The sequence below is a fragment of the Xyrauchen texanus genome, chromosome 26 (assembly GCF_025860055.1).
Source record: "Xyrauchen texanus isolate HMW12.3.18 chromosome 26, RBS_HiC_50CHRs, whole genome shotgun sequence".
NCBI classification, from domain to species: domain Eukaryota; kingdom Metazoa; phylum Chordata; class Actinopteri; order Cypriniformes; family Catostomidae; genus Xyrauchen; species Xyrauchen texanus.
The window spans coordinates 12,066,813-12,138,731 of NC_068301.1; the positions used below are offsets into that span (position 1 = coordinate 12,066,813).

A 71,919-nucleotide genomic window follows, 5' to 3' on the forward strand; every position below is an offset into this window, starting at 1 on the left:
ATGATTGGATGCATTCAATGCCATTGACACCACAGTTATACTGCTGAATAATCCATGCAAAGTTCTGTGACTCAATGCACACACACACACACACACACACACACACACACACACACACACACACACACACACACACACACACACACACACACACACACACACACACACACACAAACACATGTTGTGTTTCCATGTTTTATGGGGACTTTCCATAGACATAATGGTTTTTATACTGTACAAACTTTATATTCTATCCCCTAAACCCAACCCTACCCCTAAACCTAACCCTCACAGAAAACTTTCTGCATTTTTACATTTTTCAAAAAACATAATTTAGTATGATTTATAAGCTGTTTTCCTCATGGGGACCGACAAAATGTCCCCACAAGGTCAAACATTTCGGGTTTTACTATCCTTATGGGGACATTTGGTCCCCACAAAGTGATAAATACATGCTCACATACACACACACACACACACACACACACACACACACACACACACACACACACACACACACACACACATAGGCCGTGGACTTGAAATCATTTTCTCTGTCTCCCAAATCTCTTATTCCTGCTTCCCTGGCAGCTCAAATGCTTTTATCTTATGGTTTGAACATATTGGCCATATTTTCCCAGCTCTGGCAAAACTAATTCATTTTGACCCAGTTTCATGACATGCCTGAATCAATCTAGTGCCTTTCATTTCCTCTCCATTTCAAGGTGGTTTTTTTATCATTCATTTTGTTGGACTCCAAAAGGACATTCCATTGTGTATGCATTGGGTTTTGAGTGCATCCAATTTACTCCAATGTTGTTGTTTTTTTTGCTGATATAGACAAATAGTAGGATATGAGTATTGGAATGGACACATGAGACTTTGCAATTGACAATCATAAAACAAATCATTGTTTCTTCTACTTTTGTTCTAGTTAGAATAAATAATGGTAAGACTGTATCAATCAATCTGTTGAATAAAATAGCTGGTTGAAACTGGTGGCCTTCAGTGGAGCAAAACCATTTAATTTCTATGACTGACAGATACATATCAATATTCTTAGTTCCTCTCGACACAACTGCAGTGTGTAGTGCAAAATAGTATTCCCATAACCTCCCACTCACATTAAAATGAGGACCAAACAATAACTGTGCGCGTTTTAAGGTGCTGATGACAGAGGATTTAATCCGTGACGCGGGCTCGCGCACATCAAAAACAGTGGCGCGTGGGCTCTGCTCTTTATAGCACGAGCCGTACAGGTATAAAACCAGACGACGCACGATTCAGAATGCAGAAAATCGGAAAAGTCTACACCCACCAAGCAAGAAGTACAATCAAGTTCTCATCCAAGGTTGAGTATATCAAGTATTCAAATGATATTATGCTTTCATACTATTTGAACTATTTGAAACCTTTTGACCATTTCATTCCAGATGAAGTTTAGGGTCTTAATACTTATCAAATTCTTTAGACAGTTATTTCTTTATCTTTCAAGACAGAAGTACAGCATGCAGATGTGACTATTAAAATGATACCTAAAAAGTAATAGGATGTAAATACAATCCCATACAAACGATTGCAGCAAGTTTTAAGATGTGTATGACTTAATAACTGTTTAAAATAAGTGGTGTAGATTACGTCTTGGCACAAAAGTAAATATTTTGTTTTGTTTAATATCAGATGCATTCTTACATAAAAATGTGGATCGGTTGGGCAGCGTGCGCCTTCCTCTTGTTCGCCTGCTTGGGAACTCTTACGGAAGGCTATCCGACAAAACCCAACAACCCGGGAGAGGACGCACCTGCGGAAGAGCTCGCCAAGTATTATTCAGCATTAAGACACTACATCAACCTGATAACAAGGCAGAGGTGAGTTCTTCAACAACTCTGATACTAATCAAAATAATGGTAGGTTATGGAGACATTATATCCCATCTAAAAATAACGTTCTTTTCACTTTTTTATTTTGCGTTGGTAACAAAATTGTGTAGATTAAATGTGTTATGTTTGGTTGAAGTTGTCCAAGCATGTGACTTCATAATGAAACGAATCTACTAAAATATCTACCTTTAGGCAGGAATAATATCTACCTCGAGGGAATAAAACAGTATAATTTAATCAACCTGTAGAAATGTCAGATCTTTAGAAGACCAACAAAATTATGTTTTGAATGAGGTCAAGAAAGTGACTTAATAGTGAAATTAATCTACTAAAATATCTACCTTGAGGCAACTGGAGGGAATAAAACAGCATAGATTTTCTTTCCGAAATCTCGGTAGGCTATTAACCCGCTGATAAACCTGATTCTCAAATTAACTGCGTCCCTCACAGCGCTTTATACGCGTTTCTTTGCGTTCAAAATCCGTGTTTTGAATTTGTCATTTGCAATTCATTTTTTTTATTCATTAGATTTTTTGTTGCCGAATGAATTTCTTCAATACCTGACGTGCTGAAAAATACTCACAAGTTAAAGTCTTTTGTTTGTAAAAATCTGCGATTTTCGCAAAATCTCGAAAAACAACCAAAGATATCTTCTGTAATGCTGTCTTCGTATTTCGTATTTTTGCGAAAATCGCTGATTCCTCTTGCATCTTATGAATGAATACTCATTAGAGGGCCTCAACAATAGTTACAAGATGTATTCATAAGATGCAAGAATAATTCATTGACACAACTAAACTATTATTTTTCTTTAGATAAGAAAGGAGGTTCAATAAATGGTAAAAATCAAACAGTGGTTGCCGCGAAAATCAAACAAGGTAATACCGCGAAAATCAAACAGTGGTTGCCCCGAAAATCAAACAGAGGTTGCCGCGAAAATCAAACAGTGGTTGCCGCGAAAACCGCGAAAATCAAACAGTGGTTGCCGCGAAAACCGCGAAAATCAAACAGTGGTTGCCGCGAAAACCGCGAAAATCAAACAGTGGTTGCCGCGAAAATCAAACATTTGTAACACAGACTATTTCGCATTGCCCCTCATTTAGCTAACAGTTGCAAATGTAAGCTAAATTCAAAGAGTGTATGTTTGACCCCTCAACTATTGAACAACTTAATTTGGCAAAACATTTAAATAAATAAATAAATTACAAATCCACCAGCTGTGGTTACACAGCTAAGAAACACTTTAAAGTGCTGTGTGGGACGCAGTTAATTAGACACATCTAAACTATTTTTTTTTTTCTATAGGATAAAAAACAGGATAAAATACATCACAAGAGAGCTAAAAAAAAAAACAATAACAAAAACAAGGCCTTTCAGAGTGGACTCATTGTCACAACTGATAATGAGATAAATGACTCCAATACTTGAAATTAAATATGGGATCTTTACTCTTTTGTTCTTTAATCACAGGTATGGCAAAAGGTCCAGTGCTGACACCTTAATTTCAGACCTCCTGCTTGGTGAAACAGAATCTCACCCCCAGTCCAGGTAAGAAACATTTAATTTGCGCTCATAATTACACTGCCATTACAGCAATATGATAATATAATTGCTGTCTTTGTTCCATTCCAATTAAATTAAAAATAAAGATTTTAGAGAATTTTAAGGTGATGACCACTGTTCTGCAGTGGAAAGTGCTTATTAAAAACAATTATGTTCAACGATAAGCATTTATTGCCTGTTCATCAACAGATACGAGGACCATTTGGTGTGGTGATCTCAGCAATTGTGTGCTCATCAGTCATGTTCATGTGTCATCCTGAGCTGTTCAACGTTACTACACCAACCAGATCTCATAAAATTGAAATCCTCTTTATCATCAAGATCAGCAACTTCTTCTGAAGTACCAATGCCACAATCAGGATTGTTAACACATTGCAGAACCTATGAACATCTTTAACACATCAGATTATCGAACAGGAAAAATTTCTTTACAAGTACATGTCTGTGTGAAATGCTCCAACATATATAGTTCTGTAGAATACGGCCTTGTAGAAATTTGTGCTCTCTGTACTCTTATCATAGATCAATGAGCCATCCAACTGTACAATATGACTGTACAAAAGCTTAATCCGTTTATGCCTGTTGTGTCCATTGTAATTCCAAATATCAAAGGAGAATCATTACTTACTGTATATTATAACAGTGATAATAAAATCCACTATATTTCAAAGAGTTTGTTTTCTGTTGTCTTTGCTCAATAAAGATATATGCCAGTCATATTTAAGGATATGCTCTGGGCTTTTTCTTTAATTTCTAAAAGTTTCCAGACAGTTCCCTGAAAAACAAAGAAACAAAAGAGTTCAAATGGATGAGAATCATGAAAATGTTTAAAACCAATGTCTGAAGAGGCTAACATGTAAATCACTAATGCAATCACATTGCTTTTTGAAGAATTTCACCATAACAACAAAAACAGACCATCAAAGACTTATGTTGTACAACATAAACAAATCTAAAACTTATCAATCTAAACAAAAACCTTATAAATCCAAAACTGTCCTTGCCAAAAGGAGTCACATATTTTGGACATTACAAAGATGGATTAAGAAAAAGACATATATGAAATTTATAACGTTAAAAGCATTTGCAGTCATTATGCAGGTGATGAAAGTATGACGTCCACAGTATTAAAAATGTAAGAGCTTTTCATGGCCTCATTTAATGACTTTTAACCATGTGGAAGATAACAAGTTGAAAATCCAATATAAGGCGATTATTTCTATAGGGAAAAATATAATCAACCTGTAGAGATGTCCATGATGTCCAGAAAACCAACAAAGTAATAATAGCTTCTAACCATTAGAAGTTGTTCAGATTTTCCATATTCTTCTCCTGGATCTCCTGGGGCTTTCCATATTGGCCACTTGGTGGCACTGTGTCCTTTTGTAGGATATGTGGTTTAGTTTCTGTGTTTGTTTGTTTTTTTAACTCCAGTTTCCAGTCATATTAATTGTGCACTGCTGTCCTTTGTTTATTCACCAGTCTTGGCTTTGTTCAAAATAGCACAATTTCAGGCTACTCTTAAAATGTTTTCCGTAAAAAAAGTATGCATACTGAACCAAAATGCAACACAACAAAAGTACACTGCCATAGAGACTATTTCCCACAATGCAATGTGCTATACTTTCATTTCCAGTGTGACAGATGAACCAAAAGTAATCCTCCACAATTTCTAATACCTTTATTTGACTCATTATTTGATCAGTTATTTAGTGTATACTGCACAGTATGCAGTAAGCATTGTTCTATTCCATCCCTAGGCTATGTTTATAATGGAATATTACTGTGCTGCTAACAACATACTTAGGGTGACCAGATTCCTGCTTGTGGAAATGGGACAGCCCCCTCCCAGGAAAAATGAAATTGACCTATCCTTAAATAGGATCAATGCGAAGTAGAGGTTGCATCTGTATCTGTATCTGTAACTGTTGTCACCTTGTACTTTTCGCTGGCAGCAATTTTTCTCGGCATGCGCTTGTCTTTCGAGAGTTTATCGTAAAATGCAGAGCAGTCCAGTCCAAAATTAGGACGTACAAAAGCATTGCCTGCATGACTGTTACACTGAGTTGAGATTTATCCAGTGTCCATGCTGTGTTCACTGATGAGAACACACGCTCCACAGATGCAGATGTCCCAGGCAGGCATAAAACAAATTCCACAACCTTGGCTAAGACTCCGAAGTTGATGGTCTTGCTCTCCAGCTCCACCTCACAGACACGGCCGTCTTGTTCATGTTCCACTCAGTTGAGTGACAATGTTTTTCACGCAAGCCCACTCATCAAAGAGCATGGTTTCGCACAATCAAACTGAGAGTGGAGATTCTGGAGTAGAAGTGTTTGATGCTGCTCTGAATGTCTGTCCACTCTGGGATGTCTCTCAGTTGGGCCCACTCAAGTTTTTCTGTTCTCTCCAATGAGCAGCTCCAATTTCGGAGGTAATCCACTGATGCTGAATAAAAGTTTCTTACTGTTGATAGAGGATCTATTGATAGGGAATTGTGATTGGATAGTTTAATCATTTACTTCAAATAACACGTTGTGATTTTATTGGTTTTACAGGCCATATCCTTGGCTACCTTTGATTAGAATACTCACGTGACTGAGAAAGCAGTACAGGCCATAGAAAAATTTAAGGAGAGGGGAAATACGAGACAAAACACGATTTCTTCAGAAGAAGTCGTAACACTAGAAAAAGTGCTTGAGTACGGGACTGTCCTGGGCCGACTGCTGGTGCAACAGAGAGAGAGCATTTATGGGCAGCTGTCCATCATATGTGTGTGTTTATGTCTTTTCCTTTAAGCTCTTTATTAAAAATATAATTTATACTGTCAAGCCGTTTCTCGTCTCCCTCTTTCCCTGGGGGAGGGCATGCCTTGCACTGGCAGATGCCGGAAGGTCATCCTGAATCTGGGAGGGGACCGGGGAGGGAAACAATAATGATTAAAATAGGGGGTACTTCCTGTAACAGTATAGTAGCCCCCAAAAAAAACACTGTAAAATTTAAAAGAGAGGGAAAAGGCCAATGCGGTGCGGCAGTGGGAGAGAGAGAGAGGAGAGAGAGAGAAAAAAAACACAGCTGGTTCTCAGATACGCCGTAGCTTGGTCCTCGGTCACTCCTCCACCCTCACACCGACGACAGCCGCTAGATGGAGTGTCTGGTCAAGTGAACCGTATTGTGGGATAAGTGGTCTAGTGCAGTATGCTCTTTTAGATGCATTGATCAGACACAAAATTAAAACCACCTGCCTAATATTGTGTAGGTCCCCTTCATGCCGCCAAAACAGCGCAAACTCGCATCTCAGAATAGCATTCTAAGATGCTATTCTTCTCACCACAATTATACAGAGCGGTTATCTGAGTTACCGTAGACTTCGTCAGTTCCAACCAGTCTGGCCATTCTCTGTTGACCTCTCTCATCAACAAGGCATTTCCGTCCACAGAACTGCTAATCAGACTGGTTTGAACTGACAAAGTTTATGGTAACTCATTGTGGAAAAGATGAGACAGGGGGCTGTGATGCGGTCCAGTAATGCTCTTTATTTACTTGCCTTTTTATGTCTTTGCAGTCCTCTCCAATTAAATCAACATGTGACACAAACTTTTTTAACATAAACTTCTCTGAGTCTTCAGCTTCACAACACTATACATTTCAATATAAACTGAGCTTCACAATAAACATTGGTGCAATTCAAACGGTGTGGAGAAGGCTGTTTTTTCACAGGAAATTGGTGTCAAGGGGATCTGCCAATAAGCCTTTGTCAAATCCAATGTCGAATAAAATTGAGCAGTACCTAACCAATCAAGCAACTCATCAACGAGGGGCATCGGGTACGCATCATATTTAGACACCGTATTGACTATTCTATAATCCACACAGAACCGTACAGACCTGTCGCTCTTAGGAACAAGAACAACCAGACTGGACCAATCACTGTGGGATTCCTCTATTACCCCCATATCAAGCATTGCATCCAATACTTCCCGAACTATTTTCTTTTTGTGCTCGGGCAAGTGATAGGGATAGCTACATACCACCACTCCCGATTCGGTCTCGATGTGGTGCTAGATGAGGTTTGTACGACCCAGTAGAGGGAGAACATGTCTGCAAATTCTTGTTGCAACACAGCAAACCCTGCAAGCTGATAAGTTAAGAGGTGGTTAACAAGTGACCAGAGTTTTGGGATTAGGTTTTGTGTTTACCTCTGGGCCAAGCTCCGCACTGTCCAGAATTACCGTAGCCAACATCGACAGGGACCGCCTCCCTACATCATTTCAAGAGGTTGAGGGGATATATTTGACATGCACCCCCTCTATTGGTTCACTTTACCTCATAATCAAGTTCCCTGACTCATTGTGTGACCTCAAAGGGTCCTTGCCACTTGGCGAGTAATTTGGAGCTCGATGTGGGGGAGTAATACGAGGACCTTATCTCCCGGTGCAAATTCCCGCAGCCGAGTTCCCCTGTTATACAGCCGGCTCTGTCATTCTTGAGCTTGGAGCAAATTCTCCTGTGTTAGTTGCCCCAGTGTGTGGAGTTTTGCTCTAAGATCAAGAACGTACTGAACTTCATTTTTGCTATTTGAAGGTCCCTCCTCCCAAGCTTCGCGGATGACGTCAAGCACCCCGTGCGGGCACCGCCCATACATCAGCTTGAATGGGGGAAATCCTGTGGAGGCTTGTGGGACCTCTCACACTGCGAATAACAGGGGGTCGAGCCATTTATATAAATTTCTAGCATCATTGTGCACGAACTTGTGAATCATGTTCTTAAGGGTTTTATTAAATCGGTCCACCAGGCCATCTGTCTGCGGATGGTAAATGCTGGTGCAAATCGATTTAATACCCAATAGTTCATAAAGCTTGCGTGGTGTACGTGACATAAAGGTGGTGCCCTGGTCGGTGAGGATTTCTTTCGGAATCCCCACCCGGGAGATTATTTTGAAGAGTGCCTCCGCAACACTACGTGCTGAGATTTTGCTCAGAGGAAGTGCTTCTGGATATCGCGTTGCATAATCCACTAGGACTAATACACAGCGATGCCCGTGTGCTGACCTCTCTAATGGCCCAACGATGTCCATGCCAATTCTTTCTAAGGGGACCTTGATTACATTTACATTTATGCATTTGGCAGACGCTTTTATCCAAAGCGACTTACAGTGCACTTATTGCAGGGACAATCCCCCCGGAGCAACCTGGAGTTAAGTGCCTTGCTCAAGGACAAAATGGTGGTGGCTGTGGGGATCGAACCAGCGACCTTCTGATTAACAGTCATGTGGTGTAGCCCACTACGCCACCACCACTTCTATTAGAGGAAGAGGGCGCAATGGCGCATTTGCGGTGGCCAGTGGGTTCACCAGCTGGCATTCACGGCACGCTGCACACCACCTGCGGCCATTGCCGCCAATGCCCGGCCAATAAAAATGGGCTATTAAGAGTTTCAGTGTTTTTCTTTCCCCTAGGTGACCTGCCATTGGATTATAGTGAGCTGCCTGGAAAACCATTTCCCAGTGGCTCCGCGGTATTAAGAGCTGGGTTGTATCTTCCTTTGTATGAGTGTCCTGCGTCACTCTATGCAACCTCTCATTTATAATTATAAAATAGGGATATGAAAGTGGGACATTCAGGCGTTGTTGACCATCAATCACTCTTCCTTGGTCAAAGGTATGCTTGAGGGTTTCGTCTCGTGACTGCTCCAGAGGGAAATTCCCTGAGGAGGGGAGGGACCCCCCTCACATTTTACACAGGACCCATCCACGCATATTCCCTTTAATAAATTTCTAAATTCAGGCCAATTAGTCCCCAAAATCAGCGGATGGGTGAGGTGGGAACTAACCGAGGCCTCCACTCTATGGTTTCACCATAGGGTATTTGTGAAAATCCCCATGCACACACTTCACCCTCGCCGTTTTAGCTGTGCCCAATGCCCCGTGTTGAACCCAGTGTTGGTGGATAGTGGTTTGATTACAACCGGTGTTCACCAATGCTTGGTGAGTATCCCCTTGATTCTTACCGGTATTTGGTACGTTCCGGCTCGGTTGGAGGTAGCCTGCGGGGCGTCACGGATCTGGACCACCGTCCCCAGCTCCATCACAGGGCATTGATCTCGGAAGTGTCTCGGATCCCCGCAACTCCCGCAGGCTGGCCCAGACACCATGCCGCACTTGCGTCGGAGGACACTTCCACCTGAGGGGGAGAGCGACGGGGCACTGTAGAGGCAGGGGTGTGTGCCCTCCACCTTGCACGGGGAACTGGCCGCAGGGGGGAAGGTGACACCATGCCTGCATGTCCGCATTAGTAAGCCATTTGAGTATTCCATGCATATAAAATGTAGCATAATGCGCAGTATACACACTGCATACTGGAGAAGTATTACAAAGATGTATTGTATTATGCTATTATCTCAGAACTCTAAATCTGTGATTCCCAACAGAGAATGCGCACCCCAAGGGGTATGTAAGCAGGGTACAGGGGGGTAATCAAAAATTATTGGATTTTCCTTTGTTTAACATATTAAACACAATGTATGAATTAAAATTATAGGAATTTGGTCTGGGTCAAAATATAGATGTTCCGATTAATATTCATTTGATTGATATCGATTCAAATTCCAAGATAGGTCTTTGCGATCTCTATGCAAAGTTCAGAACTGAGATCCTTTCATTGCGTGCTGAGGGTTACAGTTTGGTTTGACTCGTTCCGCATCCAAAGATAAGATCCATGCAATCCATTTGTCATTGATAATGTCTCTTTTAATACCCTTTCTGTACTTTACAGTCAGTAGTTGATCAAAAACAATGAAAAAGAGACATTTAATTCTAATTAAGAAGCTATGTGACTCCACTCTTGTAAATATGCACTCAACTAAAACACTTTAACTCACTGAACTGCCAGTATTCTTAAAGAGACAGTACCATTTTAGCACATGTTCAATGTAAATACTTCTAAATAGTACAAATTATGCATTTAAACAATAAACATATAGGCCTAAAAATAGACAGACAGACAGTCAGGCATTGCAAAAACGTTTTATTTTCATTTTGTACATTTATTACCATGATAAGGACACATTATGGGCTGTATCATCAACTTCTATTGCTCCAAAGAGAAGATGTAAGAAGGCACATTCTCTTTATGATGTTTCCTTGCCATTGCAGAACCTACTCCATGTCCAGAAAGGACAGTGTATAATGCTCACCCCCTGAAAAAGTGGTGCCCTTGTCCAGGCCCCAAAGGAGACATTTCTCCATAGAGGCCTTTACTGGCTCTAGGGGGTAAGCACCTGCACAATATGCCTTACACTTGCACCAAAGGCAAGCTTGCCAATACATGAGAGACAACCGTCATATCAAGGACACAGTGGTTCGAAAATTATGGAGAAAGCGCGGCCTCTTGTGGGAATTATTTTAGTTGTAGGCTACATTTTCTTTTATCTGTTCCATTTATTTTAGTGCCCAGACCTCTTGATTTTAAGTACAAGATTCAGTCGTCAGTATATTTGTAGTGGATCTTATAATATGTCATTAACACTCAAGAACAACAAGACGTATGTAGGCCTACCTACATGGAGAAAGTAATAAAGGCATAAATGGCAGAGATCCCAGTATTATTTTTTAACTCTTGTTATAAAAACAGAGGTAATTGTGGGGCAGAATGATGCCTCTACTCTACTAACTTTGCCTGTTTTACAAATTGCGAATTATATGGCGAGGGACTCGCCTTGACTCTGTTTGCCATTGATTTTAGTTATTAGAAATTAAAAATTCTAGCATGTTTATAATGATTTAAACTAAGAACTTTATCAATTCGTAATTGTTCTAAATAAATGGACACATATTTAAAGCATGCACATACAAACATAGTTCGACCAATACATAACATTGCAAGGCAAGCCTAAAACGCATTATTGTAACCACTCGCATAATCTGCCACGAGAGGGAGAGGCTAGGAAGCCATAGCGCATTATGATTGGTCCATTTGCATAGACGTCACACGAAAGGCGTGGCTGAGCGCTTGATTGGCATTGTGTGTGTCCGAATGGTTAGCCACAGGACCCACGACTACTGAAAGGTTTTGAATATCTGACCGGGACGACAAGAGAGGACTTGGAATAACATAACAAATTCAAGGTGAGTGCAGAGAGCATATTATTTGCGAATTGTGCATGAAAAGAAGCGAGTACTTCATTTAAAATTCACATTATATGTGCGGGAAGAGCAGAGCCACTTTAGGGAGAAATGACTTTGCTATCGGAAGTCCAGAACCCGCACAGTCCTTTTGAGTGTGTTGTGTGTGCACGCGCAATGTGTGCCAGTGTTTACACCCAGGTTCGCTCATTTATGAATGATCACTACTCTGTGCGTGATAGTTGTCTCTCCTTCTCCATCCAGTGTGCTGTCATGGTTCAAGCGAACACAGGTTAAGTCTCTGTGCTTTGAAAAAATAACAAAAATGGCCGCGCAGGTGAAAAGATCTGCAGCGATTTGTTTTTTGTCATTGTATGTTTTGGATATATATATTTTTCTTTAACAGATTAAGTTTCCATTGTGCTGGTGATATCGATCTGTTTATGATGGTATAGCTCACTGACTAAACGTCCCGCACATAGTGATGCAGCGGAGCTCGAGACAACGTCCTTTGGGAATGAGCACACTGTTTTAAAGAGGCATACGTCGAGCAACTTAATTAATAAGTCTTAATGAAACAAATATATGAGTGGCTCTTTAGTTTTTACCGCGCTTGTTTAAACAGGACTTTTTGTAGGACACGATCAATGTCCTCGCGCGATTGTGTGTATACGTTTTTTTTAGGCTGTCAAATGAAAGTGGTCCTACTGTGCAAGTAAGTCACACATTTGCTCATTTACACCCTAGTACTTGTCAGTATTATTTACTCATGAGTAAATACTGACAAGTACTAGGGTGTAAATATGTTCTTTTAGTGCACAATTATGCAAGATCCTGCTCCCACTAGACCTTGGACAGGGGACATCCGTCTGTGTAAACAACATATCCTGGGAAGTGACCGGGGAATCCCTCTACGTCATTATGTAGCAGACTTGGGGTTCCAAATGGGCGGGGCTTCAATTAATTTGCAATTACAGGTATCTGTAGAGCGAGACATATCTAGTTTCTATTACAAACGCACTGTTATGATCCACCTGTGAATCTGATGTGGAAGTGTGTGTTAAATAGTAAGAAACAGCCTTTGTAGTCTTCATACCTTTGCCATCCCTTATGAAAAAAAATAAATGACATCATATAACAGTGAAACAATTGAAAAAAAATATTGGAAATTATAGATATTGTCAATTGTAACTGAATTGTCTAGACTTACTATGATGAAGAGGATGAGTAGGAAAAAAGTTATTTTTTTACCTTTTGTTGAAAACTGAGCATGGTGTGCAGCCCATCAATTTATCTAATTATCAAGCATGGTGCTTTTGTTTTGATGCTCAGATTATTTTTGTCTTGTAAATGCTTGTAAAACTTGTCCTTTTCATAGTTATAACTTGTTCATGTAAAGAGCATTTCCAGTAATTGCACAGGGATTCACTGAAGTTTGCGGAATAGCACCATCTTAATTCAACATGGATGTTGTGCATCTATTTTTTAAATTATATGCATAATAACAATATGCATAACATACACACTGTGACTTCTGTGGTTGATAAGAACTCTTTGTCTTCTGACTCTGTCTAGTTGTTACAAACTTCATTATTACCATATTTACATTATTAAACATGTAAACGTGTTTATTTATAGGCTTTAAATGGGTATATTTTATGGTTGTTTACACCTGTCATTTAAAAAATTTGATAAATCCCATGTACTTTATTATTTCTTTAATAAACATCCATATTTTAGATTATAAATAAACATATGAGGAACTTTAAAATCCTTAAGTCATGTGACTGGTCACCATTTCATCAACGTTTTTCACCATATTTTAAGCTAAAGTACTTTTTTGGTGTTAAAATAAATTCTTCAGCTTAATATGAATAGACAACTATATGTAATCCATTCATAGGTTAATTTTCTTGAAAACTGTAAACTCTGTGTCTCTATAAAAATTCCTGTTTGTTTTGAGCGACCTGCTTTGACCTGCCCCAACAACATAACTCAACTAATGGCGCCAGTTGGAGGCGGGACTATCTGGCAGTTTGAACACCTGAAGACGAGGGCCATATTCGGAAATCTGATTTGAAAACTTTTATTTTTACAATTCCGTTCAGTGGTTCTAGTGCGGAAGAAATTACATACTTTAGCTTTAAACTCATTTTACCTTTATTAGTTCATATCCAATTGTCCTGTGCTGTAACAAATTACATTTTAAAGGAATAGTTCACCCAATCACCTTGTCATTTACTCACTGTCATACCATTCCAGATATGTGTGACTTTCATTCTTCTGCTGAAAACACAGATTTTTAGAAAAATATCTCAGCTCTGTTTGTCCGTGCAATGCAAGTTAATGGTGGCCAAAATTTTAAACCCCAGAGTGACAAAAGTGTAACTCCCTTTTCATTCAAAATCTTGACGTCAACAGTCTCTTGGTGGTTATGATTTCAACACAGAAAACATGTCGCTATGGACATAATGACATAATGTCAAATAATTTTCAGAAAGATGTTTGTGACATGGAGATTTCAAGGGAACAGAAACAGAATAATGATTTTGCTTAAAGTGATAGTTCATTCAAAAATGAAAGTTCTGTCATCATTTGCTTACCTTCAAGTTGTTCCAAACCTGTATGACTTTCTTTCTTCCATGGACACACATAAATAAATGTAAGGCAGAATGATCAGTCACAGTCACCATTCTCTTTCATTTTATAGGGAAAAAAACAATGACAGGGAAAAGTGACTCCTTTTGTGCTCCAACTGTAATTTAAATGTCATTAAAATATGAGAATTTACAATTTTTAGTAAACTATCCCTTTAACACAACAAACCAGCCAACTGCCTCCTGATCTTGAATGACAGTTCACACAATGACCTCACTGTATCCGGACCAGGGCAGTGGCAGTCACTGTCCTGACCCAAGAAGAGTACTGATGTGTGTAAGTCTGTGCGTGTTTGTGTGATCAGTGTTGAATAGCCTTTCTCTCTCAATAGATTTGGCACTTGCCTGGAGGAGTGAATGAGAAGTGTGTAGCAGCTCGTGGAGGGAGAGGGAACCACATCAGCCACAAGTGAGTTATTTGTGAGTGTGTAAATGTACAGTATGGCCAAAGAAGAACATGTATGTCTGCTTGTGTATATAGAATGTTTATCTAAGTCACTTGCATCAACAGTATTAGTAAATGTGGCATTGTCTTCACAGCTAGAGTCCCATTGACTGGTAGCATGATCATAGGTAGAGCTGGTGAAGTGAGCAGGAGAGAGGCTTAGTGTACTTATCTGACCTGCAAAGTTATGTTATCATTAAGAATTTTAATGGCTATAAAGAGTTTTAGGCCAAAACAAAAAAAAAACAATTTCAACCTTGTTTCATCTGTCTGGGTGGTCAGGTTTTAAGATAGACCAACATGCATTTATTTTCCGGTGCTTGGGGGGTATACAATGTTGTCTGAATTCACAAATTTTTAGGACAAATTCATTCTGGTATTGTTTAGAAGTGTTTTGGTCTAATTTTTATAGCAATTGGAATTCTGGATTGCTTACCACAACCTACAATGTCAGCTGTGGGTGTTTCTGTGGTCTTTGCAGTACTCAAACTGCTGCATTGTGTACACACAATTTTGAAAGAGTACTTGGAGTTCATTTTTTGTTGTCCTCATGGTTTTTCTTCATAGAGAAAAGCCTACTTAATCACACATTTTTGAAGTTAACTATAAAGCAACACTAACATCTAACAAAAAGATCACTACTTACTTTTGTTGGGAAATAAAAGTCTTCATTTAGCTTTGATTTGTTATACACTCTGAGCACTTTATTAGGAACACTATGGTCCTAATAAAGTTCAGGAGGAGGTCTTCTACTGTTGTAGCCTATCCGCTTCAAGGTTCAACGTGTTGTGCATTCTGAGATTCTGCTCACTGAAATTGTACAGAGTGGTTATTTGAGTTACCTTAGCCTTTCTGTCAGCTCGAACCAGTCTGGCCATTCTCTTTTGACCTCTCTCATCAAGGCGTTTCTGTTCACAGAACTGCTGCTCACTGGAAGTTTTTAGTTTTTTGGCACCATTCTGAGTAAACTCTAGAGACTGTTGTGTGTGAAAATCACAGGAGATCATCAGTTACAGAAATACTTAAACCAGCCCTTCTGGTTCCAACAATTATGCTACTGTTGAAATCACTGAAATCTCCCATTCTGATGGTTGATGTGAACAGTAACTGATGTTCCTGACCAGTATCTGCATGATTTTATGCATTGCACTGCTGCCACACGATTGGCTGTTTAGAAAATCACATGATAAGTAGGTGTACAGGTGTTCCTAATAAAGTGCTCAGTGAGTGTATGTTTACACACCTGATGTCTGTAGTATATAGGAGATCAAAAAAATGCTGTCATGGTTAGTACATTCTGAAGTTGCTGCAGACACACAGTAGCAACAAAGCCTCTGTGTTAACTTTGTCTACGATGTGTAATCAAATTTGGGATTTGAGTTAGCCTCAGAGCAAACACCTTGAAAGATAATGGGCTTTTTCACCGACTGCAGATTGTAACTGAAATCCAATGATGCTTTGCATGTCTATGGTCTGTCAAAACTAATTTGCTAAGTCAGTATCTCCTGACTCACTTCTTTGTAATTGTTTGTTCATATTTTTTTGTTCAGAAAAGTGAAAGGCAAGAACATAATTGAAAAAAACGGCTAATTGTTTAATTTACGCTAATGCTAATGCTAAAGTTTCCAAATCCAGTAATCGCTACTGTCCTTCTTTAAAGTTGTAATAAATGGAACATGTAAAACACATATACAGTCAACATATGGGCAATTACTGGAAATATCTCAGCCCTTAGGCATTATTCGTCACCTCTTTTTTATTTCCTGCCTCTACAACGAGGCATTTACACACCTAATGCTTGGACCTTTTCAGCCTTGTCTCAAACAAGCTCATAATGGATTTCCTAATCCACCCTGGTAGTATTGAGATTAAAATCCATCTCAGATTTACAGAAGGCACTGGCATGAGAGGGGGGAGGAACAGAGAGAGATGTGGGGGTGGGGCAATCGGATTAGGGACAGTTCATATCCTCTTTTACGGCACAGCTGTGCATGAGAGTGACTGCCATTGCTGGATTCCTCTACAAACAGATCTGAGATCAGAAGAGACTGCTGTATAATTTGCCCTGTTCACACATGCAACCAGTTAAATTGTAGGAAAATAGTTGGGATCTTTACTGGTAAATGTTCCAAATGTGCTGTTTACAGATACCATCGATAAGGAAATGTATAGGTAATGATACAACTGTGCATTAAGGAAAATTGCCAGAGCAGAATTTACCAGTATTTTCAAAAGGGTCGTGTCCACACATGACCTCTAATCTGGAAATTGTAGGTAATTTTCTGGAAAAGGCTGTATGTGTGAATGCGATTATTAACAGGGACCATCACATACTTCACACCAGCCTTTGTTTGCTATATAATACTTATACAAACTCCAATAGTCTGATGCATACGCTGGATATCTGTCTTTCCCAGTCTGTATAGTTTGTAACTATACATTGTAACAGTTAGATCATTAGGTGTTGAAATGATTGGATTGATGCAAATTAAGATCTTAAAATTTTGGGGTGTCATATGTAAAATAAAACATGCACATAAATGCCTAATGGTTTAGCTCAAATAAGCATTTAAAAAAGTACTTTACAAATCTATATTTTCAAACATTCCAGGTAACATAAATATTAAAAAAAATGGTACGGAACAGTTACAGTAGCATTTGCACTTGATCATGGTTCACACATGAATGGATGGATGGAGGGATAGAAATACATGATAGCGATAGATAGATGATGGATGGATGGATGGATGGATGAATAGAAATACTTGATGGATGGATGGACAGATGGATACATTTATAGAATAGATGGATAGAAATACATATTGGATGGATGGATAGATAGATATACTGGATGGATGGATAGAAATACATGTTGGATGGATGGATGGATAGATATACTGGATGAATGAACAGATGGATGGATATACTGGATAGATGGATTGAAACAAATGATAGATATGGACGAATAAATTGTTTAATGAGGGTGTGTGATATAGAATCTTAGAACCCTCAGTCCCCCTTTTTCAGAGCTTATATAAAGGCACTTATGTAAGATGCACTGGGGGGGCTTAACTGGGTGGATTCTGGTGTGAGGGGTGGAGTCTGAAACAGCAGGAGAGGATTGTGGGATTAGTTGTTTGGAGGGAGGGATGTGTGTAAAGTGAAGTCCTAGCAAAGAGGATCTGTGTGTGCATGTATGTGTGTGTGTGTGTCCACATCTGTGTTTTGCAGATATGTGGAAGGCTTGAAATAATTTCTTTGTATCTCTCTTTACCTATTTTTTGTCTTTTTCCACTTTTCTACTTTCACGTTTCTACATTGCACAGTTTTTATTGGCTGAGGGCAAGCCAGAATTTGCTTAGCTTTCATTGAGTTCAGCAAAGTGAAGGTCAGAGTTACAGCAGGAATGATTTTAACTGTGGGGGAAACATTCTCAAATGAAGCGGGTTCTAACTCTGATGCTGTGGGGATCAGAGAAACTGGGGATGGGGTACCAGAATTTGCTGAGGGAGCAGACTCTCCCAGAGGTAAGATATTTATTTTCTTCATCTTTTTGTGCTTTCTAGATTTCTTATTCTGTTTAAATGGGATTTCTTACAAGAATGAGGTGATATTGTTTTACCTCTTAATCTGAAATGTTCTGACCAAACCAAGAGGTTATGCGTGGGTTGCCAAGTGGTGGCAGATTGCTCGGATCTGAGGATGACAAGTAATAGCTAGTAGCATTGGTTTGACAGATGTGTTGCTTGTCATTTATGTTTCATTCTGATGGCAAAAATGTAGTAGATACTCATCATAGAAATCATTCAGAGTTTGAATGCAAAGCAGGAGTATCAACAGCTATGGTTTCTAAAAAACAAACAAAAAAACAATGAGAGTAAAAGACTGAATGTTAGAGAAAGATAAAAGGATTGTGGACAAATTCAATTGTACTTGCACTCAAATTTTGTCAACACAACCACTTTTCCATCTGGCCCAACGGTTCTGAGTACTGTGAGGTTCGGTTCCAGTAGCATTTCAACTTGAGCACAGTTCTGCACAGATAGATTAAAAAACATTCTCAGCGTGGATTTCTTGGCACGGTTAGCTTACTGTGCTCAAACGTGCTGGTGGAGTGGCTTTAGTATGTGGTGACTCACGATTGTCAATCTGCTAATGTCAAGGTAGCTCACTTGTTTCTAGGTAGCTCATATAAAATAACTCATAATAACTAATAACATTTTGTCAATGTGAATGTACTTTTTTCCTTGTTTTTTTTTATCCCCTTTTCTCCCAATATGGAATGCCCAATTCCCACTACTTAGTAGGTCCTCATGGTGCACGGTTACTCACCTCAATCCGTGCGGTGTAGGACAAGTCTCAGCTGCCTCCGCTTCTGAGACGTCAATCCGCGCATCTTAATACACGGCTCGTTGTCCGTGACACTGGGGAGACTCCGCATGTTGAGGCTCATGCTACCCTCCGCGATGCACACACAACTTACCACGCACCCCATTGAGAGTGAGTACCACTATAATTGCGGCCACAAGGACCCCATGTGACTCTATCCACCCTAGCAACCAGGTCAATTTGGTTGCTTAGGAGACCTGGCTGGAGTCACTCAGCATACCCTGCATTCAAAATCGTGACTCAAGTGGTGGTAGTCAGCGTAAATACTCGCTGAGCTACCCAGGCCCCCATAAATATGCTTTTTAGCTAGTCTGGAAACTTTTACCTTTATCTGTGTTCATGTCTGTGACATGCACAACCCCTTAGCAAATGTGGGTAAACATTTCGCCTTTTACTTTTTGCGACATGGGACATGTCTTTTCATGTGCTTTAACAGAGTAAAAGTAGTCCTAAAAACTGGAATATATGGCATCATCCAAAGCGCTCTTGCTCCAATGTTTAGCCACCAACTGACTTATTTGTTTAGTACATTCAAGCACCACAGTGAAAAAAGAAACTATAATTGTTCCAGTTGGCCCAGATCAGCACGCAACGGCACGGTGTTGCAATGAGAACTGTTTGCCCAATGATGAAAAAGCGGCTTAATTTGTTGCTCTGTACACTTAGACTTACAAGTATAGTTCTTACTGATGTTTTTAAAACTTTCTCCATTATTAAAATTTATATTTTAATGAATTTGCCTTGCTAGCTTGAAGAAATTGTAGTTACACTATTTTAAACCTAGGACATACGTTCTTGTGATATTTTAAGCAGGATAAAACACTCTCTTTTTTATTTTTCTGAATTATATGATTTCTGGGTGTTATTATGATTTCATTGAGAAATATAGGGATACTCTTAGTAAGATTTTTCACTGACCATATGCATGTAATTTACTCTAAATCAGGTGTGTAATTAAACCTTTGGGAGGGTAACAACAGTACGTGCCAAAGCTGTAATTTAACTGTCAAACTCTGCTGTAATGTCTCTAATTATGTCTTCAAACTAAACCAAATAAAAGTGCTGTTTACAGAATCTGATAAATAAATGACAGGACGTTTTTATTAGAGGGTGTTCAGTGTTAATGTTGGTTCAGTTCCATGCCTTTTATTTGTTCCTTCTTGATTATCAAAAACTTTGCTAGTTCATCTGTTATGTACTCTGTTCAGCTAAATAAAGGAGGCCCCAGGGTACATTGTACTCTGTGACATATTTGCAATAGAAAATAAAACAGTGGTAAAATGTCAAAGCTGATGGTTCCTCTTGGATTGCTAGAGTGTCTGACCTGAATTAAGTGAGCGAAATTGAACCGCTGAACACAGGTTAAATATTGATCTGTTGGTTCCGCCTACTGTTTCCTGATGGAGAGTAAATGTGTGCCCATACACCCCCTCTGTTCTGTTGTACTGTCACAGATGGATTACACTACTGTAGGCTGTGACCTGTGTATGGACATGAGTCACTGAGCGATTGACCTAGTGAAATGGCTGTGTGTGTAGTTGAGATGAGGGAGATGTGTTACAGAGTGGTCTTACCATCCGTATGATTAAACAAACAAATTATAATATATATTATGTTTTCTTGACAAAAATACTGTTATTCTACAGATTTGGTTTAGGGTTTTTCCAAAATTCAAATGTAAACCCTTAAAATAAAACTTCAATCAAGGCCATGTCTATCAAATTAATACTTGAATGAATTCTTTATTCACTTATAGACAAGTGAAGCAATCTGTTGGTGTTTGGGGTATAGTACTGTTGTGGGCAATTTCTCCACCCATCCAATTGCTAGAACTTCAAATACTGTATATCAAGTTGTCAATCAAGTACAAGGCAGAATAACACTGAAGATAGGAATTCCAATCATGGCAATCAACTGTAGACTTAGAGCACAAACAACAAAACAGATGTAGAAAAACTAAAGGCAAGCTGCCATACAGAGGTGCAGATGTGGATACAGGAGGGTGTTAAGTGCAGTTTGCATCCATGCAATGCAAAGACAGCAAATTAATGAATATATGGAGGACTTGAATAGGACCGCTCTGATAAGCTTCTGAATTGTATTGGTGGACGTCATGATCAGCCAAGCATCAGCTGATTGCGAATTTGACTCGCTTGACCTGATAGAACTAACGCTACACTTGATTTGTTGCACACTTGTAGGGAAAAATTGGTCCCCAAACTATAACTAAGTAAACCAACACATATACACACTCACACAACTAAGATCTACATGTGTTTCTATGTATTAGTTTACACTCTCTGAAAATTATTTCATTGGATCAAATGAAGACAATACACAAAAGAATAGATGAACATATAAGAGACATGATACTAGCTTCTGTACTACTACCAGGGAATGAGCGAATCATATTTCAGCCATTTGATATTCTGATACTACATGATATTCTGACACTACATGACTCAAGCGCATCTCCTTTGATGTTTTGAGTTGGTGAATGGTCTGCGACAAGAAGTTTCGGAGTGCACGACCAACTGTCATGTAGTGTGCGCACTCTTGCTACTGGCACGAAGAGATGGATTTCAAACCTGCTCGAAATCTGGCCGATGAGTCGTCAGGTGTCTGGACAAGCAAGAGATCGACAATGAGCAACAGTCAATAAAATATAGAGAGTGCGCACAGGGAGAGCAATGCACTGGGAAGAAGGAGGCAAAAAAGAATTAGATAATAAAATAAAACATCACCTACATCTCTCTACCAGTTGGCTTTAGCATTTTAAGCGGTTTATCTTTTTTCTTTTCGGTGCAAAAAAACAAGTTTGTTGACATCACGATGTTGATATCTTGAATAGACTGTGTTTGTGAGTTAATTTTGTTATCGTAATTTAAAGATGCGTTTTGTGTTACCCGTTTGAAACGAGACAATGCTAGAGACAGCTGTAATGAGGTCCAAACTGTTTGAGATTTATCCACTTTAAACATACAGTATTCAGTCATTGGGCTTGTGCCACAGCAGCAGAGCACAGCCTAATAAAACAAAAGCTTAAACTTTGCCTGTTACGTGCAGATTTAAGGGGAAATTTTCAACCGATTGAGAAAAAAACCCCAAATACATGCAGAAAAACTTCACAAAATGTGAGACTTGTGTCTCTGCAGGACAAAAAAATTTACATTTTCCAATCAGTGGGTGTTTTCCTACTACATTTAGATTCCCTACTTTCATTGGATAGTTGACAAATGCCCATCCCGGTTTGGACACGCCCACTGATTACTACATTGAGATTCCTTACTTTAATTGGATAGTTGAAGACAGCCTATCCCGGTATGAAAACACCCACAGATTGGGAAACGCCCATTATTGTTCCTTACACTTGTGATCGGATCACCTAAAACACATCATAATACCAGGTGTACACAGTGCCTCAGTCGGGGAGGAATGGTCATGTGGTTGATACACCCCAGTCTGCAATCAGTTGTTTAGTGTGTGCACCAGGATGACGGAAAACAAGACTGATTCGCAGGATGCTGGTGTGTTTATGACATGTCATACTAGTCCTCTGTCTGTATATGTGCAGCTATGCAGCAGGTGTTGGATAATCTGAGTGAGTTGCCTGCCACCACCGGGGCTAAAGACCTTGACCTCATCTTCCTCAAAGGTGTCATGGAGAGCCCTATCGTACGCTCGCTGGCCAAGGTAAAACACACATTTTATTTAATGTTTTACTATAGTTTTATAGCTAAATAGGTTCAGACTAAATTAAACTGTTTGGATATTGTCATGATTGAATAACATCATCATTATTCACACACATTTAGACACTCATGCTCATAAGAATGTTGAATCAAGGCTGTGTCCTGGCAATTAATGTTAAATTGTCAGAAAAAGTAGCTAGACTACAGTCAGAAATACAAATTAATTGATTATCTTTTTGATGACCTAATTGAGAAATTATAATATGTTTGTCTTCAGGCTCATGAGCGTTTGGAGGATGTGAAGTTGGAGGCAGTACAAGAGAATAATGTTGAGCTTGTGACTGAGATTCTGGGTGACATCAGTGGACTGAGTGTACGAGATGACAGCGCAGCAGAACTGTCCAAAATCCTGCAGGAGCCTCATTTTCAGGTACATTCTCATCTCTTCTCTTCTCGTCTCATACCTTCTCTTTACTTTTGTTTTGTATGGTCTCACATACCTTGTCTGAACTATTCTTCTCATCTCGTACCTTGTCTCTTCTCTTCTACTCTCTTCTCATGCTGCCTCTTCTCCTCTCTTCTTGACTCATAATTGTTTCTCGTTGTTTTACTTTCAGTCTCTCCTGGAGGCCCATGACATTGTGGCATCTAAATGCTATGAGGCCCCGCCCCCTCCTGAAGTAACCAACAATGTGGCCATAAACAATGCTCTCATGCAGGCTGATGCAGTCAGGATGATTGGTATCCACAAGAAAGCAGGAGAACCACTGGTGTGTGTGTGTGTGTGTGCACTTTTGTGACAGTATATACATTTGCATAATATTTGGATATGTGTTGTCAGTCACTATTTTAAATCTCATTCATTCATAATTTCAGTCAGTATCTTGTCCATATACCCAGATACACCAATAGGACCTCTTAATATTCATGTATTCGCTGTGTGTGAGAGAGTGTCTGTATGCATGTCATAACTCATGTTATTGGTTTGTCCAGGGTGTGACCTTCCGAATGGACAAGGGTGACCTGGTGATTGCTCGGATTCTTCACGGAGGGCTGAATGACAGGCAGGGGCTGCTACATGTGGGTGACATTATAAAGGAGGTGAATGGGAAGGACGTTGGCAATAATCCCACTGATCTCCAGGAGATGCTGAAAGAATGTAGTGGAGGAATAACACTAAAAATACTGCCCAGCTACAGAGATGCTCCAGCACCACCACAGGTTCACACACAAACACGCATACATTTCTATACATACATGCACATATGTGTTTAAAAACACTGCAAATACAAATCTATGCATATGCAGACATTTGTTTGCTTGATCATATTCATGCATTCTAATATTCATGCAAACCATATAAACCAGATTATTATACCAGTTTTCTCTCTGTCCATTACCCTTTGTGAGATTGTGTGTAGTGACACGCATGTAAACTACTGCACTTGTGCACATGCATACCACAACATTAATCATTCATCCTCTGGGCTCCTTTTGTCCATTTGGGAAATCCCATGAAGCTTTGTGGTAAAAGAGATCCCTAAAAGCCCTATTAATAACACTCCACATGCTATCTGGGGCAAGATACACACATGCAGTTTTCAATCTTATTACATGAATGGGAGTTTTTATCTGTCACACATATCTCTCTCTCTCTCTGTCTCTCACTCTCTTTCTGTGAATGTATGTAGTTATAATTTATTAGTGGGATTTCAGAAGGCATTTAGAAAAGAATTCACTTTAAAACTGAAATGGTGACATATTGGGGCCTGGGTAACTCCGCGAGAATTGACGCTGACTACCACCCCTGGAGTCACGAGTTCGAATCCAGGGTGTGCTGAGTGACTCCAGCCAGGTCTCTTATGCAACCAAATTGGCCCGGTTGTTAGGGAAGTTAGAGTCACATGGGGTAACCTCTTCGTGGTCACGATTATTGGTTCTCACTCTCAGTGGGGCACTTGTTAAGTTGTGCGTGGATCGCGGAGAATAGCATGAGCCTCCACATGCTGAGTCTCCGCGGTGTCATGCACAACGAGCCACGTGATCAGATGCGTGGATTGACTATCAGAAGCGGAGGCAATTGAGACGTGTCCTCCACCACCCGAATTGAGGTGAGTAACCGCACCACCATGAGGACCTACTAAGTAGTGGGAATTGGGCATTCCAAATTGGGGAGAAAAGGGGATACAAATAAAAAAGAAAGAAATGGTGACATATTTAAGTTAATGAAACTAGATCATAGTCCTTCAAAATAAGACTTTAACAGGCAGGGAAATGTCAGTATTTGACAGTGACAGTATTTGATTCGGAATAGTTTACCAAAAAAGGACAATTTTGTTGTGATTTACTCGCCTTCATGTTGCTTCATTCCTGTATGACTTTCTTTCTATGTTGATGGTCTTTTCCATATAATGACCAGGGTCTGTCACAGGAAAAACATCATTAAAGCAGTATATTGAACTTGGACTATACTATATTGAAAGTCTTCTAAAACCACACCATAGCTTTGTGTGAGAAACCGATCAAATAAGTCATTATTCCCTGAAAAAATTGCCCTCTGCCTTAGGTTTCAAATCTCATTCATGCTTCCGCATACTCAAACTTGATCTAATAAGAGGACACTGTGTTTACATTATAGGTGACCTTTATAAATGACTGTAAATGTAGACACAAATAATTATTTTATCCAGTATGCAATTAACATTTTCTCTGTAATCCCAATGAATATGCAAAACAGCTCAAGTTCAAACTTTCCTGAGAGACAGAGTGTGTAATTGTAGTAGAATTATACCTTTTTTAGCAGTAATTTGCTGATTGGTAAATAGTTGGAGATTTACTACATTACTGAATATAATAATCATGCTATGTGCATTTTGGAGTTTGGATTACCTGACCCGTTTCGCATCTCACAGGTGTATGTGCAACCACATTTTGACTACAATCCAGCCAATGACAATCTAATTCCATGCAGAGAGGCGGGGCTTGCTTTCAAAAGGGGTGATATCCTGCAAATTGTCAACCGGGAAGACCCAAACTGGTGGCAGGTGTGATATTTCTGTTTTTTACTGGCCTCTTCTAGATTTGAACTCATTTGCACTGGTCTGTTAACTTTAATCAGGCTTATGTATTTCATTGGGTGTTTTGTTTTGAGTGACAGGCATGCCATTTAGTGAGAGGAGCTACTGGACTGATTCCCAGTCAGTTCCTTGAAGAAAAGAGAAAAGCATTTGTTCCTAGAGACTTGGATGTAACAGGTGATATACCCAAAGACAAACACTCACTCACCAGAAGTAGCATAGACGGTTCTAAACAACTAAACGCACTAAAAACAACATCCCTTATAAGCATTTTCAAGTGTCCACCAAAATACTATATTTACTGCAGTTTCTAGAATAAAACTGTAGTAACTTGGCATTATCCACCACTGTAATCAAAACAAAATGACAGAAAGATTCTGAAAGACTGTTAAAGGAATATGGGTTCAATACAAGTTAAGCACAATTGACAGCATTTGTGGCATAATATTGATTACCAAAAATAAAATTTTTTTGACTTATCCCTCCTTTTCTTAAAAAAATTCTAAAAAAATAAACGTGGGTTACAGTGAGACTTTTGGTTGAAGTGAATGTGGCCAAGTCATAAACATTTAAATACTCACCGTTTCAAAAGTATAGCCACAAGACGCAAACATTGAGTTTTAACATGATTTTAATGTGATAAAATCGCTCTGTGTAAAGTTATAGCCAATTTGACAACTTCAGTGCCATGATGGTGTAATGTCAAGAAAATCAAAACCCTAAAACACCTGTAAAAATGTTGATTTAAACAACTTTACAGCTCAAATAATACATAATTTTAAAAGAAGTGCTTTTATAAAATTATACTGTAAGCAGCACATTTCTGCCTTTTAGACCCTCCAAAAATTGCCCCATTCACTTTCATTGTAAGTGCCTCACTGTAACCTTGATTTGTGATTTTTTTTTAAAGAAAAGGTAACTCTAGTAACTTTGGTTTCTTGGCAGAAACTATGGTTACCATGGAAAATCTTGTAAGTGATTTACATAAATGTATGTTTGTGCTAATAAAAGCCATAAGGCTACAGACAATCCAGATGGAAGTTCCCTCTAGTGACTAAATATAGTATTACATCACATAATCTCTCTCTTGCTCTGTCTTGTGTTTTAGGAATCCTGTGTGGAACAATGACTGGTAAAAAGAAGAAGAAGATTATGTACATAACTGCCAAGAATGCAGGTAAGCCCCTGTTTAATATTTAGTTTTTCAAAGTCTCATTTGAATTTGATTATCAAAATACATCTCATCTTGCCTTTACTGATATAATCCAACAAGACTTGTCTGACTAGTTAAACTAATTTTTCTTCTCTTGTGATTGGTTTTATTAAAGAATTTGACCGGCATGAGCTTCAAATCTATGAGGAGGTAGCACGTATGCCGCCGTTTCAGAGAAAAACCCTCATTCTGATTGGAGCACAAGGAGTGGGCCGTCGTAGCTTAAAAAACAGACTGGTTGTATTACATCCCACCCGCTTTGGTACAACTGTACCACGTAAGTACACATATGTGCACTCATGAAACTTCCAACCACAAAATGTCCCCAATTATAAATATGACATATATTTACCCATTTCTCCTTTTACTTTTTCTGCCTTTCTCAAAATCTCAGACACGTCTCGGCGGCCTCGTGAAGATGAACGAGATGGTCAGTCGTATAGATTTGTAACACGGTTAGAGATGGAGATGGACATCAAGGCTGGCCGTTACCTGGAACATGGCGAGTACGATGGAAACCTCTACGGTACTAAAATCGATTCCATCCACGAGGTTGTCAATGCCGGGCGCACCTGTATTCTAGATGTGAATCCTCAAGTGAGTACTTGAACAAACTTCTACTCACCAGTTTTCTCCAAGAGGTTTTTCATTGACATTTAATGACACATTTAGTTAGTTAATAGAATCACAAGTTTATAAAGAGTTAATTTGTTTACATAGGACATCTAAATGAAAAAGGGTTTAGTGCTGCTAGTGGCTCCGAAATGACACACTTCACCTTAAAAGCTTCAAAACAAAGCCCTTAATATGTATGGATATATCTGGTTTATATTTATATTATAAAAGCATGTTAATAGTTTTAATCTTTTCCTGGTCACTCCTCAGGCTCTGAAGGTGTTGAAAACGGCAGAGTTTATGCCATATGTTGTGTTCATTGCCGCACCAGAGTTTGACACACTGAAGGAAATGCACAAAGCTGTGGTTGATGCTGGAATCACTACCAAACAACTTGCAGTGAGTTTTTTTCTAAATTATTAGCAGTGTAAAGCTTTTTTTATTGCGATTGTCATACTTGGGGCAAATCCCTGAACTCAGTTTTGTCTTGTAACTCGTCCTGTACTGATTGGTCTGCAGACATGAATGATACCTTAATTAGTGTAGATTGTAGGACTTTTCTAAGATTTGCACCTAAACTGGCAAAAAAATCTCACAGACCTACATCAAGGAGGGATCCGAGACATCTTGGCACCAAAATATCATAGAGACCAAGGGGTGGGCTGTTTTGTCTTTTGGGCCATTAAACAAACCCCTAGCAATGCCCTAGCAACCACACAGAACAGCCTAGCAACCTCATAGCAGCACACTAAATATCACTCAGAACACCTTAGCAATCACGTAGTAACATGGTAGAAACCACTGACAATGCCCTAGAAACTAGGGGTGCTCTTCATTTGAGCGATCTCGATATCGATTCTTAAATCCCAAGTTCGATCTTTTACTTTATGCGCTGTAGGCTTGGGATCGATAATCTGAAGATTTTCCCGACGATCATCAATATAGACCGATCAGCCTCAACATTAAACCACCTGCCTAATATTGTGTAGGTCCCCCTCATGCTGCCAAAACAGCGCCAACAGAATAGCATTCTGAGATGATATTCTTCTCACCACAATTGTACAGAGTGGCTATATGAGTTACTGTAGACTTTGTCAGTTCTGGCCATTCTCTGTTGACCTCTCTCATCAACAAGGCATTTCCATCCACAGAACTGCTGCTCAATGGATGTGTTTTGCTTTTGGCACCATTCTTAGTAAACTAGAGACTGTTGTGTGTGAAAATCCCAGGAGATCAGCAGTTACAGAAAAACTCAAACCAGCCCATTTGGCACCAGAATATTCTGAGATGCAGGTTGCAGCTGTTTTGGCAGCACGTGGGGGACCTACATGATATTAGGCAGGTGGTTTAATATTGAAGCTGATCAATGTGTATGTGTGTATATATATATATATATATATATATATATATATATATATATATATATATATATATATATATATATATATATATATATGGATTTTTCAGATATAAATAGGGCTACCCGTTGCACAATATCTTTGTTTTCAAATATATTTCTCAAAACAACTTTGGTAAAGTGTAAGCGGCAGGGTATATTTAAGGGGGTCGCACACCGGACGTGTCTGGTGGACGACATGGCACATTCTAAATTTCAAACAAAAAATGTTCTATGAAGGTACATACACAGCGCAGGCTCACCGTCTCCATAGGCTGCATAGAGACATGGAGCACAACACGCATAGTTTTCCATTGAATTCGACCCAGATCATTATCAAAAGGACAACAATTATTTACTCTAGCCATCACTGGATGATATATTGTGAACATGGTTCTCATATAGCCTACACAATGTATTTTTAGTTACAAGTATGTCTTTTCGTGGTTCGACATTTTGAATGAAACCTCTTCAAAGTTACATAAAGAGAAATTGTATAATAATTTCTAAGCATTCAGTTTGCATGTTAAATCAGTTTAATACACTAACCTGCAAACCTAGTCACTTTCATTCTTGAAAAAGTAGTAAACCTCTGTAACTTTTTTGTGTATGCGTCCTGTGCAAGGAGCTCTAAAATGTCCGTTCTATTTTGTGATATACCAGTGCCTTGTGACCTGCTTCATTAAATGTTATATCACCTTTTTGTGGTCTCCCTACACTACTATGCCAACTGACAGTGAACTGCGAATTATTAGGCTTCTAAATGTCAGCTAGTTTTTATATATCGATGCCTCAAAAATATATCAATAAAATAACGTGCCAATCAATAATCAATATTTTATGACATTCCTAATGTGCAGCCCTCTACAATGTGAGGAAATCACTCAGATTTGCAACCAAATTTCACGCTATGCGACTAAAAATGTATATATTTGGCAAATGGCTGGTAAATGTGTACATATGACTCACCAGTGAATGATTTCTGTAGTATAGTGGTGTAGTGGGCTTTCACTGTTGAGAAAAAGTTGTTCCGCATGTCCAAAGACGAGATCCACGCAACCCATTTGTCATTTGAATGATGTCTCTTTTAACATCCTTTCTGTTCTGTACATTCATTTGTTGATTAAATACAACAACAAAAAAAAACATTTTGTTCTAATCACGGATAGCATGGATGAGAGAAAGTAATTTGAGTCCTTGTTAACATGCGCTCATTTACAAATGCCCTTTACAGAACTGCTGGTTTTCTTAAAGAGACAGTGCCTGTTTTTAGCACATGTTTCAACAAATCAATATAAATGTTTGAAAATAGTACAAATAATGCAATTAAACAATAAACAGCTAACAAAATATAATATATACAATATAATATAATTTATTGATTTACAATGTGCACAAAATGTTAACAAAAATTAAAACAATATAATTAGTAAATTGTAAATATTTGTAATGTACCTTGTTAGAAGGTCCCCTGAATAATTAAAAGCATTAGGTGGGAGAGAATTTCTTTTATATGTAAGCAAAAGGGGCATTATAACTGAAATATACCACTATGAATTAATATCGAATATCTGGTTCATCCGAGTAAACATGCACACTAAATGTTTTCGGTTGAAAACGCATTGATTTTTCTTCTTTTACGCCTCTCATCCATTGACACAGGGTTTCCCTCGACTGAAAACATTTGAAACTTACCATACACTTTGGAAAATTATGACAAATGTTGTAGTGTAGACGTGGCTTAAATCTGTTCTATCTTAATTCAAAGAGATGCTGAAACCTCTCTCTCTCCCACAGGATGTGGACCTGAAGAAGACTGTGGACGAAAGCGCTCGTATCCTGCGGGCTTACAGACACTACTTTGACCTTGTCATTGTCAATGACAACCTAGACTGTGCATTTGAGACACTGCAGGCAGCTGTGGACAAACTCTGCAGTGAACCACAGTGGGTTCCAGTGAGCTGGGTCTACTGAGGTCACCTTTTACAAGATCACCATACAAGAGTGTTAGAGTGTGTATGAATGTGTGTGCATGCATGAATGTGTGTGAGAAGTATCCGAAGTGATGGATGTGGGGCGAAATTAAGTTACACATTTGGATTAACCAACCAAATGAGTGTCATCTCCTACAACATCACCAATAGCCCCAACCTCTCTTTTGTGTACACAATGCAATGTTTTTTCTACTCAACCTGAAAGGGAAGAATACTTATTTATTTGAGTGTTTGTATGTTTTTAAAGAATATCTTTCTATTTGTAATATCTTGGGAGATCGGAGAAAAGAGAAGACAAGGAATATATTAGCTGGCTTTGACGAATCCGAGGCCATATCTTTTAATTTATTGTTTTAGTTCATTTTTCCGTGTTTGTTTTTCTTTTTGTAGTTCCTAAACTGTGACGTTTTTGTACTCAAATGACGAACTAACCTGACAGTGTAGCAGGCCAAGGGCTCATTTAGAACATTCTAGAATGCAATCCCAAAACCAAGAACCATAAAACTGTTTACAACCTCATCTCTTTTTCTGCCACATAACTTGAACTGAATCATATGCTTGTCTTCATATCCAAAAGAGATGTATTTATTCTCTTTTATGCAAAAGTCCATATCAGTGTGTGCAGTTTATTTTACATCCTGTTTTGTAGCTTTTTATTAACTGAATTTGTGTCTGTTGTAAAACGATTGGCTGCACATTATGTCTGTCTCATGATCCTCAGTGTCCTTTAAGGAACCAAACAAATAATCCTGTTGCTTTGTCATACCTTTTCTGAGCAACCTCCTTTTCTATCTGCATTAAAACATATGCATTTTTTTCTTGTATGTCAAACTTTATGTCCCAAAATGACATGACCTGTCTGCCAAAGTTTCTGTTATTTGTTTTTGTCATCTTCTCTGTCAACATGACCTCTACAACAAGGCAATAAGTAAATGGAACATTGTTACTCTCAGTTCCTCTTTTCCATCCTATCAAACACAAAAGCTTTTGGATAAAACATTGCAATATTAATATTGTTAAAAATACATGCATACACACTTACATTATAGATAATGATGATATTATGATATCGATACTCCTTAATGTATTTGCAATATTATACATGCTAGTATACTACACAAGTAACAAATTATAGGTAAGAGAGAGAGAGCGAGCGTGACCCACAAACCTTACCGCTCTCTCTCCCGCAGACTGACACACGACCACATCCCCACGCCACACCTATCATAAACTAACATAATGGATAAATGTTAGCGATAACATGAAACGTTTTTTCAAAAGCTCTCAGGTTAGCAAAGCAGATTTACTTGTAGGCCTACTTTACACATTCGGTGTGAATAAGAACAACATTAATCCGCTTAAAATATGATTGGTAAAAGTGTACAGTAGATTAAATATGTACAAATCTTTGCACATACATACAAAATTAAAGTAGCGGGGAGCATAAATAATGTGGTCTGTATATATGATTTATGAATAAATTACACTGGTGGCCAAAATGTGGGACTAATGTACAGATTTCACTGTTTCGGAAGAAAATTGGTACTTTAATTCACCAAAGTGGCATTCCACTGATCACAAAGTATAGTCAGGGCATTACTGATGTTAAAAAAAAAACCATGAATATTTAAAAAAAAGTAATTTTTGATCAAATCTAGACAGGCCCCATTTCCAGCAGCCATCACTCCAACACCTTAACCTTGAGTAATCATGCTAAATTGTAAATCTGGTACTAGAAAATCACTTGCCATTATATCAAACACAGTTAAAAGCTATTTGATCTGTTAAATGAAGCTTAATATTGTCTTTGTGTTTGTTTTTGAGTTGCCAAAGTATGCAATAGACTGGCATGTCATAAGGTCAATATTATGTCAATATTAGGTCAAAAATGACACACACACACACACACACACAAAAATAAATCAGCTTTCTCTAGAAACTCATCAATCATTGTTTTGAAGAATGAAGGCTATACAATTCTTGAAATTGCCAAAAAAAAAAGGAAACTGAATATTTCATTCAAGTACATTATACAGGTGTACACTACAAAGGACAACTAGCTCTAACAAAGACAGAAAGAGATGTGGAAGGCCAGATGTACAACTAAACAAGAGGATAAATACATCAGAGTCTCTAGTTTGAGAAATCACATGTCCTCAGCTGACAGCTTCATTGAATTCTACCTGCTCAACACCAGTTTCATGTACAACAGTAAAGAAAAAGACTCAGGGGTGCAGGACTTATGGGAAGAATTGCAAAGAAAAAGCCACTTTTGAAACAGAAAAACAAAAAGAAAAGGTTAGAGTGGGCAAAGAAACATAGACATTTGACAACAGATAATTGGAAAAGAGTGTTATGGATCTTAACCCTATTCAGCTTTTGTGGGATCAGCTAGACTGTAAGGTGCGTGAGAAATGCCCGAAAATACAGTCACATATATGACTAAGTGCTACAGGAAGTGTGGGGTGAAATGTCACCTGAGTATCTGGACAAACTGACAGCTAGAATGTCAAGGATCTGCAAAGCTGACATTGCAACACATGGATGATGTTTTGATGAGAACCGTTTGAAGTAATTTGAGAAGTTCTGAACATATTTTTTAAATTGTAATAGTTCACGTTATTAATGTCCTGACTATACATTGTGATCAGTTGAATGCTGCTTTGGTGAATAAAAAGTACCAAATTCTTTCCACAATAGCAAAATCTTTACATTACTCCAAACTTTTGGCCACCAGCTTATATAATATAAAAACGTTTGATAAAATGCACCTTGTTGGAGAAATATTAGCTATTAGATAAACTGATATAAAAGTAACAAAGATAAAATTAGCACAATTATAAGCAAGTATATATCCATCTTTTACATTTCAGTCATACTGATAACACAAGGAACATTTCATACATTCTCCATTTTAACACATCCGCCATCACTAAATCTTACTAAAGACGCAAGACCGTGTATGGCTATACACAATACCAGCGGGAGGAATCCTTCTCCAGAACTTATTTCTGCAGACAGTACGTTATCTTTTTTCCTTAACAAAACATTGCATGATTTAAATAGTTCCTCCGCTCTGTGGAATTCATCCTCCTTTTGTAAGAAAACAGGGATGATGTCCTTGCAGAGCGGCCTGCAGTTAGCAGTCAGATGATTTGTCTAGGTTTAGAGAAAACAAATATATCATGATAAAAAAACTGCTAGCTTGGATTTTTCTTACTACTAACTTGTCTTTAGCACACATTACTCCAAAGATTTATCAAAGCTCATATGTTATGTGTAAGTACATGTTTTGAGACACTTGTCCAGTCATAGAACAAAGAAATTAGCCTACCACATCAAAGGGATAGTTCACTTGAAAAGTAAAATTCATACTAAAATTTCTTTCATGTATGCTCATAAATACGCAAAGGAGAGCTATGACGGAAGTCAAGATTTTCACTGTAAAATAACTTACAAATCTTATACCTTCAGAGAACTTGATGCATGAGTTGTATGGACTACTTTTATGATAGTTTGGGTCCTTTTTTTAGCTTTAAAGTGAGTCAGCTTCGTCAACAGCCATTGTATTAAAATCTGTGAATGGGACATCCTTTAAAAATCCTCCATCAGTATTTTGTATGTCATACTGATTCGGAACAACATGTGTGTGTGTGTGTGTGTGTGTGTGTGTGTGTGTGTAGACATTAACAGGATTTTCATATTTTTGTGTGAACTAGTACTTTAAACCTTATATTATTTAGTCAGAGTGTGAAATAGCTCAAACAATGCTGAACTTACCAAATCTTTTAGACTTTTCAGGCCTTCAGAAGTACAGAAATGTCCTAGCAAGTCCAGTCCATCATCTGTCAGTTCTGAAAATAAATAAATAAAATAAATAATAATCATTTTATTCATACATGGTGTATGATGCAGACGAAAACAAATCTATAGACTCGCACAAATATTCATTTGAGTTATAGGCTCTCAAATACTCAAGCTTAAGGTGAACTAACCCTCAATACCACTGATCAGCATATGCATGGCAATCAGAACTTGTGTGCTTTGCTTGGTTGCTTTTGATGAACTTCCATTCGGATGGAATACGGCTGTGTGACAACCATTCTCAAATGCTTCACACTTCAGCAAGTCTAAAAATGCACTAATGATCTTGCTCTGTTCCTCAGACAGCTCATCCTTGAAGAAGCATGGAGCTTCATCAATGCTTAGCACCTCGAGCTGAGAAAAACAGAAAGATAATGAGATAAAAAAATTCAATTATAAAGTGATATAAGGAGGAACAGACTCATTCATAATCAGTGGGGCTCCAAAGTCCATTAGTGGGAATGCTTCTTACACTGTAAACACCAATAGTTATCTCAAATGGTAAAAAAAATTGTTATCTCAACTTAAGCACAAGTTTTACTATTCTTACTAGTTTGAATTAAGTTACCATTCAAGCCATCACTCACCCTATCCATCAAAGCTGATAGGATGGATCGATCCAACAGAATTTGTCTCAACAATATCAGTAAGGAGGAATGACACTCATCAGACAGATCATCCAGTGAACAAAACCTAGTCTGAGCATCTGCAAGTGCTACAAAGAGACCACAAACACACACACATCCTTCAGAAAATATAATATAAATGGTTTCATATCCTATATAAAAAAATATGGCAAGACCATTCTGACCAGCCAAACTGTTTTGGGAACTAAAAGGGGAAATGGGAGTAAACGGGCAATCTAACTGCGGTCCGGCATCTGACGCGGATGACTCGTCTGGGCTACCGCCTTCAGGCCAGCACGCCCAGGCTGAGGCCCAGATGTCCGACATGCTTGCCCGGGCCGCCGCCAGCGTGCGGCTGGACTGGAACCCTCCGTCCTCCCCACAGCCGTCGTGGCTGGATGATTGGTTCCTGGGGTCTGTGCGCCGCTCACAGCCAAGCCCCCGGTCCCTTTTTTCATGGAGGTGCATGATGAGCTGACGACTGCACGGAGAGCACCCCTCTTTGCTCGTCACAAAGCCGCTTCGAGCCGCTGGAATCAGTTGGACTCAGGATCCTCTTTCTAAAGACGGCCATGCTGATCGCACTCGCCTCCATCAAGAGGGTTGGGGACCTGCAGGCGTTCTCTATCAGCGACACCTGCCTGGAGTTCGGTCCAGCGACACATGTGATCCTAAGACCGCAACCAGGCTACGTGCCCAAGGTTCCTACCACACCCTTCAGAGATCAGGTAGTGAACCTGCAAGCACTGCCATGGGAGGAGGCAGACCCAGCCCCTTCGTTGATGTGTCCGGTATGTGCTTTGCATATCTACTTGAGAGGTGGATGCCATTTCATTGGCCTATCGCACCCAGGCCGTGCCCCCCCTTGCGGGTCCGAGCACACTCGACAAGGAGTGTTACATACGTAACCTAGACGTTATTGCCAACACAATGCACTCAAACACACACCTTTCTTCAGGTTACTAAGTGGAGATCCCTCCTGAATCTCTTGTTTCAACAGACCATCCACCTCTGTGGAACCGGGTAAGTTATTCTGAGGAATGTCATCATCCTCAATCCCACTCGGCTCAGTGCACAAATCTACACTCCAACAATCACAAAGAAATATTCAATCAAAACAGAGAAAGTCCAAATATATACAGAATGTACACTTTTCTAACAAATAATATTAATAATAATAATAATAAATAGTACTTAAAATGAATGATTCTTAATCAGGGGGTATTTGGAACGATTTTGCTTTGTTAAACCTTCACAACGTAAAATTATTAGGGCTGTCAAAGATTAAAACTACTTATGAAACTACTTAAAACAGTACTATTAGATTAAAATGGCAACTTTTAATTGGGATTCATCTCAAGAATCTTTTCAGTTCTTTTTTAATAAAAACAAATGTGTATGTGTAATGTACAATGTACAAGCATACGACACTCATAGCAGAATATACAGGTATATGCTACTTGGTATGTCTGTTTTTTATCCACAATACTGATTGCTTTTTTTATTATTTAAGTGAGTTTAATGGTAACACAAAATTATTATATCCAGTAGAATATAAGTTAGAAGGAAAATATGTTTTGGCTTGGTATGGATGCAAGAGTATTCAGATCATCCAGACAAAGAAGCTTGAGAAACACTGATTTAAATAACATTAGTTATTAATACCTTTAGATATTTTATTACATAAGTTAATAATAAATAAAAATTAATTATTAATAATAAACAAATTAACTTTAAATTAATATTCCAGGTTCAATACATGTTTAGCTCAATTGACAGCATTTGTGGCATAATATTGATTACCAAGAAAATGTATTTTAATTTTATTTATTTTTTTCTTAAATAAAAGCAAAAATATGGGTTGCAGTGAGGCACTTACAATGGAAGTGAATGGGGCCAATCCTTAAACATTAAAATACTCACTATTTCAAAAGTATAGCCATAAGACATAAAAAATATGCGTGTTAACATGATTTTAATGTGATACTTAAACTTATAACACTTTCTAATCTTTTCTGTGTAAAGTTATAGTCAATTTTGCAACTTTGTTGCCATTACAAAAACTTTACAGCTCAATTAATACATGAGTTTTAACAGAAAAATGAAACCATGGTTATATAAAATGACAAGCTTCACATTTCTGCCTTTAAAACTTCTAAAAATTGTTCCCATTCACTTTTTTTTAAAGAAAGGAGGGACGAAAGGAGGGACATTAAATTCCTTTAATGTTCTAGTAGACAGCAACACAAATGTCACTTACCAAAATAGCCATCACTGCTGAGGCTCATTTCAATGACACTGTAAGCCATTACAGTGTCTGGTGGGATCTCTATGGCAATCGTAGATTTGAGATTACCACTCCCTTCCATGGACATCTGAAAGACCATAGAAACACTAATTCATTCAAAACATTCATTCATGCAATAACGTAAATAGCTACATTCTTTTAATCCCTGGACATGCACACAATTCTTACAAACCTCTGCAAAACTTGTTCCAAAAATCCCAAGACAGCTGCCCTGCTCCAGTTCAGTACAGGAGATTGTGCATTCACAGGTGGTAAAGATTCGCTCTTTAAGCAGGGTGAAACCCATATTCCTTTTCATTGACTGCTGAATCAAAGGGTGACAGAGGTCCACCTTCCTACAGGGGCCATCAATACCAACAGGTCAAATCAAAACCAGAAAAATAACTAAATTACAAAGTTGAGCCTTGTAATTAGTATTCTGCTAACCCATGTCAAATTTCTTCCTTGTAAGCTTATACACATTACATGTTAAGAGATAAGATTCGACTTTAGGTCCAAAGTGAAGAGGTCAGTTTAGAAATATGACTAATTATATAATGATTTTCAAACAATAATAATAAAAATAATGCATAATATAATATTGTAGTGCTCTGTGTTCCAAATAAAACACAAGTTAAACTTAAATGGACCAAATGTGAGCCCACTTTCACGGTTTCACTTTTTTTTTCCCCTCAAGTGTAAAAACACTGTCATTCTACAAAGTTGGTCGTTTTGTCAATTTAAGTATGGCTGACATCACATACACATTGCATGAGTGTTTTTCTCTAACCTGCCTCTGGAATCCATCAGAAGTCTTTGAATATTTACATCCTCCTTGCGAAGTGATGCACGAGATAAGGAGAGTTGAATTGTGCCCTGTCCAGTAGCAGTCATGGCGACACCACCACCACCCACCTTCGCAGATCCACTCACACAGTCAGTGTATGTTTCCTGATATTTCACAAAGTCTGTCTCCTCAAGCACTGATACAATGAAAGATATTTATTTTAACAAGGACAAAAGTTAAGCTAGTTATTATTTTTATAGCTCATGAACATTCTTACAGACACATTACACTAACAGTTACATATCCATTAGGGCAGTTTTGTGCACATCAAAATGAACTTGTACATGCTGAGAACATACAGCATTGAGACTTACAATATATCAGTGTTATTTAAAAAAAAAAATTTTATTTAAACCTTTATTTAACCAGGAGAAAATCCTCACTGAGATTAAAATCTCTTTTACAGGAGTGTCCCGGCCAAGATAGGCAGCCCAATTATTCAAACACATATACACACATATAACAATAAAACAATACAACACACAATAAAGTAGGATTAAAAGTACAACCTCAGAAGCAGTTGCAAATCATTAAATCTTTCTCTAGCGCTTGTATAAGTGTTCTGAAATTGCTGAGAGGCACCAAATGATTCAGCCTCAATGTCATCTGTAGAGAGTTCCATTCTGAAGGTGCAGCAGTTAAAAGCAGTTTTGCCTATATTAGTTCTGACTCGAGGTACATGCAGATTGTAAAAAAACTGTGAGCGCAGTGAATAGTTACCTAATACTTTTTTCTTAAGCATACAACAAAGATAAGACGGTAAGACCCCCAAAATTGCTTTATATATCAATAAGTTCCAGTGCATTTTCCTTCGTACAGCAAGAGAAGACAAACAAACTCTATTGTATAATGCACAATGATGTGTAGAAAATGTGCAATTCGTGATAAATCTTAAGGCACCATGGTACACAGCATCTAGGGAGGCAAGAATATGAGAAGGAGCATGCTGATACACTACATCCCCATAATCAAGAACTGGCAAGAAAGTCACAAACACAAGCTTTTTCCTTGCAATAAGCGAAAAGCAAGACCTATTTCTAAAATAAAATCCCAACTTCTTCTTTAATTTTTGTTTCAAGTAATTAATGTGTGAAATTAATTTTAATGTGTCATCAATTATAATGCCCAGGTATTTATACTCTGACACTAATGTAATCGGTTTTCCTTGTAAAGTTCGAAGAGCACTAGAACTATCTAAAGATTTTCTACAATTGGAGAACCACATGAATTTTGTTTTCTCAACATTTAAGACCAGCTTTAAAATAAAAAACCTTGACTGAATGATATCAAATACTGATTGTAAGTCTCTCAAAGCCTCTTGTTTTGTAGGAGCAGCGTAATAGATGACAGTGTCATCTGCATAAAAATGAAACCTTGCTTTATCAATATTTACATCAAGACAGTTGCATTTGCATTTACATTTATGCATTTGGCAGACGCTTTTATCCAAAGCGACTTACAGTGCACTTATTACAGGGACAATCCCCCCGGAGCAACCTGGAGTTAAGTGCCTTGCTCAAAGACACAATGGTGGTGGCCGTGGGGATCGAACCAGCGACCTTCTGATTAACAGTTATGTGCTTTAGCCCACTACGCCACCACCAATCCACACAAACAGTTGATATATATAGTGAATAATAATGGCCCCAATACAGATCCTTGGGGAACTCCCTTAGCCACTTCTTTTAAGTCAGATTTGATACCTTGCACCTGCACACATTGGGTTCTTCCCTTTAAATACGTCTTAAACCACGAGACTGCATTAACTGACAACCCTACACTTCTAAGTCTTTCCAACAATATGTCATGGTCCACAGTGTCAAACGCTTTAGATAAATCAATAAAAAGGCATGCACAGTGTTGTTTTTCATCTAAGGACCCAACAAGGTCATTTACAACTTTCAGGACAGCCGTTATAGTGCTGTGTTTTTTACGAAATCCCGATTGGTTGATAGTCAACAGCTTATGCATCTGTAAATACTGTGTCAGTTGGTCACTGATAATTCTTTCCAAATGTTTTGATAAAATACAAAGCTTTGAAATCGGTCTATAGTTATCTAGTGAACTAGAGTCACCCCCTTTCAACAAAGGAACCACTGTGGAATTTTATTAGTTGTTAAAGAAAGATTGAACAAATGCGTTAATGGCGGTGAGATAATATCAGCTGCTATTTTTAAAAACAATGGATCAATAAGATCAGGACCTGATGATTTGTTTACATCTAGATCTTTTAGTACAGAGCAAACATCAGAAGGGTTAATATGATTAAAAACAAACTCTGTTGTCCATAAATTATGCTCTGCATTAAGGAATTCAGAATTTACATTATAATTATTAATCTTAAAAAAATAAAAAAACAATTTTGTTAACTGCAATAAAGATAAAAGCTAACATATCTGGAAAAATGGAAACTATAACTAAAATAAAAAAAGTCTACAAATTAATTTTAGTTTTACTGTTGGGCACACAGTTTTATACATTTTTAAACCTTTACAACCTACCTTCAAAAAACATGAAAATGTCACTAGACAGAGATAATACTAGACGGCTCCGAGATATTTAACAGTGTTAAGCATTTAAACTATATAAGTCAATACATTAAAGGTATAGTTCACAAAAAAAAAATATTCTCTGTTCTCTCATAATTTACTTACCCTCATCCCATCCCAGATGTGTATGACTTACTTTCTTCTGAACACAAACATTTTTAGAAGAATATTTCAGCTCTGTAAGTCCTCACAATGGAAGTGAATGGTGGCCAGAACTTTGAAGGACCAAAAAGCACATAAAGGCAGCAAAAAAGCAATCCATAAGGTTACATCAGTATCTTCTGAAGCGATATGATTGGTGTGGGTGAGAAACAGATAAATATTTAAGACCTTTATTAATATAAATTTCTGCACAAAAAATGCAAATCGCCAAAAAACAATAGACTGAAAATGTGAAAGTATAAGTGGAGATTTGTAGTAAAAAAGGACTTAAATATTTATCGGTTTCTCACCCACACCTATTATATCGCTTCTGAAGATACAGATTTAACCAATAGAGTCTTTTGTATTGCTTTTATGCTGTCTTAATGTGCTATTTTCACTTGAATTTTATGGACCTACAGAGCTGAAATATTCTTCTAAAATTCTTTGTTTGTGTTCTGCAGAAGATAGATAATCATACAGATATGAGACGGCAATTAAAATTTTGGGGTGAACTATTCCATTAACTTTAGCAGTCCTAAAATACTAAAACTAAAATCAAAACTAAATATATATATAAAAAAAGTTGCATACTCTAATATTTTGTTGGACCGCCTTTAGCTTTGATTACGGCACACATTCGTTGTGACATTGTTTCGACAACCTTTAGAATATCGTGCAAAAGTTCATTAATTTCAGTAATTCAACTTAAAAGGTGAAATTAATATATTATATAGACTCATTACAAGCAAAGTAAGATATTTCAAGCCTTTATTTGATATAATTTTGATGATTATGGCTTACAGCTTATGAAAACCCCAAATTCAGAATCTCAGAAAATTAGAATATTGTGAAAAGGTTCAGTATTGTAGGCTCAAAGTGTCACACTCTAATCAGCTAAACACCTGCAAAGGGTTCCTGAGCCTTTAAATGGTCTCTCAGTCTGGTTCAGTTGAATTCACAATCATGGGGAAGACTGCTGACCTGACAGTTGTGCAGAAAACCATCATTGACACCCTCCACAAGGAGGGAAAGCCTCAAAAGGTAATTGCAAAAGAAGTTGGATGTTCTCAAAGTGCTGTATCAAAGCACATTAATAGAAAGTTAAGTGGAAGGGAAAAGTGTAGAAGAAAAAGGTGCACAAGCAGCAGGGATGACCGTAGCCTGGAGAGGATTGTCAGGAAAAGGCCATTCAAATGTGTGGGGGAGCTTCACAAGGAGTGGACTGAGGCTGGAGTTACTGCATCAAGAGCCACCACACACAGACGGGTCCTGGACATGGGCTTCAAATGTCAAACGTCTTACCTGGGCTAAAGAAAAAAAGAACTGGTATGTTGCTCAGTGGTCCAAAGTCCTCTTTTCTGATGAGAGCAAATTTTGCATCTCATTTGGAAACCAAGGTCCCAGAGTCTGGAGGAAGAATGGAGAGGCACACAATCCAAGATGCTTGAAGTCCAGTGTGAAGTTTCCACAGTCTGTGTTGGTTTGGGGAGCCATGTCATCGGCTGGTGTTGGTCCACTGTGCTTTATTAAGTCCAGAGTCAACACAGCCGTCTACCGGGACATTTTAGAGCACTTCATGCTTCCTTCAGCAGACAAGCTTTATGGAGATGCTGACTTCATTTTCCAGCAGGACTTGGCACCTGCCCACACTGCCAAAAGTACCAAAACCTGGTTCAATGACCATGGTATTACTGTGCTTGATTGGCCAGCAAACTCGCCTGACCTGAACCCCATAGAGAATCTATGGGGCATTGCCAAGAGAAAGATGAGAGACATGAGACCAAACAATGCAGAAGAGCTGAAGGCCGCTATTGAAGCATCTTGGTCTTCCATAACACCTCAGCAGTGCCACAGGCTGATAGCATCCATGCCACGCCGCATTGAGGCAGTAATTAATGCAAAAGGGGCCCAAACCAAGTACTGAGTACATATGCATGATTATACTTTTCAGAGGGCTGACATTTGTGTATTTAAAATCCTTTTTTTTTTATTGATTTCATGTAATATTCTAATTTTCTGAGATTCTGAATTTGGGGTTTTCATAAGCTGTAAGCCATAATCATCAAAATTATATCAAATAAAGGCTTGAAATATCTTACTTCGCTTGTAATGAGTCTATATAATATATTAGTTTCACCTTTTAAGTTGAATTACTGAAATTAATGAACTTTTGCACGATATTCTAATTTTTCGAGTTTCACCTGTATATTTACGTCCAGAGTTGCATCAATTTTAGTCTGAGTCAAACCACTCTGTAAAGTCTTCTCCAGCACATCCCAAAGACTTTCAATGGAGTTAAGTTCTGGACTCTGTGGTGGCCAATTCATGTGTGAAAATGATTCCTCATGCATCACTTTGGAATAGGGTCAATCTGAAATCATCAGACCACATGACCTTTTTCCATTGCTCCACTGTCCAATCTTTATGCTCCTTAGAAAATCGTTTGTCCGCTTAGCCTCACTTCTCTGCGCAGTTAGCCAACCATCCTCAACCATGCTGGTGGAACGCCTTTAGTAGGCCTCGTGGAGACTCACAATTGGTCACTTTCTAAGTCAGAACATTCTAACCCTGATTTAGCACCACTCCGATGGAAAGAAACCATAACCGCGACAACGAGCCTGGATCCTTACAGAACGGCATGGTTTCGCAAAAATAACGGTTTGTTCCGATAGTGCAAAGCGCAAAAAAAAAAAAGGATACAAAAATATCTATTTCAAAACTATTATAAATCTAAAGGTAAATTTACTAAAGATTTGTGTAACTTTTGTGGAGGTATTTCAGTGCAAAAAAATCTGCATTTTCCTCACTAACTACCCACAATATATTTTAAGAAAAAGCACTGCATCTTGAGTATTTAAATTCATTGTCATTCCTTTCCATGCAAACATGTCCCGGCAGCGTGTGTCAGATCATAGTTGTCTGCTGCATCCTCTGCAATATAGCGCTCAGAAACTGCCTGCAAGATCGAAATTGTGCCATGCAACTTGCGTTCAGCACAAATATTGTGGCCGCAATTGCTCCATTGCCGGATCTGCATAATTCCATTCCATTTGCCGCTAAACTAGTGCAGACAGCACACACAAATAAACAGCGCTTTTACCGCAGCGCAATTCATTCTTAGTGAATTCCCCCTCTGTCTTTTATACTATAAGACTCTAGGATCTTTACCTGGTTGTATTGCATTCCCCAGCAGCAGGTGTTGAAGAGTGAAGGATGTAGGTCTGTACTTAGTTCGCTGCCAGAACCAAACTTTTTGGCTTTTCAGCACCACCATAAGCGGCTGGAGTTTTTTTGAATCATTCAAACTGGAAGCCGCAATCAGAGCACCATGAGGATCAGTCTGTTGGACCAGCTTCTTTGTCGCTTTCTTAAACATCCCCTACACAAGCATGGCAACATTAACACATTCATTGAAGACAAAGACAAAAATGAAAATTCTTTCAATATTCACTCACCTCACTCAACTCATGTTGTTCCAAACCCTTATTACTTTCTTTCTTCTGTGGAACATGTTCTGCACAGTCACTATTCACTTTCATTGTATCTTTTTGGTGACATTTTGCCAAACATCTCCTTTTGTGTTCCATGGAAGAAAGAATGTCATAAAGGTTTGGAACAACTTTAGGATGCATAAATGATGACATATTTTTACTTTTGGGTGAACTGAAGCATGACCATTCTCTTCAAACTAATTCCATTAGCCCATATTAGATTAGAACACTTTACATTGTGATCTTAATTGACCACAAAATACTCCAACATTGCAATTGCATGAGTATTATCCTTCTATGTAAACTCTTCCTGTTCTTTCAAATGATACATTTCAAGCCACCCTCCCATTCAGCTTTATGAACAGTCCTTGGGCCCAGCTATGCAGAGAACATTTTACGAAATTAGTAACTGATCTTCTCAGACACTTTTAGCCCCAGAGAGATAATGAGTTATTGAGAAATTCTCTTTTCATGCAACAAGCAGGTAAAAAATAACAAAAAGGGAAATAAATGACAGAAGACAATGCAGAACCTTGTAGGGAGTTACAGGCATGTTTGTTTGTGTTAACTCAATAAAACAGCATGAAAAAACGTTAGCTTCTAAGGGGCTAAAGTCAGTGGAGAACGGGAACTCCCCTGGCATGAGGCCGATGATTCCCATAACAGCAGTGTCTAGTATAAACTGTTTTATTTCATAATAAACAACAAATGTGAGTGCAGATATAGGCTAATTAACTTTTGAGAACTTTCCATCATCCCTCTGATGGACAGGGTCAGGGGGGTTACATTTAAAACGAGTTCCACTACAGATTACAGAACACATGCTGTAAAATTCATCTGTCTGCTTGTATAAATGTAACACATCATAAGAAAGTGTTTCACCACTGTTCAAATGCACTTTGTATCACATCATTTATATGTATAAATGTTTTCCAACTGAAGAGACTAAATATTAAATGGAATAAATGACAATAAAATGCAAAGTAATCTCTTCAGTAATCAAATTACTTTTTGAATGTAACTAAATTCTGATTACCAACGATTTAAACTGTAACTGTAGTGGAATACAGTTACTTATATTTTTAATTTAAAAATGTAATCCCCTTACATGTATTCCGTTACTCCCCAACCCTGCTGATAGATTTAGAGTTAGCTAGGCTCCTCATCTTACAGATGATTTCACTGTTTTATCACATTATATAAGCTATCACCTGCCCCAAACAAGTAAAATTGGAGCCTGTAAGAGAATTGGATATAGGTAGCAATCACTTAATACTCCACACTACAAAAACTAGAGCCTAGAGATAAACAATCTAAATAAAATAACATTTTTGAATCAACAAAACGTAAATTTAATGGTCGTATCCACAATAGACTTTGACGACTTGTCCTCCCAATATTCAAAATAGTGGTCAATCAATATTGGTTTTTCATTGACCGATTTGGTAACACTTTTACAAGAAGGTTCCATTTGTTAACCTCGGTTAATGCATTATCTATCATGAACAAACAATAAACAATGTGTTTTTTACAGTATTTATTAATCTTAGTGTTAATTAATACAAATAAAATTGTTCATTGTTAGTTCATAGTGCATTAACAAATGTTAACATGTACATATACATACAGGTGAAACTCGAAAAATTAGAATATCGTGCAAAAGTTCATTAATTTCAGTAATTCAACTTAAAAGGTGAAACTAATATATTATATAGACTCATTACAAGCAAAGTAAGATATTTCAAGCCTTTATTTGATATAATTTTGATGATTATGGCTTACAGCTTATGAAAACCCCAAATTCAGAATCTCAGAAAATTAGAATATTACATGAAATCAATAAAAAGGATTTTAAATACAGAAATGTCGGCCCTCTGAAAAGTATAATCATGCATATGTATTCAGTACTTGGTTTGGGCCCCTTTTGCATTAATTACTGCCTCAATGCGGCGTGGCATGGATGCTATCAGCCTGTGGCACTGCTGAGGTGTTATGGAAGACCAAGATGCTTCAATAGCGGCCTTCAGCTCTTCTGCATTGTTTGGTCTCATGTCTCTCATCTTTCTCTTAGTAATGCCCCATAGATTCTCTATGGGGTTCAGGTCAGGCGAGTTTGCTGGCCAATCATGCACAGTAATACCATGGTCATTGAACCAGGTTTTGGTACTTTTGGCAGTGTGGGCAGGTGCCAAGTCCTGCTGGAAAATGAAGTCAGCATCTCCATAAAGCTTGTCTGCTGAAGGAAGCATGAAGTGCTCTAAAATGTCCCGTAGACGGCTGCGTTGACTCTGGACTTAATAAAGCACAGTGGACCAACACCAGCCGATGACATGGCTCCCCAAACCAACACAGACTGTGGAAACTTCACACTGGACTTCAAGCATCTTGGATTGTGTGCCTCTCCATTCTTCCTCCAGACTCTGGGACCTTGGTTTCCAAATGAGATGCAAAATTTGCTCTCATCAGAAAAGAGGACTTTGGACCACTGAGCAACAGACCAGTTCTTTTTTTCTTTAGCCCAGGTAAGACATTTGACATTTGAAGCCCATGTCCAGGACCCGCCTGTGTGTGGTGGCTCTTGATGCAGTAACTCCAGCCTCAGTCCACTCCTTGTGAAGCTCCCCACACATTTGAATGGCCTTTTCCTGACAATCCTCTCCAGGCTACGGTCATCCCTGCTGCTTGTGCACCTTTTTCTTCCACACTTTTCCCTTCCACTTAACTTTCTATTAATGTGCTTTGATACAGCACTTTGAGAACATCCAACTTCTTTTGCAATTACCTTTTGAGGCTTTCCCTCCTTGTGGAGGTTGTCAATGATGGTTTTCTGCACAACTGTCAGGTCAGCAGTCTTCCCCATGATTGTGAATTCAACTGAACCAGACTGAGAGACCATTTAAAGGCTCAGGAACCCTTTGCAGGTGTTTAGCTGATTAGAGTGTGACACTTTGCGCCTACAATACTGAACCTTTTCACAATATTCTAATTTTCTGAGATTCTGAATTTGGGGTTTTCATAAGCTGTAAGCCATAATCATCAAAATTATATCAAATAAAGGCTTGAAATATCTTACTTTGCTTGTAATGAGTCTATATAATATATTAGTTTCACCTTTTAAGTTGAATTACTGAAACTTTTGCACGATATTCTAATTTTTCGAGTTTCACCTGTATGTATATATATATATTTGCAGAATAAATGTTGAAATTAACATCATACAAGATGAATAAATGCTATAAAAGCATTGGTCATTGTTAGTTCATGTTAACTAATGTTGTTAACTAATGGAAACTTATTGTAAAGTGTTAGGCTACCACCTGTTCTTAAACTTCACTTGTTCATCCTATAGAAATGTTCGAAAAACGTGCATTAGACAATCCGTTAAGAGCAGTTCATTATCTAAATGCTTTATTGCTATGTCAACTTCCTAATTTAATGACCCACATGGGGCATTTAGGCAATAGGCAAAATTAATGTTGTTTTTCAAAAAGGCTAGGGAGGATGTTCACGGTCTATAAAAAGCATCCGTCTCATCCACAAGATTCTCTTGAAGCTCCTTCAAACCATCTGATCCATACCACTTCCTTTTCAGATAACATATGCACATGGGCGATTTGTTTTGTTTGTTAACTATTTACAATTAGCCTACAATACATACATTATTCATTCAATTATGATATCAGGTGAAGCGTCAGAATAGATAGATAGTAAATAAATTATAAATTGTTTACACCACATACTTCTTGTTGTTGAGGCAGTGAACTGGTGTTCTGTGGTCTTCGTCTGGTGAAGGGCTGTAGAACAACAGCAAAATAGCGGAACTCGCGATGTTTTATGAAGATACTATGTTCTTATCAAGCGATATTTTTCATAAGACAACGGCTCTGCGTAACTAACAAACCCGTACAGTCCTTCTAGTGGGTTCTGACAGAAAATACGACCACGCAACAATTTCACATTAAAGTAAATGCCTCCCTCCACTTCTGAGAAGTCCCCACACCACGTGAGATGAAATTGGCGTTTACAGGAACACTGTAATGTCTTTTAAAGTGATGGGAGGTACAGAACATTTTCACATTTTAGAATAATAGTGAAGTCATCAAAACTATGTAATTGTTAACTGAAACTATGGGAATTATGTTGTGACTAAATAAAATCCCAAATAAATCAAAACTGTGTTATATTTTGCATCTTCAAAGTAGTCTGTATTGACATTTTCTCAACAAGCTTCTTGAGGTATCACCATGGGATGCTTTTGAACAGTATTGAGGGAGTTCCCATCTATGTTGGGCACTTATTGGCTGCTTTTCTTTACTTTTTGATCCAAATTTCCAAAACTTGTTTTTAAATTAAATTGTAGTTTTATAATGAAATAAATTAATATGGAGGCACAATTATATTTTTGTCTACAAAACTAATTTCAAACATTGAAGCATACGCCTTCAGATCAAACATTTTTTAAGATCATGAGAAATGTTTCAGTCAAGTGTTTCAAAAGTTTTGACTGGTAGTGTATGTATCAGAAAAACAATGCAATGGCAGTATTGACACAGAAATATCCAGATGAAATTCATCCAATTGCATATTACACTGCGCAGTTAGATACTACTGAACGAGGGTTACCCACACATTAGTAGCAGCAGCTGCATTCGCCTATGAAAAGGCAAGTATGGTTACTATGAGACACCCAGTGAACCTGTGGACAGGCCATACCCTGCACGCATTATTGACAAGTTCCTCGTTTGTGGTTTCAAATGCAAGGACAAAATATGAAGTCATACTCTCAGCACCTGATATGACAGTACAGAGATGTGTAAAAGTAAACCCGGCAGAAAGAATGCCAGACCCACAAGAAGGGAAGGAGAATAGTGATGAAATAGCACACGATTGTCTGAAAGAAATAACATTTGTGTAAAGTAAGAAAATACCACTCTACAGAACCATTGGTTGCATGTGCACAGCAATAAGTGCAACAGCCATTCTCAGCATAGTTAGCAGAGTTATTAGTGCACATGGTGTATGTCATTACTTTGCATCAACGTGGGCACAACAAGGTTTTATGAGAGCAGACGGAACCCCAATACCACACTACCATGCAATACAAGATCTAATAGATGCAATAAAAAAAAACACAAAAACTTGCAATAGTAAAGTGCCAAACACATGGAAACAATGCAGCACACACTGAAGCAAACAAGTATATCATAAATGAGGAATATGACCCACCCACCACAGATTTGACTGACTAAGGGGAAGTGCATGAGAACTGCATCTGTATATGACAAATCTGTTTGGGGACAGAGAGGGGCATAATATGATGAGAAAAGCAAGATCTATAGAGGACCTCAAGGATGATTTGTAGAGCCATGTAAACTATTACAAATGTTGATGAAAGATGTGCATGGGCTAGCCCGTTGCGCAAGGGAGGAGGGAATGAAGGCAATACAAAAAGCATGGTGGTCACCATATTTGGTGCCAACAGTTAACCAATTTCTGAGTGAGTGTGATCTGTGTGCACAATACAATCAAAGAAAACAATGTGCTATGACGATAGGACACATATCAGCATCAGAAGGACCATTTAAGCACATTATGATGGATTATATAGACATGAACAAAAAAAGAACAATACAAGGAAAGCAACAATACAAGGAAAGCGACTCCTTGTATTACACAAAAGGAAGTGGGATCAGCCAAGACGGGATGGACCATACAAAGTGGTACTGGTGACCCTAACAGCAGTCAAGGTGAAGTTAGCCTATACCTACACTGTTTTATGTGTGTCACCGCTTGCATAGCTTCCACCTTCATGTTTTGTACTCTGCAATACTGGCATCACGGTGTACCTCATATTCAATATATGCTTGTCATTGGCATGTACCACTGGCTGCCAACTTTTTGTCAAGTGAATACGGGACACAGGAGGAGACAAGGCATATTTTTATGGATGCAAAATGAAAACTTGCGACGTTTTATTCCTATCAAAAACATGTTATTTTGATTAGTATAACTTTTTATGATTATATCATGGAAGTTTTGCCTTTCTGTGGGGCCCCCTCCAGTAATGGGAGTAAATGTATTTTCAGTATTTACACCCCTGTAGATAATGTACCTCTGAACGCATTGCCTGCATCCCATTGAACTCGTCATCTGAATCTCACCAAACACCTCGTCTGCGTCCCACCGAATGCGCAGTCTGCATCACACCGAATTAGCTGTCTGCGTCACACTGAACGCCTCATCTACATCCCACAGAAAATGCGTCGTAAGTGATCATCTAAAGGTTGTTAATTCTGCATAAAATGATCACAAAACTACATTTAAATGTGTTGTTAATGTGGTTTAGTATTTAAGAATAAAAGTAGCCTAAACATTTCCCTGCGGGGTAAATTCTAAGTATTTATAATGTTATGCACAAATATAATGACAAGCAACACAACATTCACATTTCAGAACAACTCGATTTTGGGTGGGGGGTGTCACACTTAGTGACTGTTGTTGCTGATCTTTCCCTCCTAGTCAGTGAGCCGGTCACACTTACCAGTTAAAAACAGAGAGGTGTCACACTTAAGGCTTCACTGTCATGCCACATTTTCACAGCCAATCACCTTGAAGCTTTTGAATGTATTTTTCAATATTACTCCAAAAATAGCGAACGTTCATAAAATTGCTCGTAGAAAACGCTCTTAACAACGAAGATCAATAGTTATTGGGAAACAGGTCCCAGGTCAAGTATTCAACATCAGGCTCAGGTTGGTTTAAGAATGCATGCATGGGAAGCATTACGAGGGAATCTTATGAAACAATAACATAGACATTCCAAGAAGTGGAATATGCATATGATATATAATATTTTAGGTAATGTTACTCTTGACAAGATCAGATTTAACAATAAGCACAATAAATGGAGACTGCAAAAGGACACCACGGCCATCCGATTTGAGATCACTCCATGTGAATTTTTATTCAAGGTTTACACTTTAATAATATTTACAGACTCATCATTTCGTTGGAGTTTTGGATATGTTTAATTAAAATATCACTTAAGTCTTGAGCTTTTTAGGTAATCAGTAACAACTATTTTTATTATTATTCGGATGAACTGGTTATTCTTTAAGTCATTATTCGTGCCTTTCCGAATAAGGTATAATAGGAGGTCCAACCTTTTTTCCTGAGCAGTAGAGCAAATTAATATGTTCGTTTTTTTGGTATTGATTTCCACTAAACTCAAAAACATCCATTGTTTAATGTCACTCATACATGCAATGAGTGCAGCAGGAGAAGAATGTGAGTCAGAGCTGGTGGTAAGGTAAATTTGAATGTCATCAGCATAGCAAAAAAGATTAAGGTCATGTTTATGGATGATGTCACCATGTGGGAGCATATAGATAATAAACAGTGATAGTCCAAGGACTAAACCCTGGGGAACACCTTGTGTGAGTGGACTTGTGGCAAATTATATGTCTTTATAGTAATGAACTCTTTTCTGTCAGTGTGGTAAGAGGTGAGCCAAGAGAGAGTTTGAGATCTTGATTAGTTAACAGAAGAGCTAGTGTCACATGTATCTGCAAATTAAGAGCAATTATGGAGAAGTAGTTTAACACCAGGAAGTAAAGGCATTGTGACATTCAACAAAAAAAAAAAAAAAAAGAGATTGTGGGAACTGGTAATCATAGGTTCGATCCCCACAGCCACCACCATTGTGTCCTTGAGCAAGGCACTTAACTCCAGGTTGCTCCGGGGATTGTCCCTGTAATAAGCGCTCTGTAAGTCGCTTTGGATAAAAGCATCTGCCAAATGCATAAATGTAAATGTAAATGGAATGAGAACTTCCACAATCTCAGTTTTCTGAAATGAAGCTGCGGTCAGGGTGTTATTTTTACTCACTGTTTAGACCCCACACTTTTCCCAATTGCATCATCTGAACACACATTCACTTCTCTGTTCAAATTTATCTACAACACATGCATATTAAACTACAAAGTAATGTGCAAGTAATGTGTCAACATTTCAAACAATAACTCAAATTTGTATTTTTTTTCTCATGCTAACAAAGAAAGCTTCAGGTCTGTTACTTGCACATTCAGCCATTTGTGACAAAGTTGCCTTCTTTTCTGGTTTCATTCAGTTTAAATTGGTGAGCAAAGTGGATTTCCTTATTGTTTCACAACTCCACTAGCCATTCAGTGATGAATCAAAGCACTTGTTAGAGATGCCCAACCAGTAGCCTAATATGTAAATGATACCCCCCTCAGAAATAAAATAACTTTTCCTATTTAATTAAAACTTTTAGCTAAATAATAAGTGCAAAAAAAAAAAAAAAATTAAAAAAAAAATAATAAAAAAAAAATAATCAGAGCTGAAATCAGAATAAAGCAATAGGAGAATATCCACATGCATCTCTTTAATGAAAACAGGGAAAGCTCCTTGGATGCTCATTGCATTAACTGCACGAAGCAAACATGTGGTCAGTTGTCATACGCTGATGAAATCCATTCCTAAACCTCTGAAAGCAGTTCAAGATCTGTTTAAAGTCTTTGTAAGTATGTCATGGTCTAAAGAAAAAAAATCACATCTAAAACACCACACCCACACCTCACAGAAACAGGACAACAGTTATCAAGTGTAACAGGCATACCACATGAGCACATATAGACTATTGCTCTCTCAGTTTCATACATAAACACAAAAGTAGCCCAGGCATGTACACAAAAGATTAATATGGAGTATACAATCAAAACATTAATTTAAACAATATTTCTTTTTAACATATCTTTTACATAATGTTCTTTCAATGAAGATTACATAATCATTAGCAGAATGTGCAAGAAAATTTACAGATGAATCTTCATTTCTAATTTATACCCTGATAATACCTGAGTGGACAGTTTGAGACACTCAGTATTTCTAAATGTAGATTTCAAACTTACAATGGAGTAAAAGCTCTTTTGAAGTGAATCTCACAAAAACATTCAGTTTAGGTCATATTTTAACCCAAAATAAAAAGAATATAAGAAATTATATTTTTAAGAGCATTTAGTCTATTTTTAGGGCCATTAAGGTTTTTGGAATCATCATAATTAAATATCTTAATTATTATGAAGCAAAAAGTTGTTTTGGATAATGATTTTTTGTATGAATCAGCATAGCATAAAGTAATGGCAATATACTCTTCTTAAACATAAACTTTCTGTATAAATATTTTAAATAAAAAAAAATTAAAAGAAATCCATTAACATTTTACATTACAGTACTGAGAATGATATTTTCCTTAAACAAATTATTTATTTTTATTTTGGGGTGAAATGTTTCATGAGATTAACCATCTGGAGCTATCAATTAAGTGTTTGTTCTTAAGATTTACACCACTGCATTTTAGACTTAATATTAATTAATTGATTTAAATGATTAATATGATTTTTCATACTTTGCTTATTGAATATATATAAACTAAATATAGCCAGGCACTAAATGACAGGAGTCATTTATCATTGCATTTAAATCTTAACAGCAGCAAGGCAGTTTGCCAAGTAAGGTATAAATATGTTTATCTAGAGGACCATGGAACCATCGGGCAATAAATGTCTATATTGCGAATCGGAATTTAAGGATTTTGTATAAAAAATAGCAGGGTTCTATACAGCTAGAGCAGAAACTTAAAAGCCAATGAAACAAATCCATTGGTGGTCACCAAAGCACTGTGTAATTCAGTCTGCTGAATCCAGGGTCCTTCCTGAGCTCCCAGTATGTACCATTGCTCACCCATGAGTCGTCTTCAGAACGCCTGATTGAATTAACGAAATAGCGTTATGGACAGAAACTCATGACAGGCCATACACAACTAGAGCTTTGTGTTTGGAAGAGCCACTTACTTGAAGAATCGCGGTGAGTGTGTCATGTTGTTTTCTTGCAGGACTCTTCTCCTCTCTCTTTGAAGCACTTCAATCCTGTCTTTATGTTCTTCAGCTCCAGCAATATCACCCTCTTCCAGTAATCTAACATAAAAGGGACACCAATTAGCCAACAACAAAACACCGGTCTTAATCATGGAAAGTCTTCACTTTGGTAGCAGTTGTGCAAAAGTCATTGTTCAAGAAGTTTACCTTTGGTCTGGTCTAAAGCGTGTGTCCGTTGGGGGTAAGATGAGTCTAAGACTCTCCTCCAATTCATTCAGCTCAATTGCAAACTGGGTGAACCCATAGTACTCCTCATAGTCCTCAGGCATGGGATCTACACGCACGCACACACACGCACACATATATTTTCTGTAATTGACAATAATTATGCTATTTTTGTGCCCCTAAAATCATTATAAACAATCTCATCTGAGATGAATACAGTTGTAAACAGTATGAACGTGTCTGAATATTTTCATTATAGTGATATATCTCTTTCTGAACTGGTCTCTAACTCACTTGCTCTCCAAATACAGGTGGCTGCAGGTGGTTTCCCCAAGTACAAGGCCTCATTCCATTTACCAAACAGTGAGTGAATGACACGCCCCTTTGAGTCAGTGACCACACCCTCCACCTCATTAGCATTGCAACCTCCAGATCTTGACTGAACATGCAGAATATGAAAAAACAAACAATAATAAATAAGGGTAAAAAATAATTTAGTACGATAAAATAAAAATGAAAAGGTTTATTGAGTAAATTCTGGGTAAATATTCTGGCTGTATTCCATAAAAAGAAGATGTAGGCAAGACAAACACAGATGTACACATATAAGGTATGTTGAATGAAAGCTGTGGGTACCAAGCTGAAGGCCTGATTTCACACTTATTTTAGAGTTTTTGATGGTCCCACCTTAAAGAAATTGACTTTGCAATGACTGACATCTCCCCTGGTGGTAGTGTGCTTGAGTGACATTTCCCCATAGTGCTCTATCCAGCGCTGGCCACTCAGGATGTTATGAATGCAGGAAGTGACCTTACTCCACTCATAATGATCCCCAAAACTAAGAATGAGTGAGCATGAAAAAGAGAGATATGAGAAAAGACGTTGGAGTAGGGAAGACAGTGGGATGAAATGACAAATGAAAGGAATGTAGACTGGTTAAAAAAATAAATAAATAAAGTGGAATTACCCTGGCAACTCTAAGTGGGTGATTCCCATGGGAACAATCTCCATAGATTTCCCCCAAAATTTATTCTTCCATCGCACATCTGACAAGCAAATATAAAGGATGTTCAGTTTACCCAAATAAAATCAAATTGAAATGTTACAAATTATCTAAGTTTGGCACTTGCACACACCAAGTGTGTGTGTGTTTTACTCACCTTGCCAAAGGGTGAAGTTCTTGGACTCGCAGTGACAAGCAGACACAGGTGGGTGGTGACTGACCTGAGAGACAGAGTGTGAATGTGAATGTAGAGGTGTACATAAAGCCTGAGATTTTGGTAGATATCAACCCTTAGATTAGTGATAGACCGATATATCGACTGATATTTGGCCAATTTGCGATTATCGGCATTGGCCGAAAACCGTGTTCGCTTGACCGATTAACTTTCCCACGCATCAGTTCCAAGATCTATCAAAAGATTTGTCAATGGACAGTCAACACTTTCTGTTTTCAAAGTTAATGCAAATTTGGGTAAATATTGCATTGAAATAAGTGTTTGTTTTACTTTAGAAATGTTGTGTACATCTGATTTGCTGTTGTAAAATTGTATTGTTTATCTGCATTTATATCGGCCATTCTGCTCTATAGATATCGGTACTGGCATCGGCTATTAAAAAACCCATATAGATTGACCACTACATCTGATGCATTAATTATTCAATTATATCATATGAAAAAAAACCAATATATTTTATTTATATTTTTAATAGTTTTTATATAGTTTTACAATGTTTATTTTTACTTTCAAAAAAGAATATAAACCTTTTTTTAAATTATGTATTTTGAGAGTTACACATATGTCCATTGCAATAGAAGATGATTGTAAATATTGCAGTAGAAGTTAATAAATTAATACATGTTATTGGTAAAAGTGCTGTCATGCAAAAGCAGCATAGTGTAAACAGTCAAAGGGCTTTATGACGTGATCATATTTTAAGTGGTCTTTACCTGCTTTAAGTAAAGTTACAAAAGTAAATTTATAAAATAAATCTCCAAATTAGATGCACAAACATAAAAATGTATTGAATGTATTAAATAATGCCTTTACAATGCATTATAAATATGGGCTTCATAGAAAGTGTTAACACAAGTATTTCTGCATTAAAATTGGATGTTGCTTCTGTTATAATGTATTATACTCTAAAGTATAATTATGAATAGGGAAAGTCTTATAAAGTATTATAACTGTAGTTATAATTATTTATGAGAAGTTATTACAAATTAAATGTGTATTATGAGACATTATGAATGCAGTATAATGCATTTATAATGCCTTTACAATGCATTATAAATATGGGCTTCATATAAAGTGTTTCCATACTGGTTGCATCCTTTTAACATCCATGTTGAATTTGTTGCCATAAATAAAAAATGAAAAAAAAAAAAAACACACAATGGTGTATCGAATTATGAGTAAAAGTCCAAGTGTGAGTTTGAGTGGTTGTTCTGAGGTGGGTTAAAAAAAAAAGTGTGTTTACCTGTTCAGAAATGAAGCGGAAGCCTTTCTCTGGTCGGACACACTCGTACGTTTCTCCTAGTATAGGGTTAAATGGTTTTCCTCCAGCTCTAGTGAAGGAACATGCATATGCAGACACAGCAAATGCTGCTATATACACCTACAAACAAACAAACAAACAAACACAGACACAAAATTATAGCATATATGATTAATTGCAAAAACTATAAAAATGCATTATAAATAGTAAAGATAAAGGTGGGCATGTGTGTTTAAACAATGCACATGATTTGATGAAGAGTCAAATATTCTGAGAGTGTTGCCTTAAAAAGATATATAGAGTACACACACTACCGGTCAAAAGTTTTGAAACACATTTCTCACGATCTTAAAAATCTTTTGATCTGAAGGTGTATGATTCAATGTTTGAAATTTGTTTTGAAGACAAAAATATAATTGTGCATACATATTAATTTGAATATAAAACTAAAATTGAATAAAATGTACTTTTTTTTAAATTGATGACTTGGACCAAATAAAAAGAAAAGAAGATAATAAGTGCCCAACATATGGAACTCCTTCAATACCGTTTAAAAAGCATCCCAGAGTGATACCTCAAGTAGTTGGTTGAGAAAATGTCAAGATTACATGTCTGTAAATTCTAGGCAAAAGGCGACTATGAAGATGCAAAATATAACACAGTTTTGATTTATTTTTGGATTTTATTTAGTCACAACATAATTCCCATAGTTCAATTTATGTTATTCCATAGTTTTGATGACTTTACTATTATTCTAAAATGTGAAGAAAAAAGAAAATTATAATAAAGAATGAGTGTTTCAAAACCTTTGACCGGTCGCGTATATATGTAACATTAGTTAAATTTCAGTTATGTGAAGCTGTATTGAGACTGTATGTGTGATCTCACCATGCGCATGTGTGGGTCAGGTGTGTTTGCAGCAGTGTCCAGCAGATGGCAGTACTCATTTTCCTCACATAGTCTCTGCAGGGTGTTGAGTGGCTCATTGAGTTGGACAGGCATGGCCACTTTTGATAGGTCTTTACCAATGTTACTGCGCAGAATACTCCACAGATTCACACTCTCGTTCATACGCGAACTCGGCAACCGTTCTCGCCGTGTCACAGTACTCTCTTTACCATTGCGGTTGCCTGAAATGCAAACAAAGCCATAACTACGGTTGTAAAAAGTTGAAAGTTTTCCAAACTGTTCTGACGAACTGTATTAATAAACAGAAAAAGTGTGTAATTACAGCAGCACTTGGGTCACCACAAAAAAATTATAAAAAATTGCTTTTTTCAAACACTTTCCCAGACTTCCATAGGTCATTTAAACAGAGAGTCCCATCACAAGCTCATGTAATTGGTTGAGTCAATGTTTCTGTGACTAGTCTAAACATTGCCATGTTTCGATAGTGCCCACGGATTTTACACTTACAGTACTTGTAGTTGTCTCAGTACATTAAACTGGCAAAGGCGAAGTAGTGTCAAATCCACTAATGACACTTTTTAGCTTTAAATTTGTGTTTAAAAGTGTAGGTTTGTGAGTGCCTCACCTAATATCTTGTGCACGCTGCTAGTTTCATTTCTGCAAAACACCACTGATGTGCTGTCACTGACATCACTGGTGTACGAGTCATCATCCGACACCTGGTAGCAGACAAACTCAAGTTCATGTGTAACATTATAAAATCATGCTGCAATTTAGTCCTCATTGTCTCACACTGTATTCTCATTTCATTAATACATTTATATTCTCTCAAGTTTAGCACAAAATGTAATGCAAAAAATGCAAATCTGCACTGTAGGACTCTGAAAATTGCCCTTTTGACTCTAGGATCTGACCTCATTCTCAGACGAGCTGCCAGAGAGCAGATACTCTTTAGCATCATAGAACTCTGAGGATTGGAGGGACTCTGGGATTGACCCTCGACTCTCACAGGACACTTGCTGTAGTGGGCGTGGCCCATCAAAGACATCCTGATTGGAGGAAAAGAACGAAAAAGGTAAGGCCATGAAGAGCTTGATGCTAATTGTTTATTAATATATATTTATTAGTTGCACACATAGATATTAGATATCAGACAAACACTTTGACTCCGTTTACACCTGGTTTTAAGATGCGTTTTGGGTGATCCGATCACATGTGGTCAGCCCTAACTACAGGCCTAAATGTGGTCCAAAACGTTTTGTGATCTAATTACAGAAACCACATAAAAATCTGGTCAAAAACGCATGTGACCACATCGCATTTGAAGTGTAAACGCTAATCTGTCCTGTATGCATTCTGGAAGCAGTGAAGCACCAACCCTCACCTGTCAATCAACTGCTGCACTAAACCAAGAGTTTACTGTTTATGTTATGAGCGGCTTTAAAAAAGGAAACAACCGTCCGATCGGATAATTAAAAAAGCGAATACATACACAATTATGAGAGCTTCACGGATCCAACCGCATCTGGGGGAGACAGTGCACCTTGGGCAGGCCCATGTGTGGACCCTCTCCATATAAAATAAAACAGCTTTTATAAGGTTACTGATATGACTGGAGTCTTCATTTTAATGTGAGTGCTCATGATTGCCTACATATATTGCAAAATTACAATTAATGTCTTTGGGAATTAAACTTTTCAATAAAATTATTATTTTTTTTTTATTGAGTGCACTTTTAAGTGACCAGGTGTAAACAGCGATGTATATCAACTAACCACATGTGATCGGATCACCTGAGACACATCATAATACCAGGTATAAACTAGGTCAAAGACACAGAAACACACTTATACCTTCTCACTGATACTTTCCAATGTATTTCTGACTCGGTCTCTCTCTGCCAAAAGAGATGTGTATGCTGACCGAAGAGTGGAATTAACTAATAAGAGAGAGAGAGAGAGAGAGAGAGAATGACAAGAGTGAGCATCAATCCACAGCATCATTTATATAGTTATCTGAATCCTCAATATAAAATGCTGGAGGGAGAATGTATTGAGCTTTGATATACTCACCAGTGCCAGCAAGCCTACAGAACTCCTCCTGCATTCGCGAGGCTTCTGTGGGTGAGTCTGGAGTTTCCAGGCACAGCTCTGGAGAAACTGGCTCTGAATACACCAGGTTTGGATGTGACACGTGCAGACGAGAAGATGAAGTGTCAGGAATCTGTGTGTAAAAGAGCACAGATCATAGAGCAAGTGGATGAGAGAGTGTGTATGAGGTAGAGTGCAGTTCTGCATAAAAGAACAGTGTATATATGCAAACAGATTAAGATTTAGAGGCATTGTACCTGCATCGTGTTCTTAGAATCCTTGTTATGTTTCTTGGATCGCCATTTTCTGTGTCCTCTATTCTCTTTTTTGGAGCCTTCGGTCTAGGGTCACATACACCAAACTCAAACACATGTTGATTACATACGATTAAAATTCATGCAGTCACACACATGCACATGCCAATACCTGTAGTGAGTTGATAACAGGTACTGAGAACGCTCGGAGCAAAACTTCCATATTTTTTAGCAGCAGATTTAATTCCAGCAAGGAGGACTCACACTCTGTCAGATCTAACAAAAGAAAGTTACGAAAACCAATCAAAGCTCCATAGCTTAAAAAAGCATAAACACAGTTTATCTTTTTTTTATTTTTATTTGAGGGCTCAGTGAACATTTTCTGCTTTTCTACAACATTCTCTGGATGTTTTTTGAGTAGGGTTAGGAACCGGGAAACGGCAAAAGGCTTTCATTCAGAACTGGTTACATCTTTTTTTAAATACCAGAACTGAAAGATTTTCATGACTTTTGGTTCTGTTAATGGTTCTCGAATGTGTATTCTTCCGCAAATGCGGATGGAACACAGAGCTAAAATATTTAAACAGTGTTCTTGTGTTACCATTCAGCTGCACTGCAACACCACTATTGAATCAGAAGCCAAACATGCAGAAATACATCCAGTGTGTACTGATTGCCGAATGAATGACTCTTATGAGCAGAGTCTACACAGCAAAACATTTAGTGCTACATCCCGAAGTAATGAGTTTTATCAGCGGGTTCTTTTTAGTGAATAAAACATTTACTGAACCGCAAGTTTATTTTGTCATGTATGCCTCAAAATGAACAATAAATGTTTTATTAAAAAGTCTGGTGACATTTGGTAACAGGCAGCTGAGGGCAGGAAATCCAATAAGAATTGTATGTTTTATTTCCAAATATTTCTTTCTCGAAATCACTAAAAGAAATGTTAATTAAATCAAAATCATTAAAAGGAATCAGAATCTGAAACAGACTTGAACAGTATTTTGAAACTGCAGAGCAAGGAATCTGAGAATGCTGTAAGTGTGTCTGTGCATGTTTTTCTTTTCAGTTACCTTTACAGCACTTCTCCATGTCTTTTGAGTTTTGGCGCCAGCTGTTCCTCAGTATGGCTGAAGGCTGCTTGAAGAGAACGGAGCGCTAAGAATAAAAAATGTAGAGAGAAAAAGCTAAATGTATGTTCTGTGCATTTTTACAGCATTTCTTTGAAACTATTCATAATATTGGATAATAATGATTAATATTCATTCATTACAATAATCGTTTCTTCAAATAGTTAAATATTTTTCTATCTTTTATACTGCACATTCAAATGTTTTGATGTTTGATATATCTTTTGAGGCATGTAAAATTGCAGATGTGTGCTTTAGTGTTATTGCGGTTTAAAAAACAGGCAGAACAGTAAATGTACAATATCATCCATCATACTGTATCTATTCTAATGGAAAAGTAATGATCATGTGCATCCCTCGTTATTATTTTTACTTTCTTAACAGCTTCACAGATTTACTTAAGGATGCACCGATATGAAAAGGTTTGGTCGAAACCGATTAAAAAAAAAAGAAAAAAAAAGAAAAGAAAATTACACTTTACTATAAGGTTCCATTCGTTAACATTAATTAATGTTTTAGGTATCATGAACTAACACTGAACAATATTTTTTTTTTTAATACATTTATTAATCTTAGTTAATAAAAAAAATTGTTCATTGTTAGTTTATAGTGCAATAACTAATGTTAACTATGCAACTTTTGATTGTAAAAATGTATTAGTATATTGAAACTAACATTAACCAAGATTAGTAAATTCTGTAAAAGTATTGTCCCTTGTTAGTTCAATGTTGTTAATGTAACCTTATTTTAAAGTGCTAGCCAAAAAACTATAGGCCAGTACAGAAATTTTGCAGCTTAACATTTTTTGTCATCAAATCATTGTTTTACGTTTTGCATATTAAAGCATATAATTTATGCTTTACAATGATCAGAGGTACGAAAGCTGATCTAACAATAAATAATTTCCAGTGAACATGAACTGAATCTGTTGAACACATGACAGGGTAAAATTTTTAAGAAAGACATAATGAAAGATAAACAGAAGATAAAAAGATAAATTTAAAAGTTTTAACCAAAAGGAACAAACCCCCCTTTTAAACTCTGTATTATAAAGGTGTAAAGGGTAATGCTGTCCAGATCACTAGAGAGCACCGCTTGCTCATACAGCACTGACAAATGCAGACTATATTTTAAAATGCAGCCTTTAAAACCCACACATATCATATCATTTCTGAAAATATGGATTTAACCACTGAGTCTTATGGATTACTTTTATGCTGCCTTTATGCACTTTTTGGAGCTTGATATTTTGGTCACCATTCACTTGCATTAGCTGAGATATTCTTCATTTGTGTTCAGCAGAAGAAAGTCATACAAATCTGGGATGGCATGAGGGTGAACAAATGATGAGAGAATTTTCATATTTGGGTGAACTATACCTTTAAGATTAATTAATCACGCAAGGCCATATTGTGATTAAATCTTAATACAATCAATCATGCAACATTAATAAATATCACACCAATGTCTCAGAAGTGAAAGTCTGCTGTTTCAAAGCATTTTGGTTGGTTTCCCTCATCAAAAGGCCTATAGGTAAGTGCTGTTTACACAACTGTCATGTCTGTTTAAAGCATTTTTTTTTTTGCAGTGATGTGAGAACGAGAAATACAAATGTAATATTACATGTTCTTAGGATTGCCAATCTTTCTAGAGATTGAGGCTATTGTTATTTCTGGATTGTGCATTTGAATTCACAGAGTTTTTACAAAGTGGGTTACTAATTAATTATAAATAAATCATATTTTTTCATAACCAATATACCTATGGATTTAATTGGGTCATTAATTGGCCGATAAATATCGCCAGCCGGTAGGTACATCGGTGCAACCCTAGTTTTAAATCTATTAGCATTACAAAATCGGTTGATGGAGTGTGGGGTCTAAAAGCCTGATTATTAGGAAAAATTGTGAATGGATACTAAATACAGAGGGTAAATACTTTTGTGATGGAGGTGTGGTCAGATTGCTGTTGCTCATGTGGTTCCATTGCGATCTCGTTCTGACGGAACGTTCGATGATGACGAAGCTGCGTTACCCACTGTTCATACATATCTTGAGATTTCACCTGTGAATGTAATGGCAAAACACATCAAATGAGTGAGAGTGTGTGCGTGTGTGTATGTATTCTCAATAGGAGTATGACTAACTACATTTTGCGGCCCAGCATATGTAGGTGGGGGGAATGTCAAAATATGTCGTTTTACACATCCCTAATGTATTGTAAATACCTTGAGGTGATAAATACTCTCCTCTGTGTCCAAGTCAATGCACATTGACTTTTTCTTCATGGCCATGACAGAGAGACCAACATCAATGCGACCTCGTAACCTCCCCTTTTTCAACTGAGCAATCAATCACACAGTAAGGGATGAAAAGGCAATCTCTGGCAGTGTCTCAGCTGATTTATGCAAGTTTTGGTAAATGCACATAAGCATCAAAGAAAGTGTGTATGTAGTATGTGCACTTACATCAGTCCCTGTTTTGGCGTAAGTAAGGATGCCCCTTTCAAGCACGAAATATCTCTGTTAAACATGGAAGAGTCATACAGGTTTAAAACAACATGAGGTTGAGTAAATAGTGACAGAATAAACATTTTTGGGAAGCTATCCCTTAACATGACAAAATTATTTTTGTCATGTTATACAGGTCATTATTCATATTGCCTTGACCGTTTTACAGCAAGTCAAAAGCACATTTCCGAAGCAAAAAAACAACATGCAACAGATTTGGTTTTGTGAATGCTTCTGTCATGTGACCACCTTATGCCAGCCTTTCATTGGCCACTTCCTCTTTTTCAACAGCAAGCCCTCCTGCTTCTCAGGCTTCTGAATATTTCCTGTCAAGGCCCATACGTCCTCAACCAACTCCCAGTTGTCCTACAGAAATGAGAGAAAGGGGAAGAGGTGTAACATTTAAAACGCTGATTCAGAGCATAAGGAAAAAATATTGTAATATACCCCTGACAAGTCAAGAGGTTAAAAAACAAAACAAAAAATGTACACTGTGCATTGCATGGGGATACTTATAAAATTAAACTTTTCAGTATAACAACACATAAAACTGCTGATGTAGATGTTAAATCAATAAAAACAGAGACAACAGCGACTGTGTGTATATTTTCACACTTTAAAATATATTAATGTTATTGCATTAGATAATGAAATATCACGCTAATACAGTTAGTACAATCTACAATTTTACAAAAGCATTTGTTAGGGTTTAAATGAAAAAACAAGACATGCTGTTCAAAATTAAGATAAAATGTCTTTTGCACTGTATTTGGTAAAATATTTGACCATATTTTTGATCATATTTGTAGCACCCATCGATAAAGTTCTCTTAGGTAACTTTAAAGGAGATTTTAAGTAATTCGTCTTACCTGTCTGTTGTCTTCACTTGAGGAGTTACTCTCTTTCCTTTGAGGGAATGATGTCATGGTTGATGAGGTGGACATGGGTGATGTCATCTTTGGAGACACCACTCCATTCTGCTCTTCTGAACTCATCTTGACATTAACATACTATGGAGACAAAAACAGGCCATTCAACATGAGTTTACCACAGTTCCCAAATGACTACACATCAGGTGGCCAGCAGAGGGCGAAAGAGACAGACAAATAAAGTGCAAAAGCGCTTCGAGGTCAAGGAACAGGGGGAAAGTAAAAGGCAGCACTTTAGTGCATTACATGTATGTTTTATTGCATGTGATATTTGCTCAGTAGCGTAGATTTGGCTTGAACATTGGGGGGTTTATTTTTTAGTCTTTCTTTTTTTAATCTATTGTCAATGCCTTTTTTGTATATGCACTTACATTTATACAATTGTTAACCTTTTTTGCACTCCCAATCAAAAAAAAAAAAATACATAAATGAAATAAGACAGCCTCGTTGACATATGCAGCTGACAAATGTGACCTCCGGAGAATGCATCCTTCCAAACGAGACACAGCCTCTGTCTTTCTTGCTCTTGTTGGGAAGGAGGAAGTGAGAGCCGGGTGATCAATCCAGCGTAAGTCACTTTTAATCAAACTTTTCAGCACAACAAACATGGTCAGCCTAATAAATAAACACACAACATCATTGCTTTTCAGCACGCACGCACGCACACCTTTGTGCATCCCTCTTCTCGATCTGAAAATGTAATCATTTTTAGGGCCAAATTTGATTAAGTGATGTGCAAAAAAATATTTGCATAACATCCAGAAAGTAAATAGGTCAAAGGTTACAAATTTTTTTCCCATACGGGTTAAAATTGACCTGTTTGGACAAATGGAAGGGACAATTTCCATTGCTACTCCTCTTAAACAATTACATACAGAAATGATTTCTGTTTTCATTTAGTTTGTTTTGATGGTCTTGACAGTCATAACGTTTGGTTCCAATACCAAAAATTATGCATTGTTTTCCAGTACAGGTCAAAAATGACCCCAATACAATATGAGGGTTAAAAAAATTTGAATGAAAAAGGCACAAAGGGGCAATATTCTATGCAACAACAAAGTTTTATTTGTCACAATCTTAACAGCTATAAGCATGAATTCTGCTGCTCTGATATCAAGGTAAAATTCTGATTGTAAAGTGGCAGTGACTTGTTGGTTTGTGTAGAGTGTTTAGAGGTAGAGTGTTCCAAACGCAAACATATGATAGAGTAGTGACTTTTTGCCTACTGCTATGGCCCAGTTGATAAAAGCTTCTTTGTAAGGGTTTACTTAACTAATGGTCTCATAGAATCACATTACTATACCTTTATTTTTGCTGAATGATTTTTATGTGGCTTGTTGTACATTTTGTGGCAGTTTCCTGGTGAAAGTAGCATTAGAGTGGCTAAAACAACTGACTTTTATTCACTTTCAAACAAAATCACAAATAAAATGGCCAGTTAATAAACACTTTTCACTCTGTTACTCACACAATGCTATCTGATGACAATACAATTATTTTACTATAGTGCCTGACATTTAAACATTTGCATTACATCAGGGCTGTGATTGATTATTTTGGTAATCGAGTAATCTAGCAAATATTCTGACGATTAATCGAAAAAATTATTTAACTCAGATTGCATAAAGTTGTGGAGTCATGTTTGGCTAAAATGTGTTTTGATCCACTTTACAATTGAATAACTACCACAAAACTATTTTGCAACCAATAGCTAAAGCCAACAGACATTCAAAACAGACCTACAATATAAAAAAAAAATATATATATAAATATAGTTCAAGGTGATAGAGATTGGCTACTTCAGGTATGCCCACCTATTTTTTTTATTTAAAAACAAAAATGCAAGATCTGCTTTTTCTTTAAATAGTTTAACATGATCTAGATATTTCAGTTTAAAACTCAAATATGGGAAAACAAGCCATGGAAATAAAATATGTAATCTTTTCAGAAACACCCAATCTTGTTTATTGAGGATGAGTTATATTCACATTTTAACTATTTTATGGATATATAAAAGTTATTTTATTTGTTTGTTTGTTGTTTTTTTTTTAACTATAACTTGCATGCAACACAGAATGCAATATAAACAGTAATCGCTTCATTGAAAGACAAGTTTCCACTCATTTCTTCTTCAGGTAAGCCAAAGTTTTATATTGTGACTGCAGGGAGTGAGATGCTCAGCTGTGTGTCTTTAACGGCTGACATTGATATTTGACTGACCACATACAGAGCTGCAGCTTAATTCAGTAAATAAAGTTCTCTGGGTTCCCACATTGAGTTTTACCTCTGATAATGGCCATAAACTATAAAATATTTATCGGAAGTGGGGAATTTTGGTCTATTACTAAATTAATCATCATGAAATCTAATTTACATGAGGAGGAATGTCTTATTAACATTTACACAGCATCTAGCATCTAGACATGCAGCATGTGTGTCCAGTGGGTCTGTGGAAACTGGATGTCTTCTTTTTGAGTTTTGTTGCATTGCTGAAGTGATGTTATAGAGTCTCAGGTCCTGCATTGTTTTTCAAATCTAAAGTGAAGCGCTCTCCCATAGCTGACACCTCTTGTTGTTATGTGTATGGACCCTGGTGCCACTTCCTCCTTATTTTCAATATGTCAATTCAGCAATAGTGTAATCAAGGATTTTTTTAAATTGAGTAATCAAATTAAATCAAGTAATCATGGCAGCTCTACATTACATAAACAACTACATTTACAAGCGCAATCAAACGTGATACGAGTGCAATCAAACTGCGCAGCAGGTCAACTAATAGATCTTTGGACATGCGATGGAAATGCTTGGGCTAGGAGTCCTGAAGTGCACCACAACATAGATGTGTTTGCTTCAGCAACTTGCACTTTTCATCTAACATTTGCTTTCTATGACATTATCAGTTAGGTTTAGGTTGCAGCCTTAGGGTCAACATGATCACACGGGAAGTCGGCATGCTGTTTCCGAAAGTTCCATTACACTAGGATCGGCAACAGTATGCCGACTCACTGACATGCCCTATCTCCCATCGAACATATTTGGAACGGCTCAACAACAACTTTCCCTCGTGACACAACTGTTAGTGCATTGTGTCAGTTGCATGGGAGACCACAATTCAATCCCCATTCAAACGAGGAAGTAATCATGAGTGTAATAAGGAGGTTGCATTTTTATCCATAACATTGCATTTTGTCTCTACTAATGGTTATGTTTAGATTTGGGCCTTGGTTGAGGGGTAGATTAAATTAAATACAAATTTCTCTTCAATGTTTTACACCCTGTTAAATAAAATAATTATTTTTACAAATGGCTTCTGGTGACCTCTCCTGGATATAAATGAATGTCATACATGCTCTGAAACTAGGGCTGGGCGATATGGCCAAAAAATCATATCTCGGTATTTTTTGGTGAAATGGCGATATACGATATATATCTTGGTACTTTCTACGTTTTTCCTATTTGGATAAAGAAAATCTGTATTTTTTTATTTATTATTATTTCACATCCTGCCCAATGATATCCTGCAAAACAATGTTGATATTCAAGAATATGGAAACAAATATAGTGAATGTAATGGCGGCTATGCAATATATTATGTGCAAAAAGGTAGTTAAAATCACAATACATTCTAAAAGTCAAAGCCTTATGTGAGATTTCACAATCACCTTTATTAAAGCAGTGATGATCAAAATAACATACAAAACAAAGTTTTCTGCTTGTTTGAAACTTTACAGCTGCACAACTCTGATGTGCAAATAATGTAAACAGAACAGTAGAACACTTAACTACTTTATCAGAACAAGTAGGTTATTTGAGGTAGAACATTCTTTAATAAACAAAGTATTTTATAGTGTATATTACTTACAGATTTTGCTTCCAACGAGCTTTGTTTTGGGACAGAAAACTTTTCGGGCTGCTTATTCTTCGTGGCTGAGGTTGTAGCAGACGAAGCGCGAAGTTTTAAACACTCATCGTACTGCACTTTATGGTGACGTTGTAAGTGGTGGAAGAGATTTGATGTGCTTCCACTTTTTGACACGACCGTTTTATGGCATTCTTTGCAGATAGCTTGGTTTTGCTGCTCATCGGATCTTTTAAATCCAAACCATCTCCAAATAAACGAACCAGTGTTTTTCTTTTTACGTCACTGTGATCGTCACTGTGTTTTCCTCCATGTTGTCAGGCGAACTTGTGTGATGGAGTAGGAGTGGTCCGGTTCGCGCGCGTTAACTGAAGCTTGAGCGGGAGAGGTTTGCATCAAACCATATCGATATACACGATATTGTCTCATCCTGTATCGCGTTGAGAAAAAATATCGATAAATTGTCAAAACTCGGTATACCGCCCAGCCCTATCTGAAACACTTACCGCTTTAGCCTCTGGAGGCAGTGTTTTAAAATTCGGTCAACGTATATCGATTTCAGCTAACACACACCTGCTGAATTTTATGTGAGATCAGGCTGTTAGGGTAGGGAGGCAAGTAGGTTTTATTGTGCACTTCAAAATCTGATTACATTTTACTCAAATATAAATTGCATGAATGTCGTTTGTGCATTTTAATTTAACGTTCACGCAATGGGAAATTATCTTGGTCAATGCAAATTCATACATGCAGTGTTAATGACACACAGTGACACAGAGGAGAAGCATCCTTACTCTATTGCTGTGGAGATGATAGACTGAAGAGAACTATTATAAAATAGACACAGAATCTCAAATGTCTTCCTTCATGAGAAATAAGGGCTTGTGAGTTTAATCAGAGAGCATTAAAATAACATGTGAAAGTGAAGAATTTAGAAAAAAATCTTCTTACTATAATATATAAATGCAGGTTGGCAGGGTTACAAAAACAACATTGTAAATGTTAAATGTACAAGACTAAATTAACCAAAAAGAGAGTATTTTGAAATATTTTGATATTTAACACATTATATTTCATATCATTCATAAGTGTTTAAACCCTTAAAGGAAAACTTATTTCCATATTTTATTCTATGATTCCAGTTCAAGTTAAATAAATTACTTCTTAAGGTGTATAAAGCACATATATAGAATTTATATGACAATTAATCGCAATTATATGTTTGACAATTAATCGTAAGCCAAATTTCACAATAGTAACAGCCCTAGGCAGATTGATGCTCACTTTCAAATGGAATTCACCCATGGATAGATGGAGTGAGAGAGACTCTCTGATGCCACCAGTGCAAAATGGACAGACTGTACACACAAAAGTTCCACTTGTATATGATAGCTGCTCTAGCTTTAGGATAAACATGTTGTTATTCCATACATACACACCCAAGCTGTTTCCAAACATTCAAGAAAGTATTTGCTGGCTTGTTAAATATGTGTAAACTCAGCCAGCTCATGGTTTCCAAACGCGTTATTTTTGTGTAGTTGCAAAAGCCAGACCTGTCCAACGCTGCTCTGAGGTATGTGGGCGTGTGTGGGAGTCCATGTTGTACACACTACAAACATTTCAGCAGGAACCATCCAACATACTAGTGAATATATACTTCAGGCTATTTACATTTCTTCTATTCTGTAAAAATGTTTTCCTAGAACACAAGTGTTAAACTCAGACATAAAATCATCACTTCAGCTAAATCAAACATTTTTTTAAGGAGGCTCTTACAAAATAAGTGACATTGCTTTGTCCCTTGAGCAATCATATGGGCCCACGCTGAATGTCTATTTCTGGAAAGCATTATTTGAAAAGAGAGGCAGGAAGATATGCAAATGCACAAGGGCAGGGTTTCATTTAACCCTTTTCTTTCCTAACAGAATGCTAATAGACACAGTCACAGAATACAACTAAAGTAATAAGACACCAGAGGTTCTCCATATCCATGATTTTAATCTGGATAAGGGGTGTTGTTAGGGAGTTAGGCTTGACACAATCGGAGTAAAATCCAGCCTGATTTCATAGAAATTACGTCACTGTGGCGACAAATTTTATTATCATGAGCTAAATGTTAAAATTCTCACAAACAAATGGAATGTTGAAGGTTATTGCTCTAGCAAGGTTTAAACAAACAAAACCAACTTCTGGCTCCGCCACTGAGATATGGTCAAACACTTAATAATATCAGAATATTTAATAAATAAGAGCCTACAATATCCACCTACACACACACGATATGAAAACTAGTTTACAAGCTGATGCTAACTTTTCCGGGTCCTGACTGGTTTATGTAAGCAAAAGAATGCTAGGGTTGTAAGTTCAATATTAAATGTATTGTCATTCAGAATTGACACAGGTGTAATGTACAAATATTTTAATTAAGAGCAAAGACTGCAACAGAAGAACACTTACAAACAGGAGAAACTTTGATGCGTTTAGATTACACTGATATCCGATCACAATGCGTCCCCGACTACCTCGGGATCAGGACAAGCAGATCAGAACACATTCCAATCGCAAACGTGTTCACACTTGTTATTTCAATGTGTATGAACTGTTTGTGGACAACATCCAGATACAGTAAGCATTTTAATGAACGTTTATGAACTGATAATCTGCTGTTTTACTTGTGATTTGTGTGAAAGTGAATAAAATCAAAGGTGTTATAGTGCCGCTAGTGTATATTTCACCATGAAACTGCTGTCATACGTACAACAAGC

The 71,919-nt window shown here is 37.5% G+C and overlaps 4 protein-coding genes across 9 annotated transcripts in view; 2 read left to right on the plus strand and 2 right to left on the minus strand.

The window, feature by feature from the left end:
• Positions 1-1,260: 1,260 nt before the first annotated feature.
• LOC127620039 (pro-neuropeptide Y-like) lies at positions 1,261-4,094 on the plus strand. Its single transcript, XM_052093112.1, has 4 exons — positions 1,261-1,351; positions 1,681-1,868; positions 3,351-3,428; positions 3,633-4,094. The coding sequence occupies exons 1-4, from the start codon at positions 1,289-1,291 to the stop codon at positions 3,655-3,657; spliced, it is 354 nt and encodes a 117-aa protein (XP_051949072.1). The 5' UTR covers positions 1,261-1,288; the 3' UTR covers positions 3,658-4,094.
• A 7,357-nt stretch (positions 4,095-11,451) lies between these two features.
• LOC127620142 (protein PALS2-like) lies at positions 11,452-33,916 on the plus strand. Of its 2 annotated transcripts, XM_052093254.1 has the most exons (13): positions 11,452-11,568; positions 14,555-14,631; positions 22,631-22,749; positions 23,026-23,178; positions 23,366-23,518; positions 23,742-23,969; positions 25,661-25,792; positions 25,906-26,002; positions 26,934-27,002; positions 27,154-27,315; positions 27,433-27,635; positions 27,924-28,052; positions 30,847-33,916. In XM_052093254.1, the coding sequence occupies exons 3-13, from the start codon at positions 22,633-22,635 to the stop codon at positions 31,021-31,023; spliced, it is 1,620 nt and encodes a 539-aa protein (XP_051949214.1). In that variant the 5' UTR covers positions 11,452-11,568; positions 14,555-14,631; positions 22,631-22,632; the 3' UTR covers positions 31,024-33,916. The 2 variants fall into 2 exon arrangements, with proteins under 2 accessions (XP_051949214.1, XP_051949215.1); XM_052093255.1 differs by lacking the exons at positions 11,452-11,568; positions 14,555-14,631 and adding an exon at positions 17,839-18,194.
• Positions 33,917-33,938: 22 nt separating this feature from the next.
• On the minus strand, positions 33,939-48,809 carry LOC127620144 (gasdermin-E-like). The gene is made up of 10 exons (XM_052093256.1): positions 48,592-48,809; positions 44,529-44,739; positions 38,611-38,803; positions 38,014-38,176; positions 37,794-37,908; positions 36,482-36,613; positions 35,495-35,622; positions 35,039-35,261; positions 34,824-34,897; positions 33,939-34,202 (listed from the first exon to the last, which is right to left on the minus strand). The coding sequence occupies exons 2-10, from the start codon at positions 44,734-44,736 to the stop codon at positions 33,942-33,944; spliced, it is 1,497 nt and encodes a 498-aa protein (XP_051949216.1). The 5' UTR covers positions 44,737-44,739; positions 48,592-48,809; the 3' UTR covers positions 33,939-33,941.
• A 4,069-nt stretch (positions 48,810-52,878) lies between these two features.
• LOC127620190 (oxysterol-binding protein-related protein 3-like) overlaps positions 52,879-71,919 on the minus strand; it is a 23,616-nt gene continuing 4,575 nt past the window's right edge. For 4 of the 5 annotated variants that reach the window (XM_052093315.1, XM_052093316.1, XM_052093312.1 and 1 more), the window contains 21 exons: positions 65,236-65,376; positions 64,616-64,732; positions 64,325-64,378; positions 64,085-64,198; positions 63,796-63,921; positions 61,801-61,885; positions 60,897-61,000; positions 60,728-60,811; positions 60,453-60,603; positions 60,234-60,319; positions 59,295-59,429; positions 59,006-59,099; positions 58,360-58,601; positions 57,454-57,591; positions 56,133-56,196; positions 55,940-56,018; positions 55,660-55,810; positions 55,267-55,411; positions 54,955-55,081; positions 54,724-54,846; positions 52,879-54,635 (listed from right to left, as the gene is read on the minus strand). In XM_052093315.1, the coding sequence (XP_051949275.1) occupies positions 54,539-54,635; positions 54,724-54,846; positions 54,955-55,081; positions 55,267-55,411; positions 55,660-55,810; positions 55,940-56,018; positions 56,133-56,196; positions 57,454-57,591; positions 58,360-58,601; positions 59,006-59,099; positions 59,295-59,429; positions 60,234-60,319; positions 60,453-60,603; positions 60,728-60,811; positions 60,897-61,000; positions 61,801-61,885; positions 63,796-63,921; positions 64,085-64,198; positions 64,325-64,378; positions 64,616-64,732; positions 65,236-65,361 (2,442 nt within the window). In that variant the 5' untranslated portion in view covers positions 65,362-65,376 and the 3' untranslated portion in view covers positions 52,879-54,538. Of the gene's footprint in view, positions 54,636-54,723; positions 54,847-54,954; positions 55,082-55,266; positions 55,412-55,659; positions 55,811-55,939; positions 56,019-56,132; positions 56,197-57,453; positions 57,592-58,359; positions 58,602-59,005; positions 59,100-59,294; positions 59,430-60,233; positions 60,320-60,452; positions 60,604-60,727; positions 60,812-60,896; positions 61,001-61,800; positions 61,886-63,795; positions 63,922-64,084; positions 64,199-64,324; positions 64,379-64,615; positions 64,733-65,235; positions 65,377-71,611; positions 71,679-71,919 lie in introns of those variants that run through there. The other variant, XM_052093314.1, reaches the window with a different exon arrangement.

What these genes read in the sequence shown, in the direction of transcription:
- LOC127620039 (XM_052093112.1), top strand. Translation starts at nt 1,289, where the DNA reads ATGCAGAAAATCGGAAAAGTCTACACCCACCAAGCAAGAAGTACAATC. An exon ending in CAATCAAGTTCTCATCCAAG is followed by an intron (nt 1,352 to 1,680) that starts GTTGAGTATATC and finishes GTTTAATATCAG; the next exon opens with ATGCATTCTTACATAAAAAT. An exon ending in AACCTGATAACAAGGCAGAG is followed by an intron (nt 1,869 to 3,350) that starts GTGAGTTCTTCA and finishes CTTTAATCACAG; the next exon opens with GTATGGCAAAAGGTCCAGTG.
- LOC127620142 (XM_052093255.1), top strand. Translation starts at nt 18,074, where the DNA reads ATGATTTTAACTGTGGGGGAAACATTCTCAAATGAAGCGGGTTCTAAC. An exon ending in CTTTGGTACAACTGTACCAC is followed by an intron (nt 27,316 to 27,432) that starts GTAAGTACACAT and finishes TCAAAATCTCAG; the next exon opens with ACACGTCTCGGCGGCCTCGT. An exon ending in TCACTACCAAACAACTTGCA is followed by an intron (nt 28,053 to 30,846) that starts GTGAGTTTTTTT and finishes TCTCTCCCACAG; the next exon opens with GATGTGGACCTGAAGAAGAC.
- LOC127620144 (XM_052093256.1), bottom strand. Translation starts at nt 44,736, where the DNA reads ATGTTTAAGAAAGCGACAAAGAAGCTGGTCCAACAGACTGATCCTCAT. An exon ending in TATCAGCTTTGATGGATAGG is followed by an intron (nt 35,262 to 35,494) that starts GTGAGTGATGGC and finishes TGTTTTTCTCAG; the next exon opens with CTCGAGGTGCTAAGCATTGA. An exon ending in GCTGATCAGTGGTATTGAGG is followed by an intron (nt 34,898 to 35,038) that starts GTTAGTTCACCT and finishes ATTTATTTTCAG; the next exon opens with AACTGACAGATGATGGACTG.